General features: G+C 30.7%; 1 long non-coding RNA gene across 1 annotated transcript; it reads right to left on the bottom strand.

Moving 5' to 3' along the window:
* Positions 1–25,203: 25,203 nt before the first annotated feature.
* Positions 25,204–66,782, bottom strand: LOC147810136 (uncharacterized). Its single transcript, XR_015434256.1, has 3 exons — positions 66,475–66,782; positions 44,328–44,472; positions 25,204–28,700 (listed from the first exon to the last, which is right to left on the bottom strand). It is a non-coding gene; the product is annotated as an uncharacterized LOC147810136 (long non-coding RNA).
* Positions 66,783–70,220: the final 3,438 nt, after the last annotated feature.

Here is a 70,220-nt window from a genome sequence, read left to right as displayed (position 1 = left end):
GATGCGGATTCGTATTGACCAGCCATGCCATCTCTGGGATACGAACCCGGTTCACCTCAATGGAAGGCGAGCGCTCTAGCCCCTGAGCCATCGCGGCGCAAGATTTCCAGTAATTCCCTGTGGTCGGTCCAAGCCGGATGCGGATTCGTATTGACCAGCCATGCCATCTCTGGGATACGAACCCGGTTCACCTCAATGGAAGGCGAGCGCTCTAGCCCCTGAGCCATCGCGGCGCAAGATTTCCAGTAATTCCCTGTGGTCGGTCCAAGCCGGATGCGGATTCGTATTGACCAGCCATGCCATCTCTGGGATACGAACCCGGTTCACTTCAATGGAAGGCGAGCGCTCTAGCCCCTGAGCCATCGCGGCGCAAGATTTCCAGTAATTCCCTGTGGTCGGTCCAAGCCGGATGCGGATTCGTATTGACCAGCCATGCCATCTCTGGGATACGAACCCGGTTCACCTCAATGGAAGGCGAGCGCTCTAGCCCCTGAGCCATCGCGGCGCAAGATTTCCAGTAATTCCCTGTGGTCGGTCCAAGCCGGATGCGGATTCGTATTGACCAGCCATGCCATCTCTGGGATACGAACCCGGTTCACCTCAATGGAAGGCGAGCGCTCTAGCCCCTGAGCCATCGCGGCGCAAGATTTCCAGTAATTCCCTGTGGTCGGTCCAAGCCGGATGCGGATTCGTATTGACCAGCCATGCCATCTCTGGGATACGAACCCGGTTCACTTCAATGGAAGGCGAGCGCTCTAGCCCCTGAGCCATCGCGGCGCAAGATTTCCAGTAATTCCCTGTGGTCGGTCCAAGCCGGATGCGGATTCGTATTGACCAGCCATGCCATCTCTGGGATACGAACCCGGTTCACTTCAATGGAAGGCGAGCGCTCTAGCCCCTGAGCCATCGCGGCGCAAGATTTCCAGTAATTCCCTGTGGTCGGTCCAAGCCGGATGCGGATTCGTATTGACCAGCCATGCCATCTCTGGGATACGAACCCGGTTCACTTCAATGGAAGGCGAGCGCTCTAGCCCCTGAGCCATCGCGGCGCAAGATTTCCAGTAATTCCCTGTGGTCGGTCCAAGCCGGATGCGGATTCGTATTGACCAGCCATGCCATCTCTGGGATACGAACCCGGTTCACCTCAATGGAAGGCGAGCGCTCTAGCCCCTGAGCCATCGCGGCGCAAGATTTCCAGTAATTCCCTGTGGTCGGTCCAAGCCGGATGCGGATTCGTATTGACCAGCCATGCCATCTCTGGGATACGAACCCGGTTCACTTCAATGGAAGGCGAGCGCTCTAGCCCCTGAGCCATCGCGGCGCAAGATTTCCAGTAATTCCCTGTGGTCGGTCCAAGCCGGATGCGGATTCGTATTGACCAGCCATGCCATCTCTGGGATACGAACCCGGTTCACCTCAATGGAAGGCGAGCGCTCTAGCCCCTGAGCCATCGCGGCACAAGATTTCCAGTAATTCCCTGTGGTCGGTCCAAGCCGGATGCGGATTCGTATTGACCAGCCATGCCATCTCTGGGATACGAACCCGGTTCACTTCAATGGAAGGCGAGCGCTCTAGCCCCTGAGCCATCGCGGCGCAAGATTTCCAGTAATTCCCTGTGGTCGGTCCAAGCCGGATGCGGATTCGTATTGACCAGCCATGCCATCTCTGGGATACGAACCCGGTTCACTTCAATGGAAGGCGAGCGCTCTAGCCCCTGAGTCATCGCGGCGCAAGATTTCCAGTAATTCCCTGTGGTCGATCCAAGCCGGATGCGGATTCGTATTGACCAGCCATGCCATCTCTGGGATACGAACCCGGTTCACCTCAATGGAAGGCGAGCGCTCTAGCCCCTGAGTCATCGCGGCGCAAGATTTCCAGTAATTCCCTGTGGTCGGTCCAAGCCGGATGCGGATTCGTATTGACCAGCCATGCCATCTCTGGGATACGAACCCGGTTCACCTCAATGGAAGGCGAGCGCTCTAGCCCCTGAGTCATCGCGGCGCAAGATTTCCAGTAATTCCCTGTGGTCGGTCCAAGCCGGATGCGGATTCGTATTGACCAGCCATGCCATCTCTGGGATACGAACCCGGTTCACCTCAATGGAAGGCGAGCGCTCTAGCCCCTGAGTCATCGCGGCGCAAGATTTCCAGTAATTCCCTGTGGTCGGTCCAAGCCGGATGCGGATTCGTATTGACCAGCCATGCCATCTCTGGGATACGAACCCGGTTCACTTCAATGGAAGGCGAGCGCTCTAGCCCCTGAGTCATCGCGGCGCAAGATTTCCAGTAATTCCCTGTGGTCGGTCCAAGCCGGATGCGGATTCGTATTGACCAGCCATGCCATCTCTGGGATACGAACCCGGTTCACTTCAATGGAAGGCGAGCGCTCTAGCCCCTGAGTCATCGCGGCGCAAGATTTCCAGTAATTCCCTGTGGTCGGTCCAAGCCGGATGCGGATTCGTATTGACCAGCCATGCCATCTCTGGGATACGAACCCGGTTCACTTCAATGGGAGGCGAGCGCTCTATCCCCTGAGCCATCGCGGCGCAAGATTTCCAGTAATTCCCTGTGGTCGGTCCAAGCCGGATGCGGATTCGTATTGACCAGCCATGCCATCTCTGGGATACGAACCCGGTTCACTTCAATGGGAGGCGAGCGCTCTATCCCCTGAGCCATCGCGGCGCAAGATTTGCCGTAATTCCCTGTGGTCGGTCCAAGCCGAATGCGGATTCGGATCTACCAGCCATGTCATCGCTGGGATTCGAACCCGGTTCACTTCAATGGAAGGCGAGCGCTCTAGCCCCTGAGTCATCGCGGCGCAAGATTTCCAGTAATTCACTGTGGTCGGTCCAAGCCGGATGCGGATTCGTATATACCAGCCATGTCATCGCTGGGATACGAACCCGGCTCACCTCATTGGGAGGCGAACGCTCTATCCCCTGAGCCATCGCGGCGCAAGATTTGCAGTAATTCCCTGTGGTCGGTCCAAGCCGGATGCGGATTCGTATCTACCAGCCATGTCATCGCTGGGATACGAACCCGGCTCACCTCATTGGGAGGCGAGCGCTCTATCCCCTGAGCCATCGCGGCGCAAGATTTGCCGTAATTCCCTGTGGTCGGTCCAAGCCGAATGCGGATTCGGATCTACCAGCCATGTCATCGCTGGGATTCGAACCCGGCTCACCTCATTGGATTGTTGATTTTTCTTTTAACAACAGTTGCGACAGATAAACAGAAAGTGACGAAACATTTTCTGCCATTCCCTCCACAAAATTGCTTTGCAAAGGTGAAAAACATATTTCTTTGCGAAGACAGAAATTTTAAATATTCATTAGATGACTTAAAGGTGCGGCTTTTAATGAAGCATTAAGTTGTAGACTTATAATTTGATTAAAGCACACTACAAGTACAATACAAAAAATTCTTCCAAAAAAGATTCAAAACCTTTGAGACTTCTATATGCAAATTGGACTTAAACAAAAAAACAACTAATGTGTCATTTAAACTTAGTATTGTTTTCGTTTTTAGCAGCTTGTTAATTTTTACATTTTAATTTTACAGGCAGAAAAATTAAAAATGCAATTTAGATAATTTTATGCTTTTCCAAAATATTATAAAAACTTTGCACACATTAAAATTGAAGCAAAAATTTAAAAATCTTTAGTAAACAGTTGCTTTAGTTGAAATAAGTCAAGAAAGCTTAATTGAAGTGGAAAAAGTAATTATTTCTGTACTCAGAAAACATCTGGTACTCTTGTAAGATTATCTCATGATAAAGGTTGGCATTCATTAACGGACATTCATTAAGCATGAGTATCGCTCCCTCCCTCCCCCCAAACAAAAAAACACTTTTGTTAATTTTATTGAAATTAAGTTCAGTTCAACAGACTGAAGTCTGGTAAATATTTTAATCGAATTTACACATCAATGGATTTGAGAGCTCCAGTTAATAGTTCAGCACATAATTTTTTTGACAGGCTTCCAGTAATTGGAACGATAATTGACACAAGAGGTATTGCTTCGCCCTGTTTTTAAAAGAATTTTATATTTCATAGTAAATATTTAAAACAAAAAAATTACAGGTTCAACATTGTAAAAACGTCCTTTCAATATCATTACATGATACTGCCAATTATAGTTAAATATTGCGTCGATGATCTGAATAGATAGCCGATGATCTGATTGAATCATCCATTTGATTCAATTGTTTTTGAGGTCCTTAATATTTGATTCGAATCTATTAGTTTAAAGATATTCAAGAATTGAAAAAGTAATTTTGTTTGATTCGAATCCCTTAAATTCGTTCTTATAATCTCTGCTCTTATCATCTGCTTCATATAAAACTTAATTCGTAAAAATATAACATTTTACTGAGGGTTTTCAGCATTTCCGAAATTAAAACATCTCACGCAATTTAAAACAAAAAAAAAGGCACGAAAGACTGATGCAAAGATTTAATTTTTTTGTTAATGATACAAAATGATTCAAATAAACCAGTTTTAAAAAATTATTACATTTAACAAATAGCCAATAATTAAATAAAATAATCAAAGCCTTAAAAAAAAGAAACTCTTAATGAATTAATGTTAAACTCTTAAAGGAATGCATGAAATAACTGTTATTAAAGAAAAAATTTTCAATGTTTATTGATAAATAAAATGAGGAATGCAATTTTTTATTATACAGAACATTAAAAACAAAATTGCATGCATAATACTAACTTGTTAGTGTTTTTTAGTTGAATACTACAAAAAAAGTTAAATTGAAAGATAAATGCAAACGTGTTATACAAAGAACTATTACCACAGTTTGCTTTTTTTTCTTCTTTTTTTTCATATTTTTTTTATAATTTTTTAATATTTTTATATCTTTTTATATATTTTTTCATATTTTTTCATATTTTTTTTATTTTTTTTTTATTTTTTTCTTTTTTATATTTTTTCTTTTATATATTTTTCTTTTTTATATATATATATTTTTTTATATATTTTTTTATGTATTTTTTCTTTTTTATATTTTTTTTCTTTTTTATATTTTTTTATATATTTTTTATTTTATATATTTTTTTCCTTTATATTTTTTCTCTTATATTTTTTTTTCCTTTTTAAAGCAAACTGTTAGGTTGTTTACATAATAAATAAGTACAATACATTGCAATCTAGAGAACATTCAAACCAAAAGGGATTTGCAAGTTTTTCATGGAGGCTTAAATTAGATGAATATATATTTTATACATAGATAATACTGAATTGAATTTGTAGTAATTAGTTATTAAATAATTTTTAAAGAAATTGAGTGTATTTCAACTAAAGTACGTTTTCGCAAACTTAAAAACACGAAACGTTCTTAATGATAGCCAACAAAACTGATTGAGTTTAATAAATAATGTAATGAAAATGCCAAAAATAATTTGAAAGTGATTGCTTGCTCTAGTAATAAAACTTTCTAAATCAAAGCAAAACCATTCGGTTCGTTTCCTTCACTACACATTTAAAGAATTCTTTTTTTAAAAAAATCAAAATAATTTGCAATAAGTCATTGTCCGATCCATCTTTTTTTATGGATTGGAATGTATTTTTATTTGTTTGAAATAATGGGAGCAATGTATAAGATAGGAAATGATGTAAATAATGAAAAAAGATGCATGAAATGCAAAACATTTGCATATGACTAAAATATGAACTACAAGTGATTTAAATAGCTAACAAAATATCAAAATACGAAAGAAAATCCATTTAGTCTCAAAATAATTTAAAAGAAAATAGTTCACATTTAAAGAAATAAAAAAAATTAATAATAATTTAGAATAAGCTTCATACCCCATCTTTTTTTTTCTTACGATAGGGAAGATTGGATTTTCTTAATCACAAGAATTAACTATAATAAATGAATTACGTATGAAACTGACTGCAGAGTTTATACTAAGTAAATATTGAACTATACATTCATTAAAATATTTATAAATAAAACACTCTTAGAACAAGCCTCCGTAAAAACTGCTAATTTTTCTAAGTATTCATCACAATCACATAAATATTCATTACAATCACTTCAAGAAAAATAAGCAAAAAATTACAAGCTTTTAAAACGAAAAGGAAACTAATAAAAAAACTAAAAAAAATTTAGTAAGTTCTTCATTCTTTAACCCCCCCCCCCCATTTTATTTATTTCCCTGTTTCTGTTATTCGACTTTCAACACTGTTATTCAGCTTAAATAGAGGGAAGAAAAAAGTTCTACGGGAGTCGGGTCAAAGCTGCTTTTATAAAACAATCAAGCAAGTTTTCGACAAGTTTCTCACACATTTGTAGAATGCTGTAATGCTGTGTTATATTTTTTAGTTACGGAATAAAACGGCACATTGCAAATTACATAAGTAGCCACGAGATCTTCACGTCTAATACATAATTCTCTTCATTTCTTTCCTTTACAACATTTACATGAAGTTACAAATTCTCGGTATTGACTTTTTGTATCAAGATGTTTTTGATCTTCAGTATGCCTGGAACATAGAGGAATGATGTAATAGTACGATCACTAACAGTTACGAGATCTTAATGCATAATAGTTTACTTTATTGCGAATCCTTCACTCATCTCATATAAAGTATCTGTTTTAGTCTTTATTACTCAACACAGGAAGAATGAAATATTTGATTGTGATCCTGTTTCCCATTACTACACTCTTTTTACACACTTTGTAACGTTCGCTTTAAGTTGTTTTAGTCTTCATAGTTTCTCAGAGGAAAAATCAATTCTTAGTACTTTTTTTTAAGAATTGATAAGAACTGTCCGCTTACTTATCGATATGGAGTGAGGTATGCAGAATTGCGTGGCATTTCATAAGATGCATGGAACAAAATGAAGAAATAGTTCAGTCACTGAAGAAGCATGTCACATTGTTTCACATTTGCGCAATATTTTTATATACTTTGCAACTGTCACATCAATTTGTTTTAGTCCTCATTGTTTGTCAGAGGAAAAATCAATTCTTTTTTTTCTTTTTAAAGAATTGATAAGAACTGTCCGCTTACTTGTCGATATGGAGTGAGGTATGCAGAATTGCTTGGCATTTCATAAGATGCATGTAACAAAATGAAGAAATAGTTCAGTCACTGAAGAAGCATGTCATATTGTTTCCCATTTGTGCAATATTTTTATATACTTTGCAACTGTCGCATCAATTTCTTTTAGTCTTCTTCATTTGTCAAAGGAAAAATCAATTCCTTTTTTTTTCTTTTTTTTTTAAGAATTGATAAAAATTATCCGCATCCTTGCTGGTATGGAGAGATATATGCAGAATTGCGTGGCATTCCATAAGATGTATGGAACAAAATGAAGAAATGGTTCAGTCACTGAAGAAGCATGTCATATTGCTTCCCATTTGTGCAATATTTTTATATACTTTGCAACTGTCACATCAATTTGTTTTAGTCCTCTTCATTTGTCAAAGGAAAAATCAATTCTTTTTTTTTCTTTTTTTTTAAGAATTGATAAGAATTGTTCGCATCCTTGCTGGTATGGGGAGATATATGCAGAATTGCGTGACATTTCATAAGATGCATGGAACAAAATGAAGAAATGGTTCAGTCACTGAAGAAGCATGTCATATTGCTTCCCTTTTGTGCAATATTTTTATATACTTTGCAACTGTCACATCAAGTTGTTTTCCAGTCCAGTCACAAGCTCCCAAATCTTTCCTCTAAAAATTGTTTAATTATGTTACCTAATAGATGTTTGTTTTGGCGAAAATTTGTATTTTCATGATGTGTTTTATTTTAACACTTCTTCTGTTCTCAGAGATTCAGTATTTCTAGTTGATTCTGCATATCTTTGAACTTACTGTTCAAAAAGCTAATCAATTTCGAGCTTATGTCGTTCAGTGAGTTCACACTATTCTTGGAATTCTGAAATTTCAATTACAACTCAGAGTTTAATTTTGGTCTATTTGTCGTCATAATTACATCGTAGTTTGAAGCGGTTTAAAAAAATAGTAAATACAGTTTTTCTTTTGTAACAAATCCAGCTTATTGACCCAATCCATTAATTTGAAATTCTCAGTCAGCTGTGTGTGTGGGGGGGGGGATAATAATGAAATTCTAACAAAAGTTTCATTTTTCAAAAACTGTTCCTGCATCTACTTTTTTAAATAATAAATAGGACAACACTTACTTATACACAATATACAATGACATATACACTTTCCACTAGAGTAACCATATTTAAATATACACATAAAAAATATTAGAGAAAACATCTTTGGAAATCAGACAATTATTAATAACGAGTATAATGAAATAAATTTTTTATTTCGTTATTTCGAAACACAAAGTATCGTGTTTTTAAAACTTCAAAAAATATTTTAAGTTCAGGTATTGCTTAATAACATTGATTCGCTAGGGTCTAATCATAGAAATGAAAATATTGCTTTAATAAAATATTTTTTCCAGAGAATTTTTCAAGTAATTTAAGTACAAAACATTCTGAACTTGAAAATGTTTAAAATAATAAAAAAGAGTATTAAAAAAAAACAAGATATTCATTACTTTTTATTTGGACGGAAGGTTTAAAGGTTTAAAGCTACCAAAAGGTTATTATCAATAGTTTATAATAGTTTAGTTTATTTTTTTACCTATCTATAAACACATCAACCTGATTTTTTAAAAAAATGCAATATGTTTAAAACTATTAAAAAACAAAAAAATAAAAAAAAAACTATTAAGGTAACACTTTTAAATAATCTTTGCATCAGATAATAAGCGATAATAAAAGTTTTCATGAAGTTTAATTTTGACACATAGAAGCTGACATGCTTTGAAGGTATTACTATAATCAAAGAGTATCATTACTATATTAACAGGACGTTATGAAGACAATGTTGAAGCCAAATCTAAACCTTACAAAAAATAATTTTTTAATTATTTTTTGTCTAAAAAGAATTACTCAGGGCGAAGATTCATACATAGCAACGAAATTCTTAAAAGAGTTTACCTTTTAATGTGAAAAGCAGGTTTACAAACCTCTAAAAGTCTTATAAAAATAATCACATTTTAAAATTTTTCTATACCTCGATCGATACACTCCTTCACAAACGAGAAGCCAATAAAAAAATTTATAAATATTCAACACACAACCCACTACAAATTGATATTTCGTTTTCTTTTTAAAATATGTTAAGATAGTATCTTTTTTAAAATAAAAAAAGAGCGATAAATTCATGCATAAAAAGAATATCGTTAAATATACCAGTCCTTATCACGAGTAATCAGAAAACTTGCTCAACACATGAATGACAGTTTGTCATCTTATCATGGAACATTTTTTGGTGAAAAAAAAGAATTTTCGCTAGAGATCGTTTAAATATTGAGGCAACCATTTACGATTATAAGTATTGTGTGAAAAAAGGGGTAATATTATCTGAGATGTTTTAGAGGTCAAAATATTTTTAGACTACGAAACGAAACTCAAATTTAGAAAGGATTTGCCATTTTATATTGCTTATTACCGTTCTACAACTTGTTCTTAATATGCTTCTAAGTTTAAAACACAAATCGAAGAAAAACTCTTACTAATCATGTATAATCTTATAATAAAATGATTCCCGATAAAGACTTTAATAATCATAGATGAATATTTATGTAACTGAGAACAGAACAGCATAAGTCGTTTTTAAACAACCTGCTGCTGTCAATTGGAAACTCTCCTTGTGGCAGAAAATGCTTCCACATTTTGTTAAACCTTACACAGTGAAACGTCAAAAGAACTTTTTACTATGGCGCTTTCTTCGCATTTTTTTCCAAACAAATATCCTAAAATTCTCATTGTTTTAATTCGACAATCGACATTAAGCATGCACGTGCAACCTGATAGCATTCGTTGATATTGAATGACGTCTATGATGTTGAGAAATTTTTTTCATAGTCTCAAACAAAATAAAACTATTTAAAGCAGCTAAATTTTAAACATCACGTGATATAAGGAATGTAATCCAATATTTTAAAGAAACTACACATTGAAATGTAAAAAAAATATTTTTATAAAATCTATCATTTCATTCTTTACATTACAAAATTCATATCCCGCAAAATACATTTTTCTCAGTTTTTAATGTCTAGTTATTAAATAAATTTTGCATTCGATTTATAAAGCCTTAAAAGTTTTTTTCTCTACAATATTTTATAGATATTATGATGTCTGTTATATACCTCAAAGCATCAAAATTTTTAAAACTAAAAACATTTAATTTTCTGAAACAAGTATTAAATCCCTTATACCAAACAATATTGAAGATTGAAACCACCATGACTCTTTTTCTTTGGTAAGTTAAACACTTTTTCAAATAAATAAAATATCTAAAATTCATTAATTGGACTTTCTTACATATCATAAATACTAAGATGAATTTCAAGCATTTATAAAACAAGAAAACGTTAATTTGTGTGTGATGCACACGGATGGCTACGAAGCTTGTTAAATTTTATGCATCAAATTAAGAAATGTGATTTTGTCATCAACAATTTTAGATACAAACTTAATTTGCTTCTTCAGAGCATTTATAATTATAGATAACATCAACAAATGAGATTGCAGAGAACGTGGAATCGTTATTACTTTTCTGGTAGTTCGTAGTTTTAGAATTTTTTCGTTTTTTTTTTTCTCAGAAGATTCAGATGATTTACGTTTTTTAAAAGAAATTATAAGTTTCTCGTGAAATGATTTTATGAAAAATCTAATAAATCGAAGGGTTAACGTGATTTCTTGATTTCGTCTGGAGATGTAGCAGCGAAATCAAATTTTAGACAGCCTTTTTTTCTCCAATTTCTGCCAAGCTTTGGGACAACTAGTCATGTACTGATTTATTAAAATGTATAATTTCATAAAACTTTTTAATAAAGTACTAAACATTTCTCGTTAATTCAAAAAGTGTCATTAATGAAAAAGTTCCAAGTAAAAAAAAAAAAGGCTTAAAAATTGACAATTTATTTTTGAAATAATTTAACACTTTTAAGTAAATTTTATTCACCTTTAAACATTTCAAAATTAAAATAAATAAATGTCACCATCTTATCAACAGTGTCATTGTATTAAGAGGACGTTATGAGGATACAGTTGAAACCCAATCTAACTCTTACAAAAAAAATTTCTAATTATTTTTTATTTAAAAATAATTACTCGGGGCGAAGATTCATATAAAGTAACGAAAATAAAGATTTTTAAAAGAAATTTTCCTTTAATGTAAAAAGCAGGTTTAAAAAACTTACAAATTCTTCAAAGACGTAAAAATAATAAAGTTTTATAAGCCTCGATCGATACATACGTTCACACACGGGAAGCCAACGAAACATTATGGATATCCAAAACTTACAAGCTACTCAACTACAAAGTAACAATTAGTTTTCATTTAAAAATATGTTAAGAAGTGATAAGATCGCAATTTTAAAAAGAAACGGAACAGTTAAAATCCAATCTATTTCTTAAAAAAATATTTATTTAAAACAAAAAAATAATTTAGAAGAAATATACATAATTATAAAGATATCTTAAGACGATGCATAAAAATACTCAAAGAGTTTACAACAATATATATTTGTTAAATTAGAACTCGAAATTTTATTAATTATAGAACATTCAGTGGTAGGTAGATTTTTGTTAACGATCGTTTTTATATTAAGGCAACCATTTAGCATTATTGGTATTGTGCGCAACCGAAAAAGAGCAATTATCTTAGATGCTCTAATTTTAGAAAGATTTCTTTGGTTCAAAGGATTTTTAACATGAACATAAACGTAAATTTACAAAAGCTTTGCCATTTTAAATTGCTTATGACGCGTTCTCATAACTACTAATATGCTAATTAAGTTTAAAACACACTACTCAAATATCATCATAAAATAGAAAATGTTGTCTGACAAAAGACTGATCATACAAGATTTTATATGAGACTGAGAACAGATTAGATGCGGTTGATTTCGAAAATCCTATTGCTGTCTGTGATTTCGAAGCTAAAGAAGTTTTCTTGCGGCAGAAAATGTTTTTGCTTCTTCAGTAAATCAAAAATTATTTTACAATAAATTTTTGTTATGGAGATTTTTAAACAGCATTTTTAAGTGAATACGTTTCTACAAATAAATGTTATATCTATATTGTGCGTTCGTGTGTAATTCTTGATTTCCATGCCAAATAAAAATGGAATTAAGAGTTGACGCCCATGACATAGGAAAGTTTTCTTTCTCTAAATCTCAAATATTTAATATTTGTAATTGTTAAACGTACAAACGGATATAGCTGGGATAAAATGTTCTGAGATTTAAAAATAATTATTTAAATAAATACTGTGCCAATTATTTCTTTTTAAAAGCCACATTTGTTAATTAAAAATTCTAGGGCAAATGATATTTTAAATTTATCTTGTTTTTATTTTTATTGTAACTTTTTACTACAATTATTCATAAAACTTAAAATACTCTTGTTTCATTGTTCAGTAAGCTTTATGAAATACTTGAAACATCTCAATTCTATATTTCAAGAGATTAGGAATCTAAGTTAGTATTTAAAAAAGAGAACATTCAATTTCAAAAAAGATTTTTTACACGCTTTTTTGTATAAATTAATTTTCTTTTTATATTACGAAATTCTCGCCCTGCAAAAACCTTAGTGTGTGATGAACAGGAATAGCTACTGAAATTATAAAGTTTTAGACAGTAATTAAGTAACGTCGTTTTGAAACATAACTACGCATGTAAGATACTAGTTTAAATTGCTTCCAAAAACTGCTCATTTTTAGTAATTGTTAATTTAATCAAATTAGGTTGCACGGAACATAGTCATTATCTTATTTCTTACTCTTTAAAAACAAAAAAGAAAAAATTTCCTTGGAAGCTTAAATTTGCCTAATTTACCAATTTTTCTAGAAACTTATCAAAATAAATTACAGTTGAACTCGTTTATAACGAGCATAAAGGGACCGTAACATTGTACTCGTTAAATCCGAGTGCTCGTAATAAACGGGTCCTTACGGCAGGCGTGCAAACAGAAGAGGGGGGGGGGGCTTTGGAGGTCAAATGATTGAGTTTACTTAAAATTTAATTACTACTTACTTACTTTATTTACATTAATTAATTTAATCAAATACTTTTCTTGCTTAATAAATTAATTCTTACTTACTAAATTTAATTAAATGCTTTTATCGGTCATGACCGATAAGGCACGAAATCGATACGCCTCCGCCTACTCTCACGCGACTTTTCCCATGCTTCAGATTAGAGCGATAAGGGCAATTAAGTTTCAGTTCGCGGTTTTTTTGATTTCGCGCGCATTTCTTATAATTTTGAAAAAAAGATAAGACTAGAAAGATGAGAAAAAAGATTGCAAGACAGAAAAATATTGCTCGCTGAAACCGGGTCTTTCTCGTTAAAAGCGACTTCTGTTCCATAGACTTAACATTGATCCAACCAAATATTCTCGTTTCCCTCGGTAAATCCGAGTTCTCGTTAAATCCGAGCTCGTTATAAGCGAGTTCGACTGTACGTTTGTTTCTTCACAAAATTTAATTAAAAAAGAACATTGAAAACCAAAGATTGGTTTTTAATCTGTACCGCAATTTCTTAGAATCATCTCCAGATTTGTTTTTCCTTTACACAAACGTTTTCCCGTTTTTTTCTGCTCTGAGACGACTAATCATGTACTGATTTTTTAAACGAATTCATAGTTCCAAAATGCAGTTTAAAATTACTGAGAACTCGATGATCTTACTTAGAGATCTTACTCTGTCTTACTTAGAGAGTTAAGTCTAAACAGAAAAACCACCTGCAATTGGCTGAGACCAGTCAGAAACAAAAATATTCTCGTAGATACAATATAAAAAAATTTTAATGTTATGCATTTTTCTTGCCTTTAAAATCAACCATAACTATTAAAGTTATACGCAAAATTAATGTTAAATAACCATACAGCGTGTGCCTTTAGACACTTTGCAGTTGAATCTAGTTATTTATACTATTATATGCTAACTAAACAGTTAAATGTCGATAAAAAGTTTTCTATACAAAAAAGCATTAATATTAAAATAATTTTGATAATGGTAAAAAACATAACTATCCAGAGCAATGATGTAAGATCACGGCTTTGATTTGCATTGTAATAAACTCGAGAACCAGTTTAACAATCAAATAAACTAATTTCTCAAAATACTTTTACAAACTTGTTTTATTTAATTTGTTCCTTTTTACATAAAAAAATCTAGTCATTTTAGATTGCAAACATGCTTCCACTCTTTATAATATATAACATATAATGCACACCCCAAAACTTTTTTTTTAATTTGTTGAAATTAGAAAGCTGCGATGGCGGATTTTCAGGCATGCATTCATACACATTCCGAGGACTATGCACGCATACATGCATACGGCTTAGAAAATTAATAACTATATTTTTGTTCTTAAAGTTTTAAAATGTGAACAAAAATCTTACTTTGATCAGTAATCTATCCTACTTAATAGTACAATTCAAGTAAATAGTTTCAGCACTTCAAAAAGAAACCAATAGGGCAAAAAAAATCAAACATAAGAATACAAATCTACAGACTTCGATTTTTTTTTTTTTTTTTTTTTAAATCAGAATTTCAGACATAAAATTTCTATTCTGATCAGCAAAATTTTTTCTGAATAAAGAAAATGTTTAATGTCTATTCTCTTGACATTTTTGCACTTTATTTTCAAGAAAATTCTCATATTTTGATTTTAAAAAATTAGCATTTATTATGAATTAGTGAAATGTCGATGCGCGTCTAACAACTATTAAAAACCAGTAACTCCTGAATTTTAACATGCCGGGACGCAAAAAAACCTGTTAAAAAAATAGTTATTTTTTCAACTAAATAAATATTTTCTTCTGTTAGCTACTACTTGATTTTTGAAAAAAACAAAAAAAACATTTGCTTAATGTGAAATCAGTCCTGTTTTAAATAAGAAATTCTCGTAATTCGCGTAACGTATATGTCACGCTAGGTTAACATAGATTATAACATAAATAAAATAAACGCTCAGGATTTATGGATTTTATGGTTAAATGAAATGTACCTAACATCGGTTATACTACGCTAAACTTACACAGAAATGTGAAAACAAGTTGATGAATTTAAATCGTGCAGTAAACTATGTATATCATAGAAATATCGAGAAAAGTTAATAAAAACAAAACAGAACTAAAATAGGAAATTTCATGGTTCAGAAACACCACCTTGGAAACACCTTATTTTTCTGACAGATTAAAAATTGTGAATACTAGTTCTTGTAGAAACTACTAAGTATAAAAAATAAATACAAAAAAATTCCACATACTATTTTCTAGCAAACTTGAAAAGGTCATTTACCTCTTTTTTCCAATAAAAAAATCCACAGAATTAACAGAAGCAATGGACAAGAAATTAATTACATATAGTTATCTAATATCATCGGGCTGACAAATAGAGGGTTTTTAGTTTTCCGTCCAGTGAAGTCAAGTGTGAATTAGTTATTTAAAAAAAAACATAAAGTGTAGGTTGATACGGATATCTATTTGTTCCTGGGACCTGAACTGTGTTAAAGATTTCAAAAGATATGGTGTTGACACATTAACAAGTTGGTGTGTTGAATGTATAGTTTGAGAACAAACAGCACGAAATCTGAGAGTAGTTACTGAGTTAATCATAAGCTTTATTAATTAGTCAATGCAACAAAATGAAACGGTATTAAGAACTAAGAATTGGACAAAAATGAAAGAGGGCAAGGTTACTTTTCTCTTGTATCTGAGCCCATACAAATGGAGCTCATAAAAGTTTGCTATAGAAAATAACAAACTTGATTTCAACTATCAATGACGTTCGGATAGAGTTTTAATAATGAAATAATATTTCTTTAAGACTTATGATTAAATTTCGAAATGAATGCATAATAAAATGACCAGGGAATTTCGGAGAAGAAAATTATTTACTTAAACTTTTAAGATCCAAGTTTACACAAGTTGTCATTCTTGTCGGAATTAATATTTTCAGAGCGAATTCTAAATACGAAGAAATAAAGGGAAAAAAAATAACATACGAAGGGGAAAAAAATCGGGCTCAAACTTGAGCAGAGTTAGTAAAATATCATTTTAACTTTGAGATACATCCAAAGTCTATCGACGTAAACGGATATTCTTTAAATATTGTAAGATCAGTATGATTCTTTGTTGTGATTGCTGAATACCTACAAAAATATATGAAACAAAAAAAAGCGTTTTTTTTTTTTTTTTTTTTTTTTTTTGAGAGAGAGAAGGCAATCGTCTTTCGCATCTAAAGATATTAATAATGAGGCTTTTATCATTGACCTTAGGTAATCTACTTTAGAATTCTTAGATAACTTTAAATCCTAACAATTCAAAGGGCTCCATGCTTACGGCTAGAAAAATTTTAAAAAAAGAAAAAACTTTCCGTTTTTTAAGACCAGGGAAACGCTCTAACAAATTCAAGCAAATTAAGAGTTTGAACTTTGTGATTTAAGAATTTAAAATATTTAAGAGTTCTCAGAAGTTCCTTGCAGTATAAAATTAAAACTATAATTTTCTGAAAATACTGCTTTGCAAATACAATTTGAAAATTAAATCACATCTTAAAAATATACCTAGTTGAGTTTAAAAAAAAAAAACAATTTAAATATTAACATTTCGGTAAAAAAAAAGACTAAAAATAACTGGTTGCTCATCATGATCCTATTTTCTTATCAATAAAATACATTCTAGAAACAAATTCAGTTTCAAGCATAAATAATTAATGCAGTTGTTTATGATAAATGGAGTCCTAATTATTACAAGTTTATTGCAATTCATCATTGATTCGTCGTTTTATTAACGCAGAAAATGTTGATTAGCTATTAATTACGTTATGACAACATTTTATACTTAAAAGCATTGTCAGAAAACTGCAAAAATCAGTGACTTCTGTTTAAGGGAAAAGTTCTTCACAATAAGAAACATTACTTATTAACTATGAACTTTTCTTTTGTCATTATAAAAGATTATTTAAAATAAAATAGACTTTTTATCACAGAAGTTTGATAGTACAGAAATTCGAAACCCTTTTTCGAAGAGAGGAAATTTTAATTTTATTTTATTTTATTTAAATAAATAATGAAAAAGTTTTTAAATTGGTTAATATTTTCCAATATTATATTATTTTAATAATATAATATTGGAATTTCTAATATTATTTTAATAATAATTGTTCAATAAACAGCATAAGAAACTTCAAGTGTGCATAACCTGCTTTACAAATAACCGATTTCAGTGCAAGTTATCTAGTTTGGATACCTAAACATATCACACTAACTAGAAAGCTCTGTTAACCGTGTAATCAACTTTTGCTCAGCACGTTTGGAAATTGATACATTTTTTTTCATAGATATAGGTAATATCATCCATCACATCTCAAGTAATTACAAGACGAAAAATGTCGCCATACTTAGCCCGTGTATGACGAAATATCTCGTCCTATCCAGTGAACAGATAAAGCGAATTAAACTACATTTCGAGAGCAGTTTTACAAATAAATTTAATTTCCTAGTATTTGAGAGGGGTAGAAATTAAATTAAACAAATTTATTTTAGTTTTAAAAATTCTGTTAAATGTTCTATAAGTTGTAAACAATTAACGGTGTATATAAAATGTTTCGAACAAGATTTTTTTTTTTTTTTTGATAACAGATACTAATACGAAATTCTTTAATGCAAACAAAGCAAAAAATAAAGAACAACTAATATTTTTTTAAAATTATTATAATTCAATGAAAAAAAATCCAATTTTAGTATTAATAAATATCTTATGTGAGTTAGGTATGCACGCTTTAAAAAATAAATAACAAATGAATTATTATAAAGAGGTTTTAAAGCGCTACCTCTTTTAGAGCTTAATTAACAAATAATAACGTCATGTTTGGTAGCAGAATTAGTGCAGCACGATTTTTTTATTTTTACTTGCAGACATACAGTATCTAATAGGGCTCTGCAGATAAATCTTTTTCATGATGTTTCAAATCAATACAGCATTTCAATTGTCGTAGCCTCATGAGACAGTTTCAAAGATTTAAAATGTACGTTTCTAAAATTTCCTCAAAAACTTTTAATCACTCGTAAACACCATTTTCATTTCATGAAATCATAATAAAATAATAATTGGGATAAATTTCAATGCTGAACTTTTATGCAAAAGAGCAAAAGTGACTACACAGCTCATATGGCATTGCTCATATATGCTCATATACTATATTACTTACATTACTCATATGGCATTTTATGGCCAAACGCATATGACATTACTAATCCAAGAGCTAATAAAATCAAATAGCGTTATAACGAAAATTTTATTGAACCAGCAAGGGAGCTTTCAATCTTGAAGTTCCAATGCGTAGGGGAAAATGTACTCTCTTAAAGGGAAAAATTTAATAAATTTGTAAATGAAAAATAACACAAAAATCTCAACTCTCACTTACAGGTTGATCATATATAAAATTTTTCTACACATTTTTTTTAAAAAAATATGTAGAATTTTTGTGAATGTTCAGAACTATTTATTTTAGCGTAATTATAACCGGACTTAGGATCAAACCTTTTCTCATCAAATTCGTTTATCTATCAAAATTACATCGACGTTAAAGCAGAGAGAATCTATTAGCTTTTTATTGATCTAAATTTGGTTATTAAAATTTACACTTTTTATCCCACCTTTGAGATTTCGAGATTCCGTCCCACCCTTCTTATATTCCAATCTAAATGTTCAATATTTCAGAGTGGAGGCTTTAGCAGAGGTGCCAACTTTCCAAACTAGCTTTAAAAATCAGAGGAACACAATGTATACAGTAAGTGTTATAGCAATCTTGCTATAATTGCTATAAATGAGAACTCAAATTATAGCAATTTCATGGTGTCTATACAACTTCATTCGATATATGTATCTAATATTAATAAAATCATTCATGAGTTTACTATTAAATAAAAAGTAATTTTTATAAAGTACTAAATTAAAAATTATACAACGAGGAAACTTTATACTTCATTAATAGATGGTTCAATTAAATTAATTAATTGGAATCAATGTTAAGGCTTTTGGTTAAACAAAAACTAGCCTTTTTATCATCTTGCATTTAAGCCACTAAAAATGTTGGCTGACAGCATTTCAGATTTGAGTTTATGCTTTTCCGTAAGTTTCAGAACAGCTCGTTGAAAGGATGATATTTCTTTCCTTATTTTATTTCTTCCTTCCATTAGAACGTTGTTTTCTATTTATTGTTTCAAAAACTGTTTAAGGGGCAGTAAAAAATTAGATTAGTTGCTGACAAAATTTCCTAGCACTTGGTAGTTAAGTTGAAAAAAAACTTAAACAAATAGCGAGAATTTACAAAGGTCGTAATTTTTATTAGTTAACCGTGACAGTGAAAGCGTAATAATAACGGGTATGTCGTAATTGCTGACACCTCTGCTTTATTAGTAATACACTCTCTCGATACAAAAGTACAAGGAACTAAGTTGATCCCCTTATCTCCGCTTTGGAGCCTGTTTCGAATACTAGAAAGCATCGCGCTCCCTGTGGCACCACAGCCTCATAATATGCGCAACCACAAAAGGTTTTGATTGCTAAATGGTAAGAGTGTACTTTATATTTAAATAAATTTCTAACCTCAAAACTTTTATTTTCTTGTTTAACACTTAAAGAAAAATACGATTTTGAGCTGTGGCAGAATCGTTCCACAAGTTGCGCGATGTCATTGCAGAAGCTTATTGTGAAAATTTGCTACATTTTTATTCAGTTGAGAAATTCATTTCAGTAGTATTAATTTAAAAAACCACACTTTTAAAATTCTCCAGAAGAAAAATTTCCACAGGCTTAGCTATTTTCTTACATATATAAGTTGAATATAACCAAAAAGGATCAGTAAAATACTTATACAAATCATGAAAAGTGATAACACTATATAAGTTTTCTTTTTCTTTCAGTGTTTAACACGGCCCGGAAGTGTATAAAGTTTACTTCCCTCCAGTTGTAATTATAACAATTTACAATATTAATTAAGGTTAAATAATTAATTTCAATCGATATATTTTCAAATATGGCTGCACTAATTGTGATAGAAATAATGAAACTTCCGCCATCATGTACGTGGATCAATAAGTTTGCCATGCCGCTCTAATGGCGGTCCATCAAGGGTTGAAATGTAATCACTCTTTTTCTTTTAGCTTGTTTCACAATAAGCATAAATTCTTAGGGTTTCTAACACGTGGTTCGTAACCCCTTAACTCTTCCCAACTGCCAAACCAATTTCAACATCATAAACTCTAATTTAATTTGTTAAAATCCCATCAAGTAGGAAATGGATATTTAAAATTTTTAATAACATCATTAAAGGTGTAGTTAAAGATTGAGGAAACAGAAGTTACAAAATAAATGCAAAACTAAAATTGTAAGAATCAGTCGCAGATTCATTTACACATTTCATTACACCATATACATTTCGCAAAATGGTACAAAAATATGTTCATTTTATGATTGTGTATGATTGTATATATAAAGCGATGCGTATTGAAATAGGCCCACCACAGTTCATTACTGATTCAGTAGCAATTTCCCCAATAAGATTTTGTATATTAAATGTTGTGACATTGATTGGAAAGTTGGTTTAAAAAATACCGGAGCTGAAAACTTCTGTTAATTCGAAGGAGTCGAAAATTGCACAACATTAAAACGCTTTGCGACATGCCGAAAAGTATTAAAAATTAAAATTATGGGGGATATCAATATGAAGGAAGGTACAATAGATGGAAGGACTTAATTTCTCATGACTGCAAAATAATGAGCACTGTCACTGCATAGATTTCGATTCTTTGGATATTATAATAGCTTAAGTAAAACTGTTAAAGTCGAAACTTTAAAAACATGTTTTTAAGTCAGTGACAAATATTTCCCAGTTTCTATTTGTTTTTTTTTTGTCTCCAGCAATATTTGGTTTAGTATTTAATGGTTTTTAATTTACGATTTAAATTCAATCTTTCAGAATCGATCAAAAACAAGTTCTTAGATTAGAAATTCGGTACATAGAGTTTACTTATTAATATTTTTTTTTCTAATTGAATGTATTAATAAAAATGAAGTACCTCTGGAATTATTGCTTTTAATTAATTTTCCTGTCGCCGCGAATTGTTACCATAGAACATAATTCTGAACCCCATTTCTCCGAAAACAACCGTCTTGTATATGTTTCCAATCATTTTTTCATAGAACATTATTATAGGTAACTGCCGCATTTTTATTCTTTTTTTTTGTTGGTAAAAACTTTAAACTTCAAAAGAATACGATGTACCACAGTTGAAAAGCCTTGGAAAAATTTGTAATGGAAATGTCGAAATAAAATGTTGACGAAACATTTTATAAATAATTTTATTTTTGAGTGGCTGCAATACGCATCGCTTTATTTCGCTCGGAATTTATTTTGGAGCTGAAGAGGTCACGGACTTTCTTTTTCTCCCTATAATCCCTGAAAAAAATCCATTCCCCCTTAAATGACGAGATGGAGCAACTTGATCGACTCAATTACTTTCAAAAAAAAATATTTAGACACTAAATACGATATAAATTACCCTAAGCGCGCACGCGTCAATGCCATTTTAAATTAAAGTTCATGGTTAGAGTAAATAAAACTCAAGAATAGATAAGGTTAAAGGATTGTGAGAGGTAATAAGAAAGAGGTGAATAAAATAGAATACTTGAAAATGCATAAACGATTAAAAAGTCATTTAACATTTAATTAAAAAAAAACTGAACTGTGCTTTATTAAAATGTAAAACCTCTTTACTGAGGGGTCTACTTTTTACTTCAAAAACTGTCAGACAAATACAAATTCACTACCTCTCATTCGTTTTCAATACATCTGTAGCGTATCTACCACTACAAAATTACAACTACAATTCACTAGTATATAAGACATGTTAACTCGACTCTATGCCGGGGTACCTTTGCATAGATGACGGTTGACATGGTCGATAACAACTCACGCCCCACACATCCCTTATTTTTCTTTCTAAGGAATACACACTAACTATTGAATGAATATAATATTTTATTCAAAAAAGAAACTATTGCAAAATACAATATGCTGCTCAATGCCAACTGGCCGGCAGGGTGGCCAAGAAGCTGACCTCAAGTAAGAAAGTTTCGGTTCTTTCCTTCCCTTCTTCGTATTATCTGTCCTTTCTATTGTGAAAGCAACGTTGGCCCACCTAATATGGCACCCCTGAGAGAGTGACCAACCCATCTGATACCCGAATGACGAAAGTCAATAATTCGGGTGGGTATTAGAAAAAAATTTGTTCAGTTGAATTTTCTCTCGAATCTTTTTCCAAAGTAGCCACACTTCTGTCATTGATCACTACCGTCTTCTACTATCGTTTCGTAAATGCAATTATATTCCGATTGTATTGAATCGATACCCACACAATTTCAGCTTTGAAGGTTCAGATCTTTGATGCAACTATGAAGACGTCTGAATTTGAGGGGATGCCAAACCATATTTCGAGGTCCTCGCTCGTCTTCTTTTTTTAAGAGTTCTTTGAATCATCATTTTTCTTCACATTTCTAACTTTCTTCACATATTTGTAATTGTTAAACTTGTAGAATATAATCTTTCAGTTGTAATAGATTAAATATCAAATAAATACGGATCTGCTCTCTACAATCCCGTCTACTTCCAGAAGATCACTTCCCGTTCATAACAGAACCCTTCTTGATTAGCAAATAAAATGGGTTCATCTACAGCACACAAGTCAATCAGAACCAGATATTGTTAAGTTTCTCAATTCGTCAGTTCTTCTTTCTTCGTCGTTAATTCTTCTTTCGTTCTTCTTTCAACAAATTAATCCTTGTGTGTCTCTTTTATTTATCTGCCCCAGAAGTAATTTTCTTGCTGACCCCGTAAGACAGTGGCGAATTTCGATTGTAGCTATCACTAGTTTTCTTTCGCTTCCATAACTTCAGCAAAAATTTGAAGGATGATGTTTTGGATTTTTGAATATCTCCCTTTTATTAACATTTTCCTTTTTTCATGTTTTCGAAAGTAGTAGATGCTCCGACAAACTCTTGATAGTTCTTTTAAAAGAATGTCGGAATTTTTTTTCTCAAAGTTAATCCGTTCAATCCATTTACAGGCTAGTCTGCAAAGTTTAATCATAGAAATTTTTGTAAATTAAAGAGCTTGGAGCAAGACACACTTCCAGATACACTTTAGAAGTTTCAAGAATTTTCACTAGGAGACAACACAACAGCGTCCTATGGCCTGTATATTTATTACTAAAAGCGCTCTCCTGATCAATTTAAAAATGCATCTTATTAATTAACTCCTTTTAACTGAGCTATTTTAAACTGATAATTGCTTTAAATTAATTCAACTCTACGGGAGCAAAAATTCTTGTTTTAAATACAAACAAATTTTATCCCTTGGAATCTCTCTAGAGCAGTCTTCTTAGTTAAGTTCGTCGACAACAGCTCATTGAGCAGCTCTAGTACGACGTAAATAAAGTGCTACTATTTTCCAGCTTTGCTTCGAACTTAAAACATACGCACATTCTTCAAACATCACGCCGAACAACTTACAGATAATTATCAAATACATTTCGCTCAACAATTTCTGCTTTGTGCAAACGTTCAAAATTGGTTTGTCTACTTTTACGATCAGGGTTCAATGCGCAAAATAAAAAAGATATCATTGGGAATAACTTTTGTTTTATTGATCAGATTTTCGAAAACTAAGTTCCAACCATAATGGTTCAAAGGGGTTGTCTTAAGTTAACCCTAGCAATTAAGTTACAGATATAAACACAAAAACGTATTTTCTGACTCTGGAGTAAATGCTGTTTTTTTAAATAACCGTCATTGAACAACCTTCCTAATTTTGGGTTTATGATTATTAATCTTCAACTTCGTATCCATGTAATTTTTTTGGACCAATCCAGAAGACGAGGAAACTTCTGGATCAGTACCCCCACAGGAATGATTTGTTATGGGAAAATGGAGGACTTTGTGACTGCAGATTTTACATGCATCAGTCACCATTTACTCCGCGGGGAGTCTTCGGCCAGCGGAGATCAAACCCACAAATCCTCTTGGACATGAGCCCAGTGACCTACCAACCAGGTTATCCCTGTCAAAGTAGATGCTACTTGGAAAATATCACAATAGTTAGGTTAGAAAGCGGTCCTAAGTTTGAGTAACTTCATTCAAAGTTAAGTTATGCCAAGCAATCCAAAATAGTGCATGCCATTAAATTGATGTCGTACTTTTTTTAATTTAATCAAGGGTCCAATTAAAGTAACATTTGTAATTAATTTCGATTAATTTAATTCAGCGAATCATTTATAAATAAAACAAAGTAATTTAATATTTCAATAAGCACCATTTTAATACTAAATATTTCTCTCAGTTACATTTCAGAGAAAGTGTGTCAGAATCTTATAGTTAACATTTGAGGTTAACAAGTTAAACATTCCCTTTTCAACCAATATGATTGGTGTTCAGTTTGTGAAAATCCAGTAATTAGAGCATAAGTTATTCCGGGTGATATCTTTCATTTTGTATCTTTCATTTCGCACTGTACAACATAAAAGCGGAAGCGGACTTTACTAACAGCTACAAGATGTGATAAAATATTGATAACGCATTTTGCTTGTTCAGAATAAATGGAGATGTATTGAAAACGAGAGGATAGTGCATATAATGAGGGGGCAAAAATAAATCACTTTTTGAACTTTCAAGGATAACTTTTTCATATCAAATTCAAAATTCTGCGATAATAAGAGAGTGTACCCCAAAGAAGGTTAAAACATATATTTAGAGTATGCAGTAAAATTTTAATAAAAATAATAGGACAAAAGTTCACGTGGAACAGTACAAATGTAAAGAACCACCAGTGACAGCTATACACTGATCTCAGTGCAAAGGATGATGTAAATATCTTCCAGGTTTCTCCCGGGCAAAGTTCCAAGCTAACTTGTATTTCCTTGATACAGAATAAGCTTTGAGCTTCAAGATAATATTTTAAGAGACATGAAAGCTACATAAAGAGAGATCGAGGCTGTAAAAGGAATGCTGCAGAACCTTTCATCGAAATTTTACAGTCATCTCGAGTTTTCTTGGTGACTTCCACTTTTTGAAGTAGTTCAAAAGACATTTAAAAATCACAAAAAGAAACTGACTAGAAGAATATACTCGTAGCCACCGTTGGGCAAACCTCTAATTATATACATTTTAATTGCTTCAAATTTAAAATACTTTTTCTCATTTGCTATCGTAGTTGACGCGAGCAGGTACCGATATCGAAATATTGGAATGGGTTAAGTGATATAATCTAACCCAATCTACGCGGTTTTCCTATCTTGGGGTCCATGATTTCTTCGCTGGTGGTCTTCCCTTATGGCATCTCTTTTGGGGGTGCATATTAATGAAATTAGAACTCTTTGGCAAGTGATATCTAAAAAATATTAAGAGCAGCAGAGGCACACGAGCTCTGGCGACTAGTACGCAACAGTTTATATCCATAACACTGTCAATAACAAGAGTATGGATCTATATAAATATGTTTTAAGCCAATATCACCTTCGGAAAAATACATCTGCAAAAATTTTGAAATGGTTGACCAAGACGCGGTTGAACAGTTGAAAAAGTAGGCTGTAACCACAAACAATATCTCTCAGTTGATTTTTGTTGAAGTTTATAACTGCACCATTATTTGAAAGTAAAAAAATACAATATGGACGAAACATTAAAAGCACACCCACAAAAAAATTTAACAAGAGCTCCCATTAACACTTCATTTTTAGTATTTTTTGTGAGAACAGACGGAATTTAAAAATATTATTAAATATCTCTACATTTTTGTTCATTACTTTAAATTTTGAATACATATTATTTGACAGAATTTTATCGTGATATGAAATGTTATCCCCCGAAAAATCAAAGAGAGTGATGTCTTTTTACCCAGTAATGTAATAATAATAAAATAACATTAAAACAACGAATACTTACCCACATTGTTTTCCATTTATAATACGAATTATATTACAGCAACGAGAGTTTACAAAAAATATGCGCTAACAAATCGTAGATGAAACTATTTCCAACAAAACTTGACGCTATAGAACTTATTAGTTTTATGCTTCGTTGCTTTGGTTTTCTAACACTCAAAATAAAGTGAATGTTTAGAAATATGATCTTAATAGTTTAGTCAAGAAACCGGACAAAACTTTGAGTCCAAAACCTATGAAAGGTCGGGAAATTTAGCTTTGGCTATAGAATCCAGAATTTAAAAATAAAGTTTATTAGCAGCAGGGGATACACTGACAAAAAAGAAAAAAAGGACTATAAATTAATTTGTATATTATTAATGCAACTTAGAATTAGGTAAAATATGAGGCTGTTTAATTTGCAGGTCTAGAGCGGATTCTAGTTCTGATTTTTTTTCCATGTTGTACGCATTAATTGAAATAGAATAAAATAAACTGATTTTTTTTTTTTTGGAAAGAGAACAGTTAGATTTGAGAAAGTAATATCAGAACATAATTATCTATTTGAAATGGAAAAGTTTCATGAGAAATGTTATTGTTGGATTGTTGGAAAATTATTATTGTTGGAAAATATCTGTATGTAATTTGGTATTTTGCTACATTTTTACTTGAAATTTTACAGTAAGTAATTTCACAAAAAAAACCCGAAGTATTTACGAGGGGAAAAAATAGCCTAACTCCCGGAACTCCTATAATTTCATCCCAAAAAACCCTATGGTTCCATGCGTGAAACCAGAAGGCCCGAGCAATTTTATCTAAACTAAGCGGATAGCTTCATTTCTATTGAGTAATTTTAAAAAAAATTTCAACTGTGATCAAAATATGTATTTTATGTTTAAACTTCCTGTTCGAAAAAAAAGAATTGTAAATACAATTTGTAGAAATTATATGAATCTTTACTACTTATCAGAATGTGAAACTGAGTTCTTCATTTCAAGTCAGATTAACTTTTTTTACCAACTAATTTTCAATCTTAATGAAATTTGATATTAAAAACCCAAAAGATTAAGTTATTGTAAGATTTTTTTTTAAGAATTTTATTTAAAAATCATCCAAGGTAAAAATGGTTAATTAAACGCTTGTAAAAAAAAATTTAAAGAGCGTTGGAAAAAATTTCTTACAAAGGGGGGGGGGGGAGAGCCAAACAATTCTAAAAGCCCATGCTCGTTTTTTTTTCTCCTTCGCTAAAGTAGTTTTATTACTAATGAGTAGTCCTACTCATATTAGTTTTTGACATTAAAAAATTTCATAGTCAGATGTGGTATTAAAGAGTTTTTACATATTATCGAAATTTATTAACCTCTTAATTCAATAACTGAACTTTAATATGAAATTATTGAGGGACAAAAATTGGTTCAGTGGGGGAAAGGGGAATCGCAATAAGCAAACTTTGCTTGAGGTAGGTGAAACACAATAATCAAGAATGACATTAAGGGACTCATACTTTAGAGCTGTCTTCTGACTAAACTATTTTGACCATATTGCCTAGATATAGTTCTGAAACGGTACCAATCATCTCAAGATTGAGGCACCAAGAGTCGATCCTAAGAAGAATGAATTACATGATCCGCTCGTTAAATAAATGAACTCGTTAAATCCGAGATGCACGAAACTATCAAAAATAGAAGCTTTAATCGAGCCAAAGAATGATAGATTTCAAGGAAGTAGAAAATCAAAGATCATAATTTTACTCTCTTTTTTTTTAATTTAAATATGAAAGCAATGTATTCAAAATTTTACTATTATTATCACCATCACATGGATAAGTCACTGATGGCCAAAGCAGCGTTGAATACGAAACCATGTTATAAAAGTCAAAACCACGTCTTTCTCATCGTCATTTGCTATTATATCTTTAATTATCAACCCCTTCAGGGGGCGTGATCACATGCCGCTGACCATAGCCGGGGTCTGTTTAGAAGAAATTTGGATCCGTTAACGGACCCTTCACAAAATATCTTTACATAAAACGGACCCTTCACAAAATCATGATCAAATTATTCACTCAAAAGAGAGAAATGTCATCAAATTTATGAAATATTTAATGTTAAAAAAATGCACATAAAGATTGCGAAATAAATATTTTTGTCATACGATAGCCACATAGCGACCTCTCCTGGATTGTTCACATTCGTTTGATACCACGTGATGAAGGCGGAGCAAACTCCTGGTGAACAAACTATTCTGTTGGAAAGTACTGGCCGAGGGATCTCTCTTCCACCGGTTCCAAAGGGGTTAAGAATGGGTAAACAATAAATTCCTCCCTCAAAAGGGGCGAAAAACGGAATTTTTACGTTATATTGATGTTTGCTGTATGTACGATTTATTTTCTTAAGAAAGAAGAGAAACTTTTTAAAGAAAATTAATATAACCTTGAAAATGAAGCCGATTAACCAGTAATAATATATTAATCAGATTCGGCGGAATTGACATATAAATCACAATATAATTGTGATAAATAATGGACAACAAATTATGTAAAAATGTACTTATCTTTATCCAGCTCAATCTACAGAGTCCAATTGTGCAGCTCCAGTGCGATTTAAATAGACCAATCCAAACAGAGGCGTGCAGAGAGTCATCCCATTCTTTTCTACGAGACAAATACGACACAAATCAATTAACATAAATAAAAAGACAAAAACTATTCTTTAAGGTTTAAATGGGTTTTTCATTTGGTTTATTTAAAATTAGGGATTAAACAATACTTTACGACCTGAACATAAATAACTAAACCTTATAAAAGTATTAATGAAAGATTTTCGTAGCTATCTATATATATATTTCTCTTACACGGCGATAAAAAAAAGCCTCATTACAACTCTCCGAATGGCAACGCTAGAAAACCAACCAATAATTGCCGCTAAAAATGTCACATGCCAAATCTGGATTGGGTGGCTCAACATATAGCGCTTCTAAAAACGGAAACTGAAATAACCAGAGTGTAAAATATTATGTGCTTATGCGCATCGTATTTTTTGCTAAATAATTTATTTATTATATATAAGTTTATAGATGGTAACGAGAAGAGTTTTGTGGTTGCTATGGTGACTAATTAGAAGGTAAATTGTTTTTTTGAGTGAGTGTGAGATTTGTTTTTTGGAACTGCGATGCTGTAATTTTATTGTTTAGTTAATAAATCTTCCTTTTATATTAAACGTGATAGTAGTTTCCTTAATTATTTGATTCGAAGTCCTTGGAGTTTTATTTGAGGTCAGTTTATTTTGTATTTTTTGACAAGAGAGAGCATTCTCACCAAACGAGATTTCTTCCGAAATTCAATGTTTTGTATATGCAGGGTTTTTCCATTGCAATTTCTCTTATTTAAATTTTTAATACACTTAATACACTTTTTAATACACTTTTTAATACACCAAAATTTTAACCTTTTTAAAGAGATATCAGTTTTAGAAATTTTATCTTAAGATTTTATACTATAGCACATTTCTAATAGGTTTAACGAATTACATGTCATTTATTTGAATTCAAATTTATTTTAATGACTTAGTATTTACTAAAAAGATGTAATTTTTTTTTTTAAAAAAAGTTGTTATATGGATTTGAATGATTGTTTTGAATTCTTAGAATTTTGTGCATTTGCAAAGTACTCAAGTTAGTAGCGAGCGAAGCGAGCTTGGTTTGCGAAGCAAACCATATAAAATTGCGTAGCAATTTTCGGGGGTTGGCGAGCGTTAGCGAGCAGGGGGGCACAGCCCACTAGTTAACTAATATTTTCATTGAGCAAATTCAAAGAACCAGATCACTTTTTGTCCGATCCCTTTGATTTCAATAAGACTAGGGCAGGGTGAGTAGACAAATCTTTCAACAAAAAATAAGCACCTTTTAAGTACTTTTTAAGCACTCAAAAATATTTTTAAACACTATATACAATAACAAAAATCAAAATAATTTTCAAAGAATTTATATGATCATGATAAAGTAAGTAGTTTTTGACAAAGAACTCTTTTTCTTGATTACATTAGCCACCCTAAAAAAATTGAGATATTTTTCGGTTCGATTTCAGACAGGGGGTTATAAAGCCTGAAATTGAGAATATCGTGCAGCAGAGTTGTACATGGGAGTGCAAGAATCTCACCAAAGTACATGTGGACACTCATGCTTTCGTCAAGCATGTAAAATGATTGGTGTTTTCATACGCTACGGACGACGGTACGCCGAAATACATTATGTTTGAATGAACTGTAAAAACGTTGAATGTAAAAACTACGCTTTTGCATAATATATGGCGAAAATCAACATGGTAAAGAAAAAATCCTCATTTTGAAAAGGGAAAATTATTTTAAAAACACCTAATTAAAAAAAAACACTCCCAATGAGGTGTTCACATACCAGCGATGGCTGGTCGATTTGAATCCCGGCTCGCAACGAACTAAGAGATGACGTAAAATATCGTCAGTGGCAGACGGATCATAGTTTAGAGTCTCCTCGCCATCAGTGGGAGAATTTCGCGGTTTTCCTGTTCATGTAACGTAAATGCAGGTTAGTTCCATCAAAAATATTCCTCCGCGAAGGCAAATTTCTCCTAATTCTTGATAAAGGAGTTCCCTCGTTTTCTGGATTCGATTCAAAATTACAACTCTGCGGAGTTGAACATTGGTAGTCATAAACACAAAGACAATTACATAATATAAAAATCGCAGAATTTTCTATCGAACAAGCAATTTACAAGACAAATATTTATTGACAAACAATTTACAGGATTTTACAAGGTGCGATTGTGATTTTTCGAGAAAAAGGTTTTATGGGAGTTTATTGTGCACTTATATAACATGAAAAAAAAAATTCTTCGATATTTAAAAACTAAATTTAGGTGAAGAAAAGTTACTAACAAAAATTTGATATGACTGGTTGATCTATCTAAATCTTTGCTATTACATAGAGACATTTCTTAATAGTAGACTTAATAATTATTTTTGCCCTTGAATTATTTAAATGGTCAATAGTATTTATTAATATAGCTTATGTAAAACGTAGGATATTTTATTATATTTCAGTAAAAAATCTTTTAATACTATGATGATTTATTAAATGACAAACGTTTTATTTATCAGAGTTTAATTTTTAATCAAACTGACTATATAACATAATTTAAGTGCCATGATATCTAACTTAATAAAATATTTTCGATACTCTGTGAGAAATTTTATGTAATCCAATGTTGAACAGAATTGCAGATTTGATGTTATTTATCATGATTTTGAGCTTTGTGATTTGAACCCCATAACTTGAATCCCCGTACACCCATAATTTGAATTTCAAATCACGAAAAGATAAATTCCTAGATCAAGCAACAAACAAGGGACAAGTTTACTTGATTAAAAAGTTCACTCGCTTCAAAAATAAATAAGAACTGGAAATAACAGTTGACGTGTTTCTTGAAAATGCGCGCCTATAAAGCACTTGAAACAAGTCGACTTTTAATTTGTATCTTTTTTTGTATATTATTAATTAATGCCCCGACCAACAGAATTTCTAAACATTTTCTCTCATTATCTTGAACTATTTTAGGGGCAGTTGTTCTGCTACGGAATTTTATTTTAAGATTTTTTTTTTATACACAATACCGTTTTGAATTATTAAAACTATCATACGTTTGAATTTAATTTGAAAATACCCTACATCTTTAATCCTTTCTTTTAATTTTTCTCCTGCATATCTCTTATTGTTTTTTTTAAACAAACCAATAAGAAATGGTAGCTCATAAGCAATTTTATATTTTCTTTCAAGTTAATTTTGAATTCTCGAATTTACGATTCAATTTAGAGTTTTTTTTTTCAGCAACATGGACCGTTACTGCCATAAATATACACACAAAAACCTTAAAACTTAGACGAAACGAAATTTATTTTGATAGTTAAACTAACGCCGAATAAGACGTTGGGTTTCGGGGATGATCAAAACAATTATGGCTCGATTGTGTGGAATCAAAGTTTAGGGTAAAAGACTTGCACTCCAGGACAAAGAATAAGTTGTCCTGGCGGAATCTGCAACTGAAGGCTTTGGCCAACCTAAGGCTATCGGTTCAAAAGCACAAATAGGCATAATTTGCTTGCAGAGTAGCTTGCAAAAAAATCTAAATGAGTTTGCACAGACACATTTTGAACACTACTACAAAATCTCGTTTTTTCTAATGAAGTTAATTGACTAAAAATTACAAAATCAAGTTGCATGTTTTTGTTTAGATTGATGTATGGTAAAGGCCATTTTGATTTTCTTATGTTAATTTAATCAGTTCAGAGGTAGATGAAAAGTTGCAATAAAGCAATCTTTTTTTGAAAATATTATCGATCTCGATTTTCTTGAAACTTTGAATAGCTCTTTTAAAATGGCGATTTTCTTAAAAGAGTAGTAGAAGGTAATAATAAAGTTTTCGTTTCGTAAGCAACTCTAGATGCGTTAACGTATGCACCATTACGACCATCTATAAAATAATCTGTCACACAAAAACCTCTCAATAAATCTTATTTTAGCATTAAGAAAATTCCAAAGTTAGGAAAAGAGAAATTGTTTGAGGTGATTCTGAAAATAGCACAGTTTTGGAATCTTTTTAGAATTTTCAATTTTTAGTATTTGCTCTTTAATAAAACAAGGCATATCGAGCATTTTCCTGATATAGCATTATTTTTTTGAATGGTGCTAAATTTGACAAAAAATATTTGCAACTTTTAAGCAAATTTTTTCACCATTATCTCTTTTAAAAGAGCAAATTTCATAAAGTTAGCTAAAAAGAATAACTTTGAACGTCAAAATAAAATTGCACGGATATAATTTTTTGTTCATTTAAAAAAACTAAGCAAACTGTTGTATTTCTTTCTGTGCACACACACGCATTTACCTCTCATTACTCAAATAATAAACAAAAGACAATCAATAATTTATCTTCATTTCTCGAAAAAAAGTATGCTTTGTAATTAGTCAGCTGCTGTACATCGAAAAATTTGATCAGCAGATTATTTTTAATTTCTTAACAAGATCTTAGCTAGCTGGCAATAATTCTAAGTTTCCTTTTAATTAAAACTTGACAATAATTTCAAAATGAATTTTACTTTTAAGGAAAACAAACTAAATTGCAAAAACAATTGATCAGCAAATTAATGGGAAAATGATAAACATGGTAATGATAAAATATCCAAGGAATAAGACGGTGTATTTTGTTTTTTTGGTTTATTAACGGAAATAGCAATTAAATGGAAACAAAGTCGAAATAAAAAAAAATTAAAGTTTTCAGTTACATTTTTATTAATATGGTAACTCCTTATAGTAAATAAAAATATTAAAACTATGCATGATTTATACATAAATGTATTTCTAAGATATATATGAATTCATTATTTTATATAAATACTATTAAAACCAGAGCCATTTTCCTATTTCTGAACTGTACAATGAAATTGCAACTTTAGGGTGCTCTATAAAAAAAAGCCTTACGTTGCCGAGGTAAAAAAAAATGTGTGCATTTGTTTGGTATATATACTCAAGAACTAAAAAAAATTAGCTGCGAATATTTGCGAATTTGGCTGATATATCGATTTTTATCGTTCGCGTCATTTTTATAATAAAGATTTTCTTATATCTACATGGCTGAACAATCTTGTCATTTTTTTAAAATTGCTGCTTAAATCAAACCTTATGACAATGGTGCCAGCACTACATATTTTGTAATTATATTTAGTCTCAAAATGTAAAGGAACAATTCTATCTACAATTTCGGATTTAAAAATTATTCATTTTTCGTCAAGGTCAGTGGAGTGTTTTCAATATTTTCACATTCATTGTGTTTCGACTATCATTTTTCATTCTAAACGGAGTGAATTTCAAGTTATACTAGTAAATTGAGGTAGGCATTTTTAAATTTTTTTTATTAAATATCAAAATAAAATGCTCTGTAATGAAATAGCAACTTATTCGCTGAAATATTTATTATTTTTTTTTTTAAGATGGCATCAAAAATATATAAATGCCAAATTTTCGAATTTCTCATTGAAAGCAATGCTAATTGGACCCAACAACGATACGAAAATGCTGATAAGTCGGTTGCAGTGTTGTTTAATATTGAACGTTTGAATGGCCAACAAAAATCAGAATTAAGAAAAATTTTTGCAACTATTAAAAATAAGTGGCAAAAATGCACTCGCAAGAAAGATTTATTTCTCCAGCAAAATAAAGATTGGCTTGACACGGAATTGAAATTGTACACATTCCAATGCAAAGGTAAATTATCTATAATTTGTAAAATTTTTATTACTTATATAAAATATGTGAGTAAATTATTGTTCTTATTTTTATTTTTTTATTTTTTTTTTTTTTTTGTTGATAGAAACTGTTTCAAATTCAACATCAATTCCTGTAAAACGTGGTAGGCCGCAAAAAGATTATGCATCAAGTAATGAACGCACTAAAAGACGCTAACTTCGAAAATTGTGTGAAGAAGCAGAACCACAATTAATTTTCGATGCGAGCAAAAGACACCTTCGATCTAAAGGCAATGCAGAAACCGTAAAATGTATTGGAGAAATAAAATTAAATAACTCCAATTTGATACAAAAAACTCCCAATGTTAACGCTTACTCACCAGATGAAGCATTAGCTTTAATCGTTCAAACAGGATTAACGAGAAACGCATATCAAAATAGAGAATAGTGCGAAATAGTGCCTTGGAACGTGAAATAAATGTCTATCCACCCTATTACAAAGTACGAGAAGCTACGTCACATTGTTATCCATCGAAAGTCTCTATCTGCATAAGTGAAGTGAAAGCTGAAATTAATCTTCAAGACTCACTAGATCTGACAACACAACGCATCTTAAAAGTTCAATCAGATGTCTTTGCTTAAACTTCTGCAGACAAAATGGAAAACATAACTTTGATTTCTAAATGGGGTTGCGATGGCAGTAGTGGTCATTCCCTGAATAAGCAAATTTTTCAAGATTCGTCTAATTCAGATGCTAGTCTTTATATGAATTGCTTAGTGCCTCTACAACTTCACGGTACTTGCAACGGAGATCATAAAAAAAATTATATTGTGGCAAAATCCCAGACCTTCTGCCACAAGATATTGCAGAGCAGTAAAGCTTGAGTTCAAAAATGAAACGACTGATGCTATTCAACAAGAGAAGTTGATGATGGACATTAAAATTAAAAACCTGGTCCCTACAGTTGCGAACTTACATAATTCTCAATCTTTTGTTGTTAAGCATATTTTAGGTATGACAATGATTGACGGAAAAACGTGTAATGCGATTACTGATACAAAGTCTGCACAGACATGCAATATATGCAGAGCTACATCAAAAGAGATGAACGACTTGGCGAAACTAAAGACCAAGAAGATAAATACAGATTTTTATGAATACGATTTATCAACACTGCACGCTTATATTCGTTTTTTTTAGTGGTTATATCATGTTTCTGTACGACTTGAAGTGAAGTGTTGGCAGAAAAGAAAAGATGTGAAAGAAAAAGTGGAAATCAGAGAAGAAAATATAAAGTTTCACAGAGAGATGGGTTTACCTGTAGGTATAATTATACAAGGAAAAGGTACCACGCACGACGGAAATCTGGCTCGTCGTTTTTTCAAAAACTCGAAAAAGTCTGCTGAAATTACAGGACTTAATGAAAATCTGATTTCAATGTGTAATACCATTTTGAAAGCATTATCAAGTAGGTATGCAGTTGATTCCTCTAAATTTTACAATTATTCATTGGAACTTGCAAATTTATATGTAAATGAGTATTCGTGGTATCCAATGCCAGCTAGCGTTCATAAGATATTGATTCACGGACATGATATTTTAAAATCAGCTTTATTACCTATAGGTATGATGAGTGAAGAAGCCCAAGAGGCTAGGAATAAAGATTTTAGAAATTACCGTGAAAAGTTCACAAGAAAGATATCTAGAGTACACACGAATGAAGACATATTATAGTTCGTTCACCAGGAGTTGAGACTTGGCTCCACCTCCTCGGACGCAGAGTTCATTTCAGCGCGGGAGTTAAAAGAGAAACATCTCCGTTGTTGAAATTGAGACAACCCTTAATTTGCGCCAAACACAGAAAGTGAATTCTTTTTCAGTCACTTACTTTGCTTTATCATCTGCTAACATACCTTTTGTTACACTAGCTAATTATAGTTTAAATTTTAAAACTGTTGTTCTCCCAGCGAAATGTCTCATAAAGGACAAACTATTCACTCAAAAGAAAGAAATATCATAAAAAATAGTGTAAAATATCATCAAATTTATGAAATATTCATTGTTAAAAAAATGCACATAAAGTTTGAGAAATAAATATTTTTGCCAAACGATCGCCAAATAGCAACATTGTTCAGGATTGCTCACAACCTTCTCCCAAAAATAGCGAAATAGTATCGTCGCATACCACGTGATGAAGGCGGAGCCAAGTGCCAATTCCTGGTGAACGAGCTATACATATGTTTCTAATTTCGTCAGATCCAGTAATAAGTTCTCTTCGAAAATTGCCTAGTAGGAAAAGTGGTAGCATGCCTCAAGCCGTTATCGATTTATTGGAAGATCCTTCAGCAAGTTCATGTTTTATAGAAATGGAAAATTAATAGTGCCAAAGTAGTTTGTTTATATTAAATATAAATAAAAAACGTTATTTAATAAAAATAATACTTCGTGTATAAAAAAAATCATAAAAATAAACTTGAGATTATTATTTCTGTTATAAAATTTTCAAAATTTTTTATATCTAGCAAAATAGATTCATTATTTTTCTTAAATTCGATAATCGAATTTGTAATGAACAATCTTAAATATTTTGATTCAATTTATTTAGTTTAAATTTGTTTTGATAAATATTTGTGATTTTGCATCCATTACTTCATTTATTAAAATTATTAACCACAAATTTGTAATCAAAAATCACAAAAACTGCTATTAAATAATTTTTATTTATTTATTTGTAATATTTTCAATTATCATCCGCCATTTTGGATCCGCCATTTTGTTTTTTTGAAATTTTGACTTCATATTTAAAATCAATGACCAAAAAAACCTATAGGTGATCAATTTCTAGAACATTGAAGTTAATTTTCTAATTTTGGCCGCATTTTTCTGATTTTGTCCCACTGTGCGACGTTCTTAAGATGAAATGATTTGATCAAATCAACAAGTTTTGCGGAAAAGAAAACAGATCTCGTCAAAAAGAAATTTAAGGCTTCCCGAAATTGAGATACTAAGCGCTAACCATGATTAATATTTGTTTAAAATAGAAGGAAGAAAATTCTACCAGGGGACTATGCAATTGAATATAATACGAACAATTATTTCACTTAAAACTTACATTTGAACGGGTTACCACTCAATGAAAATGAAAACACCGTTGTGCTAGTTACTTAATCGCCAAATTCGACTTTACATACTAAAGGCTATGAATTTCGTTTTTAAATCATCGCCAAATTTGTTTTACTGTCAAACCTTTGTATCATCAAATTAAAAGGTTTTTTTATTCATTTGTACTTTTTGAATTTTATAAAATAATTACCAAAAGATCATTTTCTATGCGTCAGATAGAAAACAACATCGATTCAGAAGATAAGAGAAAGAAAAATAACTGCGTTTTGAATTTGTTACTTCAAATTTGAGTACAATAAAAACTATATTCTAAAATAAAGACAACAATGTTCGTCAAGTATATTATATGTTAGAGATTATAATATGTTATTATAGTTAATATCACGTGACTGCAACTACTACTATTTCCACTTAATTTTTGTAGTTTTATTTTAGTTTTCGCCGATGGCAACTTTCTGTGTTCCATGAAAAAATAAGTATATCGTATTTAAAATTCTTGTAAATAAAAGTCATTTTGTAAAGTTAAACATCTGAATTTATTTTGAACAAACAGTAAAAGAATCTTATTGTCTTATGTGACTCTATACATGGACACATAAAAAAGAGAATTTAACATGAATAAAATTAAATTTTAAAAATTACTTTTTTTTAGGTGGAAGTAGAGAGAAAGAAGAAAACGATTCTATCTTTGCCTTAATTAAGACGATAAATGTAGGGCTCAATATTCTGAAACACGGGAGGGGGCGATTTTTGGTATTAGCAGTTATTACAAATGAAATTACTTTCTTCATTTAATCAACTTTAAGAAAACTAAATACTTTTCGAATTATTATGCTTTCTTTTTTATTATTCTCTAAGTTTACGTAATAAAGTGGTTGAAATTTCGATTTGGGATAAAAATAGAGATAAATTGCAGCATACAATTTTTAAGAAAAAAAAAGAAAAAAAACGATAGCTACTTGTGGTAGCCAAGGTCAGAGCACCATTTCAAATTTGAGAACTCTTGCCAAGCGAAAAGTGGTCGAATATATCAACAGGGTATCTGCTACATTTTAGATTTTTAAATCCGTGACTTTTCATGACTTTCCATGAATAAATCCAAAAAATTTTCATGACTTTCCATGAATAAATCCAAAATATTTTCATGACTTTCCATGAATAAATCAAAAAAATTTTCATGACTTACCAAAAGTTACTATTTTCGCCACAAAACACAACAATAAATTTAAAAAAGCATTACAATAACATTATAACCAAAATTGCTATACTCTATCTGCATATTTATTGATTTTAAACTTAAAAAACCGAGTAAAGAAAGAGTTGAAGCAATAAAATAGCTAAAAAAAATACAAAAGCAAATAACGAAATACTGTCAAATATATGTAGTTATTTAAAGCTGTTTTACTTCCTCTTTAAAGTAAGTGTAATATGAAAAGCCTAAACTGGAATTTTAAATTGATAAAATAAAAAATAAATAATAAATAAAAAAAATTCTGAAATCACAGCAGTTTAAAAGATAATTCGCTCTAGAAAGGATGTTCTTTCTTTAATTTCTCGAAAGAACGCCATAATTTTTAAGGAACAGGATAAAAAACACTTTATATTTTTATAGAATATGACTATGAGCTGGGATTTTGCTACAAATTTAGATTTGGAACATCGGAACTCTTGTGAAATTGGGAGGGGGTAAATTTCATTCTAAAAATTAGATTTTTCGGCAACCTAGACTTTCCACGATTTAAAAAAAAAATTTAAAATCATGACATTTCATGACAAATTTTGTTCAATACTGAAATCCATGACTTTCCATGATTTTTCATGACTTTCCAGGTGCTCAGATACCCTATATATATATTTTTTTGGTAATAAATTTTATATGGCAATAAAATTAAGGGGACATTTGCTTATGGTTTGGATTTTTTAACATTTATTATTTACACATTTGTCAATTTCGTTACAAAGTTCACGTTGAAATTCTAGTTAATCAGTATGATGTCAATATTTCGATTGACGATAAATGCTGCTTTTAGCGATTAGAAAAATGATTGAAACTATCATTCAGTAAAAAATTTCAGTTAAAGTTTGGGTGCTCTAGCATGTCAGTAAAAGGTCGAAATTTTCAAGATTCCAGCATTAAACAAACGAAAGCGATTTATTAAAAACGTAGTAAGCAATGTTCAGAGATAAATACTTGTCTATTTAGCGTTCACTTTCTTGAGGTATCCCGACTAAACTCATACAAATGATTAATATCTGGATAGAATGACTAACAAGTATTTCTGTTGAGCATAAGCATAAGATAGAATTTTTTAAATGTCATATCGGTCTTTCACATCTTTAATTTTAAGTTTAGTTTCAAAACCAACTCAATATAGTTACATATGAAAACAATTTTTTTATTAAAAAAATTATCCGCGTTTTAATCTTTACTTTAATTCTCATTAACAATTCTAATAAAATAAATAAGTAAGTAAACAATTTAAATGCTTTGAAAAATATAAATTCAAATGATAGAGATAAAATTTTTTAAAAAAAATTGAGAAATATTTTTCATACACTGAAGTGTATGAAATATTTGTAAATTTTTTTAAGAATAATAGTTCAACGGCGAAATAGAGTAGATACGAGGCAGTTCAAATAATACGTAAGCACCTAACAGTGGAAGGGGGTTTGTGATTTACTTATTTTCCCTGATAAGGGGGTAAGGATACGAGCAATGCTTACGTTTAATATTTATTACTTATTTTCAAAATTTTCTTAAAATTTAAAAAAAAAAGATTCATGGAAAAATTTCAACTTTTATTCTAAAGTTGAATGAAGGCAAAAAAAATTTTTTATCAAAATATAAAGTGATAAAAGAGGCAGTTACCTACAATAACACTAAAATGATTACTCTGTACGCTTACAAAATTCAAAATAGTGAAATTTTGAGGTGCATTAAACTTAATTTTATATCGGTACATGATATTAATAAAATTAAGCGAGAGTTTCAATTAAAAAAGTTAAGGTACTAAACCAAAAATTAAATTATACTGAAATCTTATATTTTATTAAAAAAGTGGTAAAATTAAATTGATTACTCAAATTAGCCAATATTGTATTTTTATATTAAGCATTTGAAATACTTCAGTTTTTTGCTCACAGCTTTTAAGATTTGAGTTCGTTTTTTTTTCTTTAAGGAAAAAGGTTAGGTTTCAGAATAGTTCGTTGGCAAGAGTGGAAGGTGACATTTCCTGGCTATTTTGATTTTTTGATTTTTATTTATTGCTTAGAAGTAAAAAATTATCGTAGATTAGCTGCGTACAGCAAAATTTCATAGCAAAAATCTCATAATCAAAAAAACTTATTTTTATACAGATTATGGAATTTTTTAGATGAGAAATTTTATTACTGAGCCACAAGACTGTAATCTTGACTAGGAAGAGATATTTACAGATGAATCACAATAGTTATATAACTTTTGTTTTAAATATTGGGTGAAGATGTTTGATCATTTTTGCTTTCAAAAGGGGGTGGGGGAACAAAATTGCAATACATTTATAGAAAGAACACAAAAAAATAAGGCAATCTAGGACATTCTTCTGACAAAGTAAGTACAGTACGAAAAAAAGAACACCCTAAATAACTCTTGATTTAGTGATTGGATCTTTACATACCCAAGTCAAAATCTCTGATGGTTTTCCACTGATGGACCAACATAATCTTGATGGTAACCATCAATAATTCCATCATGAACCACTATATTTTTTGATGGACCAACATAATCTTGATGGTAACCATCAATAATTCCATCATGAACCACTATATTTTTTGATGGACCAACATAATCTTGATAGTAACCATCAATAATTCCATCATGAACCACTCTATTTTTTGATGGACCAACATAATCTTGATGGTAACCATCAATAATTCCATCATGAACTACTCTATTTTTTGATGGTAACCAACATGAGTAATCAATGTAGGAATTCGGATTGATTTATGATGGTCCAACATAAAAATAGCAACTTGTTTTGATGGTTTGTTCATGTTGAACAATCACGAATTTCCATGATAGCGTCTTAAAAATCAAATGATGGAACGATCATGAACAACCATCATCTCAATGTAAGAAATTCGGATGATGGTTCTGCATAAAAACCCAAAATGTTTTGATGGTATATTCCTGAAAACCAACAAGAATTCCCATTTAATCCTTATGAAAATGTATAGTTGGAACCATCATCAACCATAACGGATTGTTGGTCCATGAGAGTCTCTTGATGGTTAATCATCATAGTATTAGAGTCTCCATTATGGAATGATGGAAGCATATCAAAAAACACGTAATAGAAAATGATGGATGCTGTTGGACCATCATGAATCTCAGTGAAACCAGCATAAACCATCAAAATTTCTTGATAGGACCATCAAGATTTTTGACTTTGGTATGCTTTTGTAATATTTGAAGCTTTTGCCGTAAGAAAAATGTTTAGTTTAATAACTCAAGAAGAAATGTCGAACAAGCCAGCATATATTCATATTTTCATGCGAATCGGAAAACAAATTTAAACAATGCTAGAAAGTACGTCTAACTTAATAAACAATTGTTGTAGTTCATTTACGTCGCACTAGAGCTGCACAATGGGCTATTGGCGACGGTCTGGGAAACATCCCTGAGGATGATCCGAAAACATGCCATCACAATTTTGATCCTCTGCAGAGGGGATGGCATCCCCGCTTCGGTAGCCCGACGACCTGCACGCGAAGTCGAGCACTTTACGGTAGCACAGTTTAACGAGGACCAATATCGCACACCCTCGGTCCCTACGCAGGCTGATCCAAGTGGTCACCCACCCGCACACTGACCGCAGTCAGTGATGCTTGACTTCGGTGAACTTAATTATCAAAAGGTTTAGTTTGATTGAATAAATATGTTTATGGTTAAAGAGCCAGAAATGGCTTTACTGCTCACATCGATTTTTTTTATCACATATTCAATGTAAGCAATTCATACGGTGACAGAAACTATACCTGATTAAAAAGTAAGTAAGAGTATTGTAAAATAAAATAAAAGATTCTTAGGGGGGTCGTGAGTCACGCATTAGCCTGAGCATAAACTTCCAACAGACAAAGTGAAAAGAATTTGTATATTCTGAGTAGCATTACACTAATAACGTGTTTTAAAGTAATTTCCGAATTTCAAAAATGTTTAGTTTTATTTTCCTAATTTTCTACATTTTAAATAAACAACCTTTGTAACGTATTTTGATACCACATTTTCTGCATTTCTTACTGTCAAAGAAGACTTCTTTCTCTTTCCTTTTTTTTTAAATTTTGTATTTGAGCTAGCTAACCACTCATATATCGGTATCTGAATTAAATATTGAGTCTATTTGATTAAAGAAACAGCAATTCTAATTTAAAACAGTGCAAAAATTGAATCAGTGAACTGAGCTGAATTCAAACATCACGAGCTTAGGGTAAAAAAAAACCCGAAGTTCCAAAATGAGAAGAAAAAACTTAATTCCAAAAGTAAAAGTCAAATATTCTTAGTTTAATAAATTTCATAAACATTTTAAATTAGGACGAAGGAAAAATATTAAAACTCTAAACAAAGGCACATCGGAAAAAACTGAGAATTTACTTATATACTATATTTCGGAAGTATAATTAGTTTAAAATGCTTAATAAATTTTCTGCAATAATTTTCGTCATAAAATGCGTTTATTCTTTAAACTATTTGAAAACATTGAAAAAGCTAATTGTTTGAAATAAACAATAACTAAAAGATTCGAGACATCTGATTCCATGTTATCACGTATACTTAAACATTTTGTCCCTAAAGCATAAAATATATTAAACGAACGTAATTCATAACGAGTAGTGAAAGGAAAAAAATGATAAAAATAAAACTAATTCGATGAAAAACAAAAGTTTAAGATTACTTTAATTGCTCGAACTTATTAAAAGTATTGTTTTAAATTTTATAACCGTCGTTCAGCAGCCGATCCAATTTCGGGTTTACGACTACTAATGTTGAACTCCGCAGCCTGGTAATTTTGAACCAATTCAGAAGACAAGGAAACTCCTGGATCAGTACCCCACAGAGGAATTGATTTGTTATGGGAACATGGAGGACTTTGCAACTCGACAGATTTAACGTGCATCAGTCACCATTTACTACACGGTGAGTCTTCGGTCGGCGGGGATCGAACCCACGAACCAAAGTAATATTATAATACTATAACCGTCGTTGAACAGCTGACCCAAATAAGTGGGTTTACGACTACTAATGATAAACTCCGTAGCCTTGTAATTTTGAACCCAATGCAGAAGACAAGGGAACTCTTGGATCGAGTATTGGGAGAATGTTACCATCGTGGAGGACTTTTTGATGGAGCTAAACCGCTTTTGCGTTACATGGAGAGGAAGACCACGAGAACCTCCCACTGCAAGGGGACTCAAACCCATGATCCTTCAACCACTGAGGATATTACACGTCAGCACTGTGGTCGGTGCAAGCCAGATGCGGAATTCGTATCGACTGGGATTCGAACCCGGTTCGCCTCGAACGTTCTATCCCCTGAACCATCGCGGCTCAAAAACCAAAGTAAAAGAAATGATTACTCTCTATTTGACACACAAATAGAAAATTTAATTTCTAAATATTTAATGAATTAAAAAAAAAGAGTTTTATCCCTCTTCTGGTAAATTTATATAAATAAGTTCTACTTCTACATTTTTTTCACATTAATGTTAGTATTTGGCATTAAACAATTTATAGCACTCTAATTAATTTATTTTAATCTAAAATGAATATTTCTTCCTTTTTGAAAGCGAAACAATTTCTTTGAATAGGGTATAAAATGAGTTTGAAATCTATACAAAGAGTACTTACCCAAATTGCTCAGTTAACTAATCCAATAGCTGTAGATGAGGCGCCTTAATGAGTTGCATCGAGCACCTAAGCGAGTTTCCGTCTGACACACTATATACAGTTCCGTCAGGCCACACGGCGAGTTTCAGCAAAGGACTGTTAATTCCTTAAAAAGAAAACAATACTTATTTACAAAGGATATCAATCAGTGATTATTCAATGTGTGATTAAGCCAAATACAAAATACAACTTATTTGAAGGGAACAGCTTTTTTTCCAATTAAAATTATACACATAAATACGTAAGAAAATGATGGGCCGATTATGTGGAAACAGGTTTTAGTGCTATGGGGATAAAAGACTCCAGGTCAAAGAATAAATTGTCCTAGCGGAATCTTCAACTGAAGGCTTTGGCCCACCTTAGGCTGTCATACCAAATAAGATGTGCAAAAATACAAATAGACATTTTCTGCTTTCCTGTCAACTAGAAGCAGATGAAGAAAACACAAAATATCTCGCAATAAAAGAAATTAAAAGAACGTTTATGAAGACTAAGTTATATCGTAACGTTAAAATAACTTTAAATCAATTTACTAAAGTAAGATTTATAATTCATAAAAGTTTTACTACCCGTGAAAAAATTCAATCCCTAAAACATTAACACAAAAACCAAATTTTCATAAATAATTACCAGAATATATGATTAAAGATAAAACATGAAAATAAAAAGATTTTTATAAAAGGTTTTTCTGAGGAAAATTTTAGAAGTTTTATTATTTTTTTATAGTCGATTGTTAAGATAATCAAAATGTATATGGAACAAAATTGGAGTTTTAATGAATTACGTACTTCAATTTTGAAGTTCCATAATAAGGAAAAAAACTAAGTTCCAAAATGAAGAATCAAGTATTCTTAGTTCAATAAGTTTCAAAAACATCAAAAATGACGACGAATAAAAAATATTAAACTGTTAAAGCTAAATCGGAAAAATCTGAGAATTCACTTATAATTTCAAAGTATAATTAGTTTTAAAAATACCTCAATAAAATTTTTGAATTAATTAATAATTAGAAAAAAATTTAAAAAAAATAAATTGTTTTAATAAACAATAACTAAAATATTCGAGATACATATTTCTATGCTGTTACGCCCTCCAAAAATTGTCGCTATTGTATAAAAAATATGTTTTAAGATTTTAAAAACAAATCAAAATTCAGAACAAGAAAAAGGAAAAAAAATGAAAGAAATAAAACTATAAGATTAAACTAGATGATTAAAAAAAAAAAGGTGTAAGATTACTTACACTCGAACTTAACAAGAGAATAAAAATATGCTGTCTCAAATTGGAATTCAGAAGAGAAAAAAAAAGGAAATGATCTTTAACTCCCTGATATGCATAGCGTTTCTAAACATTTCACCGAAAATTAACAGAAGAAAATCATTTTTAAAAAGAATCTGTCGAAGTGCCCTAATTAGGAAAGATTAAGTATTTATATAAAAGCAACAAAAAACTTGTTCCCCAGTGTAATGAATAAAACTGTATATTAATGAAGAAAAAAAAAAATATTTATTACTTAATAAAATAGGGATGTTAATGAATAATGGATAAAAATCAATATTTGTCATGCGCAAAATATTTAAGTTGGAATGTTATCAAACAGAATGTAAGAACGTTGTGAAATATAAACAATAAGTTTCGTTTCTTATAAAACTTTGTTCTTAAAAACCTTTTAATAATATTAAAAAACACTTTTAAGAAAGTAGTTAATTGTGTGTATGTAAAATTATGTCAATGATTTAAAAAAAAATTGCGTATTCATAAAAAGCGTGAATGTAAACTTTAGCAATTATTTGGACATTAAAGAAGCATGATTTAGATTTTAAAAAAATAATGTGAAATTTAAAAAAGCTTTTACAAATAATTTTATTGCATCGTTGCAACATCGCAAATCGTTCACAATACGCAAACTCTTATGAACATAACGTATTAAAACTGTCCAGAAAATTTCAAAATTAACTTCACTTACAGAAGACACTCAACAAAGAATAAGCAAAGCTCGTTTCGGCTGTGTATAATGAAGATTTCACCCTCTATTTAATATTTCCAGATGATAATTTGTAATTCTGCCGGAATGAAACCTGGTTTAAAACTTAAGCAGTTCAAAAAAATAAGATTTTTTAATGCATTAAAATTTAAGATAACTACTTTTCCATGAAAATATCCTTAGTAAACTAAGTAAATGAACAGGTATACCCTAATTACTTAAGTAATTAAAAAAAACCAAATAAAAATAAATATGATAAAACAAAATATCATTAAAGTGCTACAAAATAAAAAATGAAACATTACTTACATTCAAATGCAAGATTTAAGTATCTTTACTCTTACATTAACACAGCTTCAGAAAAAAAAAATTCTTTTTTTTTGGGGGGGGGGGAATACGGAAAATCTTAAGAGATGCAAGAAAGAAGAAAGATGCAAATTAAGCTCTTCGCGGGTTTTCAATTGGCTGGAAGTCAGTGACGCCAGCAGTCGCCTGCCTCCCCCCCCCCTGCTCTCTCCTTGTTAACAATCGCTGTTGCGGAAGAGGATTAAAATGTTCATTTTAAAATTCGAGTTTTATAAATCTCGCCAAGTCTTATTTTAAACGGATGAAATCTTTGACCCTTGAAACAAAAAAAAATATTTTTAAAACTACATTTCAACTACTGTATTATTTACAAACTATATTACAAACTATATTATACTACTATATTATTTACAAACTGTAGTTAACAACTTTTTACTCGACATGCGCTTTGTTGAAATTTTATTTTCTTTAAATAATAAGAGTTTAATTACTTTATTAAATGCTAAACTTAAAAAAAGTAATATTATGCAAAAAAGTAATATTTATTGAAGCTAATGTTTTCTAGAAACCTTTCTCACATTACACGCTACACTTTTTAAAGAACTTAAAAATTCTATGCGAAATTGATTTTACAAATAAAAAAATATATATTCTATTATTTTTTTAACAATTGTAGTTACGCATTTGAATTGTTTCTTTACTTTAAATACATAGTTTATGTTAAGTTTGTTTTAAAAGAAAGGTTTTTAATTTTAGATATTGTATCACGATCGGGGTATATTCCACCAGCTATTCAATGTCAATTGCATTTTTAATTACATTTTAAAAAACTCCTGAAAAAAATTTTTTTTCCCCGATTGCTTATTAAAAAAAATGTTTTTACAACGATTTTACGTCAAATAACTAGGGGGTTGAAAGGTTAAAGAGAGACCCTTTTAAACTTTCATAATGTAGCATTTTCTTTCAGGGGTCTGTTTAGAAGAAATTTGGGTCCGTTAACGGACCCTTCACAAAATATCTTTCCATAAAAACGGACCCTTCACAAAATATTTTAACTTAAAAACGGACCCTTCACAAAAAGATTATTCTTTTAATCGGACCCTTCACAAACTTGTTTATCTTCATTATTATTTTGTCAATCGAATAAACCCTTTCCAGGGCAGAAAACAAGAAAGATGGATGTAAACGAATTAAGTTTCGTCAGACGATTCTTCCATTATTCGTCCGAAATGAATATTCTGCGTTCAGCAGTATAGGCTAAATATCAAATGTTGCATTTCTAATTTAGAAGCAGCAATTGTTGTTTATTTTTTAAAATTTAATTTTTTTAATTATAATTTTACAGTGTTGAGCATTATCATGTATGTCTTTACAATTTAAAAACTCCTTGAAAAAGTTTTTTTTTTGCAATAACGGACCCTATTTGCACAAATTCATAAAAGCGGACCCTGATTGAAAAAATGCGAGTCATTTTTTCACAATTTCACGAAAAACGGACCTTTCACAAAATGTCTGGACAGACCCCTGTCTTTATTTAGCGTTTCTAAAATTCGAACTTTTGAAAGATCAAGTTGTAACATATGCTTCACGGAGTATGACGATTTGTTTAACAGACATTAATTTCTCCCAAATATCTTTCTGAAACTTCGGCACATTTTCAATGTCACGGAAAAACTGAGTTAATTTATAGAAGACACTGTCATGCAATAGAAAAATCAAAGTAAAGACAAAAAATTCAAAAAATGAGATTTTTATGAATTTTGCATTTTTATTTGATAAGTAAAACTAATTTATAAATTGCAAAGTATTGTTATCAGTTTTATGAATTTCGGTTTCAATTTTGTTAGCATTAGCAATAGATAGGAAATAGTTATAAAACCGATTTTATCGAAATGTATAGTGAAGAACTTACTTTTTTTTCATTGTTTGGCACAATAGGCCTGCAAACATTTTGGAAATTGAAAGCTTCATTTTTTGAAATTTATCCGACTCTACTAACTCTATTAAATACAGTAATAAGACATTTATCTACAAATGGCTAATAATATATATGTGTTAGTTTTTACCTTAAATCACTCTTAATGTCGAGTGAAAACCTTTCATATACAGGGTGTTTTGTAAAAACCACCCTTAACTTTTTCTTTCTAGAATCCTTGTCAAAAATGAACATAGAAAAGTATACACAATTCAGGGATGAAAGAGCAAATAAAAAAAAGGTCGCAACAAAAATGACATTTTGTCTCAGTAAAACTGTTGATTGTCTTACGTTGTGTGAGTAAAATTACAGCTTTTATCTCAAAGGTGATTTCCAGAATAATTTACACAGGGTTTATATTTGATAGATAAAATAAAAAATCTTATTAAATATATCAATTCAATAATTTTCAGATGTGTATTACAAAGGAAGACTAGAAATGGAATTTTAAAGGATCAAAATAAACTTAAGAGTCAAGGATTGACATGAGCTAAATACAACATAACACTCTTCTAAAATAAATAACGTCGGAAGAGTGTTTACAAATTAAACAAAAATATATTTCAATCTTTTAAATAAATGAATATGATTTCAACTGATATTTATCACAAACTATTTTTTAAAAAAAAATAGAAAAATGTGAATATAAAAATTCACCATCAATATTTAAGAGGAGTGATTGGGGGGGGGGGGCTTCACGAAGAAATACCCGAAATTTTAAAAGAAATAGACGTTTACGCAGGAGACATAGATAATCATTGAATGTCTTCTGCTAATAGACAATTGTAAACTCTAATCATAATTTTTATAAATGAGAAATTGATATATTTTAAATCTTATTTTGAGAAACTTTAATAATTAAAGCATAAATGAATTAAATTCATGAAAATATTTTAAGCAATTACAGTAGTTAAGTCGTATTATTTCAATTAAAATAATAATAATAATAATATTGTAACTGTAAATTTCATAATATTGTAATTTTATTACAATATTATAAAATTCTTAAAACTATATGATATTCTCATTTTTTCGACAAAGATTCCGACAATACTTGAGTGGTAATAATAAAAAAAAAATTCAAAATAAAAAGTAATATTTTTAAAAACCACGTTTTAGTAGTGGAGAAGAATAATTAAGAAAAATATTGAAAAACGAAAAACGTGGGGCGCATGAAATACATAACAGTAATGTTATATTAGTGTGTGTATGTGTGCTCTTGAGAATATGTTTATGTATATCAGTAATTGTAATTGTATCTGAATGTGGATGTGGAATATGTTTGTGTATATGCATATGTATGTGAATGCATATGTGGCTGTGCATGTGTATGAGTAAGAAAATGTGTAAATGTATGTGTATATGTACTGTTATGTATTTCATGCGCCCCACGTTTTTCGTTTTTCAATTTTTTTCTTAATTATTATTCTCCACTACTAAAACGTGGTTTTTAAAAATATTACTTTTTATTTTGAATTTTTTTATTTTAAACTATGATTTTTTTAATTTTTAATTTTTATTTTATATTTTTAAAAAATTATTATTTTTTAATTATTATTCTTCACTACAAAAAACGTGGTTTTTAAAAATATATATTTTTATTTAGATTATTTTTCTTAGTCAAGAGTAGTCAAGACTACTACAAGACTACTACTAAAGTAATAGAATAAGTTTTATGCTGATGACAACCAAAACAATCTGGAGATGAATGAGGAAAAACTGGATCCTACCACGTGATTTTTCAGCCAATAAAAATACTCCGACAACAAAAATCTTTTCACCCGACACGTAATAATTTGAAATAATGGAATCGACAACAAAAGACAATCTCGAAAATAATTTTTTTTTAAATTTTAATTTTATTTTACTTTGCATGTCTTTTTTCTCTTCATTTTCATGCATTGTCATCCAATTCTGAACTGTGTGCTAAATTTGAAGTTTGTAGCTAGTCGGGAAGTTAGTTTAAAATGGATTACAAAATTCCACCCGGACAGACATACACGAAGGCAAGTTTATATAAACGTGGTAAATAATGATAGCTTCAAAAAAGGATCCAAAACTCTTTTAAACTATTATATTTTAATTATCTGAATCCATGAATATTGACCAAAAATTTTACAAAGATATTTTGAATTATACGTTGGCAAAATGCCAAAATTTATTTTTAATCCATGAAAAGTCAATTATTAAGTTAAATTGCGTGAATATGAATCGTGATGTGCGGTTTTTAAATTTTGAGTTTAAAAAACGAAATATTCGATATTAAAATCGCGTAATTACAAATCATAATCTTTGATTTTAAAATAACCCAGGTTCGAATCAAAATTTTTCTTAAAAAATCAGGTGAATATATATATATCATGAAGCGTTATTTTAAAACGAATCATGGTGTGTAATTTTTGAATATTTGATGAAAATTACATTGTGTTATAGTTTTAAATCTCGTTAATAGGAATCGCCCTGAGTGTATTTTAAGTTTCGTAAATGCGAATCGCGACGTTTCATTTGATTGACTATCTTTCCTAAAATAATATTACAACTTTGTTAACATTCAACACTTGATTTGATATTCAACAAATATTCCTTCATAAAGTCATTTCTATGGCAAAAAACCTATCAAAGTCCTTAAATACAAAACTATTGATAAAAACAATAAATTGAAATAAAATAAATGCAGAAAAAGAATAGAAAAATGTTTTCATAAAATTCTATAATAAATGTATCAACAAAAAAGGAAATTTACTTAATAAATAGATCTCAAAAATAAGACACAAACCCACGCTTTCAACAAGGAATTCATCAATATTTACTTTAAATCATATTTACTTTATGGAGGAACATCAATATTTACTTTAAATTCAGTAGAGGAAAGAGAATACTAATTTAGTTTTCTATGGTTGTTATATTGTTTCTCGGTTATTTGGAATTCGCCGTACTTAAGTCGCCAATTGAAAATTCGCCAATTAAAAAAGTTTGAACTAAATGTCACATAGAGTTTTTATATCTAGGATCCAGAAGTGTAATAAAATAAATGGCGAAATGCTTTTTGCGGTTTTAAAAAATACCAACATAAATCTGAACTAGACACAAGGACGAAATATTTTACTACGCATTAAAATCGTATAGTTGAAAACGTAATGCGTTTTATTAAAAGGCATGATTTTAAACAGAGATCACTATTTTTGAAATCGTGTTATTTCTATTTTTTAAAACTATTGCATAAAATATAACATTTACAATTTATTTAATTTTTTTTTTAATTTTTCTTTAATAGTTTTTTTAATTTATACCCTGCTTCATCAGAATTACAAAAAACTTTTTCTCGTTAAAAGAGCTTTCTTTTTAATCATTTTGTTATTTAAGTGTTTGAGGGCATTATCTAAAGATGGACTAAACTGGACCGTGAACACGAGAGAAGCCATTTAAATCAGATTTCCATATGAGGTGGACCGGGTTCGAATCCCAGAGATGACTGGTCGATACGAATTCCGCATCTGGCTTGCGCCAATCTGGCTTGCAAAATATCCTCAGTGGTAGACGGATCATCGGTTCGAGTCCCATTACCGTCAGGCTAACCATGGCATATTTTCGTGATTTTTCTCTCTATGTAACGCAAATGAGGGTCAGTTAATTCAGTCAGTGAGGGTCATTAGTAATTTTTATACATTTGTTGGAACAAATGAGTCCCGTTAGTGGGTTAAATCAGATTCCTGATGCATCGCCAAAAATAAAATGTAATTATATCGGCTTGCCGATATATCCGTTAAGTCGATAATTCGCGATAATCGATTTAAATATATCTAAGAGTAGTGCTCGTTAAAATTGCCACATCATAACAAAAACAAAAGTTTTTTTTCTTCCTTTTTTTTTAAAAAAAATGGGAAAGCCAAACAGAAATAAAATAAGAAATCGCTCTCGATTTTTAAAAAAAAAATTTAACGCTGATAATTACACTTTTAAGTGTTTCCCATCGCCGGATTCTTAGAAAAAATGACGAAAAAGAACACGCGTTAAAATACGTTATCAAAATAAAATAAAAAAGAAACACAATTAATCAAAAAAGCATAAGAGAAATAGAAAATTTTCCTAAATTCTTAAAACAAAACTTGCAACGTAGAAAATCAGTTTTTTATTTTACCGACAATCTAATTATTTGTATTTGTCTAATTACAATCTAATTATTTGTATTTAAAAGAAGAAGTGGAGAAGAAAAAATATATCAGAAACGCTGTTAAAATGCCGCGCTATATATATATATATATATATATATATATATATATATATATATATAATACAAAAATTAAATACTTTTGTATTAATAAAAGCATTAAAACTTCATTCGTTTTCATAAAATATCTTTAGTAAAGGATAAGGGTAGAAATTCTATTTTGGGACTTCAAGGCTAAAAACATGCCAATGAATAATAATTAGATTTATACTTCAAAAGAGAAGTTATTTTAAGATCTTTCACTTCCATATAAGGAAAGAATATTAAACGATTTGCTATGAGTAATAAATAAATTGATGAGGCGTAAGAATACAGAAAAAGGCAATAGTGACTGGCCTCTTCACAACTTTTAATCATCCTATATAACGCAGGAGCAATGTTTTTGCGTATGCTTTTTGTTGTTTATCATGCTTAAATAAAATCCGTCAGCTTAGACGGGACATGGGTCTCCCCCCATCTCCAGCTTGGAGGGGGCTAAGATGTATGCTTTCACCATCGCTACGAAATAAAAGAGATTATGCACAATATGGACTCGTTAAACATGCTGCTTTGACTGTAAATAACTAAAAAATAACGGTGTGGTTCCACCGTTATTTCATATATATATATATATATATATATATATATATATATATATATATATATATATATATATATATATATATATATATATATATATATATATATATATATATATATATATATATATATATATATATATATATATATATATATATAGTTCTAAGGGAAGTATTACAAAAATAATTACGCTAAAAGAAACTTGGAACTTTTTTACATGTCTCACAAAATCTTTAGTTAAAAGAAATATACCCACTTAACCTATAAAAAAAAAGCAGTTTGTAACCCTCGAATTCAATAGGTTTTTGAAAATAGAATGAAGTAATCAAAATTATTTAATTTTAAGTAGCATTTGAATTTTTGTAATTAATTAACATCTGTACCTAAAGCAAAAATAATTAGATTAATCTACGCAGAAAAGAACAAAATTTTAAGAATAACTGTATTAACATTGGATTAATCATAATTAATCATGGATAATAACGAATCATTAAAAAGTAAAAATGAAACTAGGTAGGTTTTTGATGTTTGAAGCCTAATTTTTTTAACAGGGAATAAAATGTCGTTCTTTTACAGTTTAGTAAATCAGAATCATCGTTCACAGTTTTGAGAGCTTTTGTTTATTGTCGGAATTCCGTTACGGCGGAAAGAATCATGAACTTTTCTTCTTGCAGCATTTCTGTCGAAATCGTCAATGTCATCCAAAAAAGTTTTACGAGATTTAGTCCTCTTCAGTGAATGTAATATACCAGGGGTGGCTAACATGCGGCTGACGAGCCAAATGCGGCTCTTTGAAGGATTATTTGTGGCTCTTGATAAATGTACCAGAGTACAGAGTTCCTTTTTCATTTTTGTGCTATTATATTTATAAAAAATTATTATCATTCCGAAAGTGTTTCTAAATGTATTTTAAATTACTGAGAACAAATATGAAAGACTGAATGCAACGTTGTTCAGTTCAATTTGAGTTTTCCATTTCTAATATATTATGACATAAAGAGCATCTGGAGAATTAGAATTAATAGAGATGCAAGAAGATCAAGCTCTACAATGAAAATATAAGTCGACGTCGATTACTGAATTTTGGAAATTTGTACCAGAATCGAAGTATCCTGAATTGAAAAAGGCTGCCTGTCAAATTATTTCAATATTCGGAACAACGTACTTATGTGAATCATTGTATTCCACTTTAAAATTCGTAAAATCCAAACACCGATCAGTATTAGCTAACCAGCATCTCAAAGAATTACTGGGAAGTGCCGCCACCAATTATTCACAAAATTTTAAAGAATTATCAAGAGAAGTAAAATAAATGTGTTTAACTTTTAATATTTAAATTCAATACACATATTTTTTACTTTTACTTTTTTTATATGTTTTTAATAAATAATTTATGTAAAAAAAAATCAATACCTTTTTTGCATACCTTTTAAATACGTATTTAATTGCGGCTCGCGAAAAATTTCAAATTTTGAAAAATGGTTTGACTATCAAGGAGCATCGCCACCCCTGTAGTATACCATCCCTTTTATAGTCTTTAATAATTCTGAAAACAGAAGCTGTGTTTACTCCCGATATAGAAGCCGCATGATCAGCCACATCAATGATTGGAACATCTGGTTTTGAATGCACTTCTGTTTTATAAATGCTCAATATTATTTCCTTCTCGGCTTTACTAATGCAAGATTTCTTCTGCCGTTTTTAGGAGGACTTAAAACCATCACTTTATTTTCCATATTGCTCATGAAACACCTGCTAAAAGACACCACGGCGAAACAAACAATCCTTTAAGACAGTGTTTCCCAAAGTGTGATACGCGCACCCCCATGGGTACGGTAGCAGTTTAGCGGGGGTACGCGAATATCTTGCAACAAACAAACATTTCAAAACGTTTATTTTAAAAAAAAGCTAGTCATGAAATTTTACGATTACGTATTTTTCTATTGCATATTTTTTGCAGAGTTAACAGTTAAAAATTAGTAGTGTCAACAGCCAGTTGTGATTTTTAACTTATGTGCCATTTGTTTATAGTAAAATATACATTCACTTTTTTATTAATGGTACACAGCGTTACGAAAAACTTAGAAAGGGTACACAAAAGACATAAGTTTGGGACGAAATTTTTAAGAATAACAAATAAGAAAGAAAATAAATAGAATAAAAGTTTTTAAGAAATAAAAGTTTTTGCTTGACTGATAGGTGCTATTAGTCATTATTCCGGCGCCAAGCAGACAACGGTATTGCACAAAATAAATCAAGCCTTCTACCCACCTGCAGTATCATGATCCCATCTCTAAATTGTTTTCTTTCAGAATGATCCAGAAAGAAAGAATATTTTAATGAAAAAATTTAATGAAAAAATTTAATAATAAAATTAAAAAAACAATAAGGGCGTGTTTTCTTTCTTGTAACCCCTACACTCACACGCATTCAAAATGTTCTACCGTCGAAGCAGGGACTCATTCTAGGCAAAAGACGAACTTTTTAATTGTGGATATTTTCCTATGATAAAAAAATTGTTCCAAACAATTAGTGATACTGGAAATTAAGTACTTTTAAGGGCCCTTAATTTTCAAGGCCGTGGAAGCCTTGTCCCGTTCGCGACTTTACACATTGTCGACTCCCGGGCACTTCTTTGGCACCGTATTTTGAAATTCGCCAATCTTACATTCGCCAAGTCGGGTTTCAAATTTTCTCGCGAAAATCTTCGAATATTAATTCGCGCATGTTTCACTTGCGACATACGATTTAAAAAACGCATGAGTGAACATGAGGTGTGAATAAATTTAGCTGCTTTAAAAATTTTTGTGTATTATCATTCTCTCTTATTCGGACTTCCTGAAACACATATTTATTTCTTACTTTTTTATTTCCTTTTTAGGATAAAGTTTTGTTGTGGGTGTAGGATATATGAGTAGGGTATAGTTTTTTAATTATTTTTATAAAATTATTGCAAATAATTTATGGTGTCTTTACCAAGTATGTGGACACAATATTCTATAATGCAGCATGGTTTTGTACCTTATTGTTTAGTTTTTAGAACCTTTAATTTAAGTAATTACACAATTTATGAGTTTTAAGCATTTTCTTTTTATATACGTGTAATGATGAGGAGATTGTTGCTGTCAGCTTTATACATGAATTTATTCTTTTTTACTTTTCTGACATTAATATCTATGATTAAATTTGATGTAATGATTCCCATTTGCAGTGCCACAATATTTGCGTCCAAACAATTGTACTTAGATTTGACACTTTTTTGTAAATGTTATGTCCCAAACGATAAATTCCTTCATACGTATTAGCCTACTCCACAGCTTTGGTAGCAAAGACTGAAAAATTTGTAGCAGTTAAAGTATATTTATGAGGTGAACACAATTTTGATTAAAGAAAACTTTTTATGATTTGTAAAATAAAAATATAATGTAAACAGTAAGCATCAACTTTGACATTCTCATATCATAACTGTATAACAATATAAGGGCAATCTGTTTATTTATTTCTGATTCATTAAAGACAAGATATTGAGTCAAATAAGAGAATCTTAACAAATTTTAAATTTAATAATTTTCTTTAAATAAAGAAAGTAGTTTTAAAGCAATTGGGTTGAAAGGCTGAGGACTTACACTTTTCTAAAAAAAATTAATCGATGTTATGATAATAAAACAAAACTCCTGCGATCAGTTATCTCAGCAAAAGTAAGATTTTTAGTATCAAATAAGAAACAATTATTACCATTCTGCAAGGAACAAATAAAATAAAATAGGTCATACAGTTTTCAGACACACAGACTGCATGACAATCCAAGAATAAATATTTGAACTTTTAAAGCAAATTGCATACAATGAAAGCTATTGTGTAAAAAAAAATTAAAACAAGTTGTTACAAATGAGACTATTATATGATTCCAGCAACTGAAAAATTCTTTTGGAATTTTAAAGACTAATGAAGACTATTAAATAATAACAGAAAAGTTTTCTGTGTCTCTTTTGTCTCATTTTTGAAGTAGAATATAAATTAAAATACACATCTCACTTTTTCTGATCCTGCTTTTCTCTGAATCTTTCTTATTAAAATAGATGAATCGTGTTAAATTACGTTACCTTAAGTTAGTAAATGTGTTTTCGCACTTAGGAAGAAAAAAAGGCCGAATTTTAGATTGATAATAAATGTAATAATTTTCATAGTATTTTTTCCATATCTTATTTAGAAGCCCAAAAATTGAATAAAAAAATTTTTAAAATATATAGACCAATTGTTGAGTTATAGAATCTAATAAGCTGAAGTTGTTATAAAATTATGAATAAAAAGTTACAAGATGGATATGTTATGAAATTAATGAAGCATAGAATGAAAGGATAAATATATATAGCAAAATATATGATAAAATTAATTAGGAAACAATTAAAACGAAGGTGAGTAATTTCAGATATATACAAATAATAGTGATAGAAGCAAGAAAAATGGAAAATATCGGAATTTTCCCTGACGGATTTAAGAAACATTAAAGAAAGTTAAGCAGCCACAACTTTAAGTTTCAATAAATATGATTTGATGTTATAAAAAATAAATTAACTATACGAAAATAGTAGTGAATATGTCATAGATTTGTTTCTTTATGTCATGGCTTCACTAAAAATATTTTTGCTCCTTGTTTTCCTAATAGCACGCATTTCACAGAAAATATTTGAACAAATTTAATGAAAATATTTTCAAATTTTTTTAAAGACTCTCTTATGAAGAAAATACTGTCAATCAAAAGTTGTTCAGTATAAAATATATGCAATTTTTTTAAGATATTGTTAAGCATTTTGAAGAATACATATTTTTTCCAAAATAGAAATAATTGATAAAACCTGGTAAAAATGAAGGAAATGAAAATAATTATTTTTCAAACTGAGTAAATTTTTTTTTAATACTTTTATCTTTAAAAATATGTACACTTAATAATGTGATGATTTATATAGGGAATTATTTTTTTAAACTTTGTTTATTAATTAAGATATTCAAAAGAAATTGATTATTCTGAATAATTGACTATTTTATTACTCCAGATTTTTATTTAATTTACAAGAATAGTTTCTATTTGAAATTTTTTTTAATCGAAATATGTATGTAATTAACTGAAATAATTGTGTGTATGTAAATTTTTCTTCCTCTTTCTTTAAAGAAGGACGAAGTATTTTGTTCTCGTTATTTGAATTTTTCTAGTCTTAAACGAGGATAAAATTTTAACTTAATTCAACAAGCAACTTTTAAAAATATCCATTAGCGCGAAGATTCATTTATGACTTTTGCGAGTGCTGTATTGAGGTGAGCGTAGGGTTGCCTCTGAGTGAGGGTTACTAGATAAGGCGGTGAAACAGTTGACAAATAAAACCGCAGCGAGTGGAGGTGCCCGGGAGTCGACAATGTGTAAAGTCGCGTCCCGTTCCCCTAATTTTCCTCTCTTTTCTACCGTGGTTTTTTAGTTTTGTTTTTCCTATTTATTTTTTTTTTTTTTACTTTTCGTTGGCATTTTTATGTTTTATTTTTGAAATCACTTTTGTTTCTTCTCATTCTTGTCTAACAAGTCTTGAAAATGGGAGCCAGTTTCTGAGCGCTCCGAACACGTGACTGTAACTTCCGATTTGTATATTTTTCCGAATGAAGTTTTTAAGCAAGTACCGTTTCAGGATTGTTAGTGCCGTTACCGTAATAGTGTTACCGTTTCAGGATTGGGATTATTTATTTAATAAGGAGCAAGTTCGTTTTATTTAAAAATTTCTTCTACGAAACTAACGTAAATGGATGATGTTTTCCATATAAATGTAGGCAACAAACTTTCTCGACCTCTTAACCTGCTCTACTTCCGGTTAGAAAGCACACAGCTTCTTACTACAACTCATTCTGCGGGGCGATATTTTCAAACAAATAATTTTGTTTTTGATAAAAAGAAATAAATTGTATAATTTCTGAGCATAAATCAGCAATATTTCATAAGATAATGAATTACACAATTCTGGTGTGTTTGAAGTGAACATTTGCTTTAGTTACTTCGAGATGTATTGTTTAAAAAGGTGACATGGTTGCTAGATTTAGAAAGAACTCACTTTTTGGCAGTTCTGATTTGACCACTCTTTACTTGATTTTGACCACTTTTTACTTTGTAATGGAAGAAATTTACCTTCGCGGAGGACATTTTTAACGGAACTAATACGCATTTGCGTTACATGCAGGAAAAACCACGAGAAACTCCCACGGTTAGCCTTACGGCAAGTGAACTCTAATCCATGATCCGTGTATTACTCAGGATATTCTTACGTCCGCACTGTGATCGGTGAGGAGGATTCATATCGGACAGTTATCGCTGGAATTCGAACTCTGTTGGAAGGCGATCCCCTGAGTCATCACGCCTCAAGTTATTTTATTTTATCGCCGTCGTTGAACAGACCCAAATTTTGGTTTTACTCTGTAGCCTTGTATTTTTGAACCCAATCCAGAAGACAAGGGAACTACTTTATCAAGTATTGTGTAAAATTTTGCCTTTGTGGAGGCCTTTCTGATGGAACTAACCCGCATTTGCGTTGCATGAGGAGGAAAACCACGATTAACCTGACTGAAAGGGGACTTCAACCCATGATTCGTCTGCAACTGAGGATATTAAACGTCAGCACTATAAATATTTTTTGCCACAATATTGTTCTATCCATATGCCAATTCCAAAATTTTTTAATAAAATTTAAAGATGAAAGATAGCAAATATGATACTAACGATAAATAGATCTTAGATAAATAATGTTTATTTCTGTAATAAACAAGTGGCCCAAAAACTGCAATTTTGTAATTGAAATGAATGTCTTATTTATTAATATTAAGAAATTATTTATTTCTGGTTCTTTGTAAAGTATGTAAACTAGATACATCATATTACATTAATCAGGGCCGCGCTAAATGCGATAAAATCGTAAATTTGGCGAATAAAATTGTTATATGGCGAAAGTTGGGTGCGAATAATATAAGCCAGAAATATACTACCGTAAAATAATTCTCCCCGATAAAAAAAAATCATTATAAACAAATTGTTAAGATTTGCATTCGGCGAAGACTTTGGAAAATTGGCGAATACTTTTGATATTTGACGATTTTACTGGCGAAAAATTTGAAACTATTACAGCAGGTCCAGATTAATCCAAATTGTTTTATAGAAAATATTCAGTAAAAATTGATTTTAAAAGCAAATTATTTTTCAATAAATTTTAAAAGAACCGTAGTTTTAAAAAACAATTAGCTATTTCAGCAAATACTTAGCTAACTCAAAAAGCTATTAAATTTTTAAAAAATTAAAAAACATATTTCATGATTTTTGAAAAGTAGCCCAATTAATATAGCCCGAAAAATCCCGGATAAGAAAAACGTTAATTTACTATAATCGGGGAAAAGACAAAATCTACCGACAAAAGGCGAAACTGACAAATTTATCGGATGACCACTGACCACTAGATTTATTGGTAACCACTTTTTTCTTTCCACTATTTTTTTATTTATTTATTTTTCTTTGAGTTAAAAGAACCTTAATTACGATTTTGTTTCTAAATTGTTATAAAAAAATATTTTTCTTAGTTTATGAAGTGACATTAAAATTATATGATATTATTATTAAAAAAAAATATACTATATATGTTATTATAGCATCCTTTAAGGAAAAATAGTAAAAAAAAAGGAAAAGGAATATATAATAGGTGTGACTTTAGAATTGTTTTTCTCATAATCAATTTTAAGCTTCTCTATCAAAATGAAATATAATTTATGCTGGAAAATTGAGCCTTTTAATTAAACATAAAAAATATTAAGGTTAGAAGTTCTGCAACTGCTGCTCTCAGTTTTATCTCAGTTCTTCCATAGTTCATTTCTTCTTTTTTTTATCTTCTGCATTTGATTTGCGTTTTTCAATTTCTATTTTTTTTGTAGCTATTTTTATCCTTTCATCATTGCAACTTTTTTTTTGTTTCCTTTTTTCAATTTTATAGTTATGCTTTTCCTTGGGGGGGGGAAGGGGATTTAAATTTTGGAGGTTTTATTTACTATTTTTGTCATTCCAGATTCCCGCTTCATATGCGAACCGTCGTTTGAACAGCCCAACCCAATTTTGAGTTTTCGACTGACAATGTTCAATTTCATAGACTTGTAATTTTGAACCCAATTCAGAAGATAAGGAGTTCAAGTATTGGGAGAAAATCGCTTTCATGGCGAACTTTTTGATGGGACAAACCATTATTGCGTTACATGGAAAGGAAACACAAAAACCACCCATGGTTAGCCTGATAGCAAGGGAACTCTAACCATGGATCCGTCTACCACTGATGATATTTTACGTCAGCGATGCGGCCGGTGCGAGCTGCGTGAGGATTTTGTATCGGCAGAAATTCGAACCCGATTCACATCGTTGAAAGTCAAACGCTCTATCCCATGAGCCACCACGGTTCATACCCGTTTCATTTTTTTTAAAATTTATTTTATTTTATAATCGTCGTTGCACAGCCGACCCAATTTTCGGGTTTAAGACTACTATTGTTCAACTCCGTAGCCTTGTAATTTTGAACCCAATCCAGAACACAAGGTAACTCCTGGATCAGTACCCCCCTGGCGTATTGATTTGTTATGAGTACTTTGAGGACTTTGTGTACCCGGCAGATCTGACGTGCATCAGTCATCATTTACTACACGGGGAGCCTTCGGTCGGCGGGGATTGAACCCACGACCTCTGGGATATGGGCGCATTGCCCTACTAACCAAGCTATACTGGCCCCCTCCGGTTTCATTGTAATTTTGTACGGGTGAGCAAAAGACTGCACCTGGCTGATTTTTCAGCAATGAAACAAAATGATACATCAGCCGACTTTTTGATGAATTAACCAAATGAATTAAAGGAAAATAGTGAACGGTAATGAAATGAAAACTGACGTTAATCAAAAAATATTTGTTTATCGGAAAGAAAAATAACAAAAAACTTTTAACACTCACAAACGCCGATTTCAGTTTTCAAATGTGACTATGAATTTTTTTTTACGAGGAACGATTAGTTGATGTTCAACTAAATATTTTATATGAAAAATAAAACAAATGTTTCTTCATCTCTTCGAATTGTAGGGTTTCCACTCGACTTTCCCTTTGACTGTAAAACTCGCCAATTCAACTTAATCTCGAAAATTCTTCAGTTCATATGTTTATTTTACTTTAAAGAAAATTATAAAGATTTTATAATCAAGATTATTATAAAGATTCGATTATAAATATTCGATAATAAAGATTATTATAATGATTCTTAAATGATGTTAAAATAATTGAATTTTGCATTAACGCTTTTATATAAATAATTTAAAATATACCTTCCTCAAATATTTCGAAGTTTACAAAAGTAAATTACATCCGAAAAAGGTTTTATGGATTAAAAAGTTCAATTGTTTTTAAATCTAACTAATTAATAAAACTACAGTTTTGTATTCTGCATGTAACGTCATTAAATTACCCTTGGGTTAAATCAAATTACACTTTAATATTTGCCGAGTAATAATTGCATTTTTAGGGTAATTATATAACAAAATCGATAACTTCTAACTTGAGAAACATTAACACAAAGATAATTTTTATAACATCGTTAAATTATTATTATTTTTTTGTTGAATCAAATCACATTTTATGATATTTGCAAAGTAATAATGAATTAAATTTTCATGTAAATAGAACTTGTAATTGTTTGCATTTTTTTGAAGAAAAAAATTCGTTCTATTTTCTTATTAGTTTTACAGTCTACTTTAAGTTGTAAACTCAAAATTGACGTCGAACGACGGCTGTAAAATAAAATATAGAATTCCAAAACATATCCTTATTAAACTTAAGTAAATATTCAGGTATACGCCTTATTACACACGTAATTAAAAACCCAAATAAAATAAATCTTTAATTGAAAAATCATTATCAAAGCCAGTAAATAAGATAAAAACGTTACAAATGAGAAAAAAAAAAGATTACTAACTAACTACGAATAAACTGCTAAACTATTGCTACAAAACTACGGATCTTTACTCCTATAGATTATTTTTGCAGAAACTGAAAACATTTTCAGAACACGGGACATCCAAAAGATTTAAGAGAGAAAATGCAAATTAAGTTCTTTGTAAGTTTTCGATTCGCTGAGAGTTTGTGACGCAATATAGCCGTCACTAATTAGAAAATGAGACCACCTCCTTCCCCCCTAACTACTACCTTGTTTACAATCGTAGTTGCAAAGAAGATTAAAATGTTCATTTTGAAAAATTCGAACTTTAATACATCTCGCAAAATCTAGCTTGAAAGGGAAGATATCTTACACCTCTAAAACAAAATTTTCTTTTAAAATAACATTTCAACTTTTACAAAATTTACAAACTGTTGTTAAGAGCTTTCACTCAGCGCGTGTTTTGCTAAAGTTATTTTAAAATAAAAATGGAGTTTATTAAATGTTTAACTTATTTTTTTTCGTTCTATGAAATTGATTACAACTTTTAAAAACAGACGAGTGTTTTATGTGCATAAAATGTAACATTTTAGACTTATGTTTTAAAAAAATTTATGAAGAAACCTATCTAACAACACTCGCTACTTTTTTAAATGAACTTACAAGTTGTACGCACAACTTTTTTTTTCCAAGTGTTAAAAAAAAAAAAAAAAAAAAATTCTTTTTTGTTTGTCAAATGTAGCTAAGCGTAGATCGCATTTGTAGTTGTTAGTTGCTTTTCTCCTTTCTTAACATAGTTATATTAAATTTAGTTTTTTCCCCAACAGATTTCAAATCAGAATGGTTACAAAACAAAAAGTCTTGCGAGATAGATTAAATATTTTCAAAGGAAAATTTCTAATGTTAGATATTATTGTATCATCCGACTCAATTTTTGTGTATATTAATACTCAACTCCGTAGCTTTGTAATTTTGCATCCAATCCAGAAGACAAGGGAACTCCTGGATCAAGTATTAGGAAACATTTGCCTTCGTGGAGGACTTTTGATGAAACTAACCCGCATTTGCGTTACATGGAGGGGATCACCACGAGGACCTCCCATGGTTAGCCTGACTAACTCATGATCCGCCTAACCACTGAAGATATTTCACGTTAGCACTGTGGTTGGTGCAAGCCGAATACGGAATTCGTATCTACTAACCATCACTGGGATTCGAACCCAGTTCGCCTCATTGGAAGGCGAACGCTGTAATCCCTGAGCCATCGGATAAATAGGACGATATATTATATAAATATAGAATATTTATTACATCAGGTATTATATTAGAATATTATAATAATTTGACCAAAATATTAGATTCACTGTAGTGTTTTAATAACTGCATGTTTTGTAGGAGTTTATAGGCAATACTTTAATATTTAAACATATATGTTATGGGTTTTTATTCAGGAGATTTTATTTATACTTCCTATTTGTATTTATTTTCAACGCATTGCATTACAATGTTAAACCATTGATACAGGAGCGGAAATAAGTGCAAACCGGTTTCAATCATATAAAAACAAAGCTGTAGTATAGTATCATCTGATAGTTAAGATTTTACATAGAATTTTACAGTACGTCGAATAATATGGAGCGGGACTGTATGAGCAGTTAACTGTACACATTGTTTAGCTAAATAAAATTGAAAAATGATATGAAAAGAATGTACGGAGGGCAAAAAAAGTGAACATCCTGAATAACTTTTGATCCAATAATCGAATTTCCGCGTAATATTAGTCACTTATGATTTCTGATATTATTATTAAATATGCAAATTGATTCGCGCAGACGATATTCTTTGTTACGAAACCAGACACAAATAACATACTTTCTCCAAATAAACATGTGATGCGATGGATAAAATTAAAAAAGTTGAACAAAATCGGTCGAATAGTTCCTGGGAAAACTAATTTTAAAAATACGACTTTTTTTAAAAAATTAGTTTTTCAGGATCTACTCGACATCGCTAAAATTTTTGTATTTTGCCATGTAAAATTATATTCTTAAAAATGATGTAAAAGTTGTATACTTAACTCTTCAAAATAGTTTTTAATTATTATGAAATATAATAAAAAAATAATACATTGTTACTAAAATTAAATAAGTCATTCTTAGTTTATTTTTAAACGGCTACTCTCAAGATAGATTATTTCATAAATATTTTTTATAGGCTTTCTTCATGAAAACTGCTATTATAAACAACTTTGGATACAGTATAGCGAGTGAATAAAGTAAATGTGAGGAATGAAAAAAAAAACCAATCACTGGATCAGTGAATAGGTCTATGAACAATGAGTAACCAATAAATAGCAGTGCATTTGCTTATAGGTTGTTTAAGGTATTAAATAGTATTTTTGTGATAAGTCAAATCGGTGAATGAGTTAATAAATATTAAAAAAAAATTTAACTTTTAAATTAAGCCACGGTAGTCAAAATTTTGTCATTATTATAAACTATTTTTAACGAAATTGTGACATTGAATGCAAAGTACCTTTAAATTTAGCGTGTACAATTATAAATGTGATTTAGAACATTTCATGTGCCAGAACAATGTTGAGTATAAAAATGCTATGGAATTTAAACAAATGAAATGAAACTTTATTAAATCGCCGAGTTTACAAAACGGTGTTTTAAAAACACAGCATTTAAAATTAGCAAATGCTAATTAAAAAAAACATTTTGCAATGCGGGTCAAAATGTGATGATTTTTTCTAATTTAAATGAGTTATACTGTAAGAAAATTATTCGAAAAAAAAATTATTCGATCTAATTTATCGGTCTCTGGAAACTGAGAACACTTTTACGAGTCTGATTAACATTAGAAATTATAATTATTTGTAAAAGTTGTTTTTAAATTAATAAATTAACTTTATGCAATTTTAAAAAAACAATTGAATTGCTTACAATCAAAACTATTGATATAAACATTTACGATTATTAACTTAAACAGTTATAAAATAAAATGATTAGATATATAAACAATTATAAAAATGTATGATAATTGTAACAGACTTACTTGGTACTTCACCAGCTGTGAAACTTACTTAGTACACTATCAATTTTTTTAAAAACGCAAAACAATACCAGCCAATAGAATTTTTTCAAAAAAAACCTAAATTATTTCTGAGATTTAAAACACGTATGAAATTGTTGATCATTATCATATTTTTATGAAATTATCCCGATTATAGTGAGAAATCACTTAATTATCACGTGAAATAACTGAGATTTAATATCTTTAAACTAAAAACTATCGAAGCTTTCAAAAATTACCTCTACTACTTGCGTCTCTCCCTTTGCTTAACGAGAGAGAATATTAATTTGTTCTTCTAGGGTTGCTGTAATCTAAAATCATTTCTGTCAAATTATAGTCATATCGAAGTTTTCGGAGAAAATTCGCCAATTCAAAATTCGCCAATTCAAAAAGTTTGAACTAGATGTTACATAGAATTTTTACATCTACAAATTCTTGAAATATATATTAAAATTAGTTGTGAAATGCTTTATCATTTGAAAAAATACTGACATAAATCAGAACTAGATAGAAAGATTAACAGATGATAGGTCATGATTTTTCATAATACTGTTCTTTATTTCTAAGTTTTAAAACCTTCTTATTGAATGAAATATAATCTGTTCAAATTTCTTTTGACGTTTTTTTAGTCCTAGTTCTTTTAATTTACTCCCAGCTTCATCAAAATTACAAAAACTTGTTCTCGTTAGTCGATTTTTTTTTAATTTTTTTTTATAAATTTTGATATTTTAGAGGGGGTTATATCGGCTAGACAGAGTTATATCGGTTACAGGGCGTTATATCGGCTAAACTTGAGTATGAACCCGAGAGAACTTATTTAAATAAGATTTCCATTTGAAAGACTTAAGATATACAATACATCAATAAAGAGTAGTGGTGGCTCAGGGGATATAGCCCTCACCTCCCAATGAGGTGAACCGGGTTCGAATATCAGTGGTGACTGAAACGAATTCTGCATCCGACTCGTACCGATCACAGTGCTGACGAAAAATATTCTCAGTGGTAGATGAATCATAGGTTAGAGTCCCCTTGCCATCGGGATAACCGTGGGATGTTTCCGTGGTTTTCTTCTCCGTGTAACTAAAAGCGTGTTAGAAATTTCTCCTAATGCTTATTCCAGAAGTTCTTCTATCGTCTGGATTTGGTTCAAACTTACGAGGCTACGGAGTTGAACATTAGTAGTCGTAAACTCAAAAATGGGGTACGCAGTTCAACGACAGTTATAAATAAAATACATCAATGAAGAGACGTTTTGGATCAGGGAATATAGCGCTCGCCTCTCAATGAGGTAACCCGGGTTCCAATCCGCAACCGGCTTGCACCGATCACAATTCTGACGTAAAACATTCTGAGTGTCTAACGGAATATGGCTTAGTATCCCCTCACTGTCGTGTTAACCACTGGAGGTTTTTACTCTGCGCTTAAAGCAGATGCGGGTTTATTCCATCAAACAGTCCTCCACGAAGGTTAGTTTGCCCCAGTGCTTGGTCCCGGAGTTCCCCCGGCTTCTGGGTGGAATTCAAAATTACGAGGCAACTGGTTCGATCGCTCTCCTGACCAAAGTATCAGGATCCTATTTCCAAGATGACGGTTATTCAGAGAAAGTACGCTATTGTGTCTGATTACGTTACTTAAAATTTCGACTACACTGATTAAGTATCATATTTGAGGTCACACCCTAGAACCATTGAGTCCTAGAACGCGAAGTTCTAGTCATTAGATCGAAAGTTATTCAGGTTCTTTTTTTTCGGCTCACTGTACACTATGTAATTAGCATTGTGTGAAAATATATGAATTTAGGTGATTTAGTGCAACATTGATTTCCAAAATATTTAACCATTTCAGGGGGTCGGAAAAAAAGAAATATTACAGTAATATGCACATTTAAGTACCTATATCAATACATCGGATACCTATAAGCACAATACCAGTAGTACCGATGACTTTAGTTAATAAAACTAATGGGCAACTTAAATAGAGACAACTTGAAATACGTAAATTAATTTTTGGTCGCAGTGTTACATTTTTAAAAAATGTGTATTATGACGACAGGTAAAAAATCTTTTTTGAAGGTACTTTAATGTAAGATAAATGAACACATTAAATAATTTTTAAAATATTTTTCTTCTAATTAAAATACGTTGGAATTAAAAAATTTCTTACAAAAAAAACAACACTTAAAATGCTAAATGATTTCTTTTATAATAACGTGGATATTTCAGTAAGGATCTTAATTTTAACGTAAATTCAATAATGTATAAATGCTTTAATTTGGAAACTTTTTTCAAGATAAGGGAAATTTTCCAAAGAAGCATTGCAAAGCACAACGCGTGAAGATTTCCGAATAAAAGAAAATTATTTTTTTAATATAGGATCCTTTAATAAATCGAAGAAAACATTAAATAAAAAATATAATGTAAAATAAACAAAAGAAAAAAAAAGAAAAAGTTTAAAATTCAACCACTGCCGGGATCTGAACCTCTACTCCCTCGCTACATGCGTAAGTCACTAGCACATGGTCTTAGCCGTTGGACCACGCTTATACGGGAATCGTGCTACTACATAGCTTCAAGTACCCTCTCGCGGCTAGCTAAACAAAAGCTTTAAGGAGCCATAGCGATCCCCCTAATTGATCTATAAATATATGCTTCGGAGGGGTATTTCGGCTTGTAGAAGCCCACCTTCGGTCCGAGTTTCAAAATTATAACTTAATATTAAAGAGAGTTAGTCGGTCTTGAAATTTGAAACTTTTCCCCGCCATTTTATATTATTTTATTTTTTATTCCATTATGCGTTGTTTCGCAAAGAAAGACAATTGATTTTATACATAGAACACCTTTCGTATGCTAAACTGTCGAGAAAATATTGTAAAACGATATTAAAAAAATAATATAATTTAAATAAACTAATTTTCCGGGACTTTTCCAGTTTTTAAGCGTTATTTGAAGATTTCCGAATAAAAGAAAATTATTTTTTTAATATAGGATCCTTTAATATATCGAAGAAAACATTAAATAAATAATATAATGTAAAATAAACAAAAAAAAAAAAAGAAAAAGTTTAAAATTCAACCACTGCCGGGATCCGAACCCCTACCCCCTCGCTACATGCGTAAGTCACTAGCACATGGTTTTAGCCGTTGGACCACGCTTATACGGGAATCGTTCCACTACATAGCTTCAAGTACCCTCTCGCGGCTAGCTAAACAAAAGATTTAAGGAGCCATAGCGATCCCCCTAATTGATCTATAAATATATGCTTCGGAGGGGTGTTTCGGCTTGTAGAGGCCCACCTTCGGTCCGAGTTTCAAAATTATAACTATTTTCTTTTATTCGGAAATCTTCAAATAACGCTTAAAAACTGGAAAAATCCCGAAAATTTAGTTTATTTAAATTATATTACTTTTTTAATCTCGTTTGACAATATTTTCTCGACAGTTTAGCATACGAAAGGTGTTCTATGTATAAAATCAATTGTCTTTCTTTGCGAAACAACGCATAATGGAATAAAAAATAAAATAAAATAAAATGGCGGGAAAAAGTTTCAAATTTCAAGACCGACTAACTCTCTTTAATATTAAGTTATAATTTTGAAACTCGGACCGAAGGTGGGCCTCTACAAGCCGAAATACCCCTCCATAGCATATATTTATAGATCAATTAGGGGGATTGCTATGGCTCCTTAAATCTTTTGTTTAGCTAGCCGCGAGAGGGTACTTCAGGCTATGC

This window comes from Parasteatoda tepidariorum, chromosome 5 (assembly GCF_982258835.1).
Source record: "Parasteatoda tepidariorum strain Cologne lab strain chromosome 5, Ptep-v5.0, whole genome shotgun sequence".
NCBI lineage: Eukaryota > Metazoa > Arthropoda > Arachnida > Araneae > Theridiidae > Parasteatoda > Parasteatoda tepidariorum.
Note: the sequence above shows the minus strand (reverse complement) of the source record. Positions and strands in the feature narration are given on the sequence as shown.